This window comes from Toxotes jaculatrix, chromosome 13, assembly GCF_017976425.1.
Source record: "Toxotes jaculatrix isolate fToxJac2 chromosome 13, fToxJac2.pri, whole genome shotgun sequence".
NCBI classification, from domain to species: domain Eukaryota; kingdom Metazoa; phylum Chordata; class Actinopteri; family Toxotidae; genus Toxotes; species Toxotes jaculatrix.
Genome location: NC_054406.1, coordinates 16186423 through 16257544, shown reverse-complemented (window position 1 = coordinate 16257544; position 71122 = coordinate 16186423). Strand labels below are relative to the sequence as shown.

The following is a 71122-nucleotide window of genomic DNA, read 5'->3' as shown; positions in this document are numbered from 1 at the left end:
ACTACTGTGAATGATAAGTGTTTTTGTCTTTTCCATTAAGATTCTTTCTCTATACTAAGTCCACTTTTTTCAAAACCCTTCAGACAGTTCTCTTCACCAACATGCAGGTCAGCACAGCAGTTCATCTCATGCCCAAAATGCACTAAAACTACTTCATACAGGGAATGACTCAGAAATGTTGCACTAAGTTTGAAGGCTTTCTTTTACTAAACTAAAATAATTATAGTAATATGATACAAACCAAACATGCAGGCTACACATTCACTATATGTACATGTGTAGGATAGCTGCAGGTAAAAGTGCTTTGTGTGAATGTTTGGTTTTGAACGTGCATGTAACAGATTTTTTTTTTTTTTAAATAGTACACTTTAACATCTTTAAAATCATCTTTAAAATGTTCTGTGAATTAGCAGAGTTTTGGTGGAGGTTGAGTTTGAGTGATAACAGTTCATGAACTTTGAAAAATGTGGTCATGATGTGCTTAAAAAAGAATCTCTGAATCTTTGAATCTTCTTGTGTCTTGTGTTTGCTGCTGTGCTGACTCTGTGAAGAGTTTTGAAAAAGTCGGTATTGAGAAACACTTGTTACTAATTGTTTAAAAAAACCTGCAATTACTGCAAATTACTGTTAGTTTTTGCTTTTGCAGTTTCTAGTTATCAGCAACAGACACTGTAATGCCACAAATATTCCAAAAGAGGGCAGCATAGTTGCAAAAACATAAGGTCAGAGAAGCCAATGCCCTGATGTTAAAGGTAAATTCACCTCCTACACTTAACAGAGCATGTTGCTCTGTGCTGTTTAGCTGATAACAGCAGTTAACAGCTTTGGGGAACTGCCAGCAGCTGTTACTTTCAGAAGGGTCTCATTACGTCTGTAAAACTGAAAATATGCTCATAAAATTTATCCTTGCTGCCTCCATGAGATCTTTGGAGTTAAGTCAAGTAAATTAAACAGCACTGGAAAAGGGGTCCATTATTGATTGCCCTATCTATATTATAGACTCGTATATTTATTATACTATCTCGCACCTGCCTGCTTGATCAAATGAACATCTCTCCACTCTCTAACTGATGCTCCACTCACTTCGGAGGCACTATCTGAGAAGAGGTTTTAAGAGGTCAGAGAGAGAGCAGGAAGCAGGAAGCAATAACTGGATTATCTCTGAAGTGTAATAAAGATAATGGCTAATGATTTTAGATAATGGTTTACTCCTGGAGACAAGTAAATCAAAAGTGTGTTTATGGTTTTATTGGAAATCATCTGAACATGTTTTAGGGATGTATAACTTAGAAAAATACTTGATTGAACTTAAAATACATTATTCTGATAAGGGAACATGAACTGCTTGTTCTTATTTCTGTTGCTGTAAATACTGAGATGTGGTTCTATAATAAGAGAAATGGTGCAAATAGTAGAAAGAAAGCAGCAGATCAGAAGAGCAGAAACCACATCATTGAGCTCACAAATCAACAGGCTGGCAGTGAACTTGTGAACTTCAGTTTCCTTTGACTGTCCTTGTCTATTTTCTCCCAAGGGACAGAGGCAGACATGCCAGTGGGTGCACTACACACTCACTCATACACACACACACACACACACACACACACACACACACACACACACACACACACACACACACACACACACACACACACACACACACACACACACACACACACACACACACACTGTGTGTACACACTAACAGAGAGAAAGACACATGCACACTCATGCACACGTCACAGTTTCCATTCTAAACATAAATAAACCCTCCTGTGAGCATAACCATACACAGTCAGCTGTATGGAGCCTATTATGATACCCCAGCTGCTCTTTGTCCACGTGTTGTACAACGTCACATGATGGGGTACGTCACTGAATATTTTAATGGTGCACTCTTCAGCGCTTCACATCAACACAGCATCTGATGGATCAACAGAAACAATCCGAGCTACTCATTCACCAACAAATCAATCTGTAGAACGGTCGTGACCAATATAACATCGATGTCCAGGTTCTGACCTGAAACAGTCAAGTACTTGAGAGTCAAAATGACCTTTGGTAGCCTGAGGCAACCTCCAGCTGAAATCAGTACACAGTCACACCACAGTGACCTCCCACGTGGCACTGGGCACATGACCCACTATAAAGACAGGACAGCCAAAACATAATGGAGAGCTTAGCTTGAAATATAATTAAGCTGCTGCTGTGGTGGATGCTATCATAAAGTCAGTGATTATAGATAAAAGTTTATTGCTTTTATAACTTTCAGTAACTATAATAAAGTGTAAAGTGATAATGGACCTGACTTTTTAAATATCAGTGGAATTCTCCATCTCACACCTACACAGCTGGACTTTGGCCTATGGCTGGTGTGTGTGGGTGTGTGAGAGTAATTTTCCTCAGAGTGTGAGTCTGAGTAAATGTATTCCTGATGTGCACGTGTGTGTGTGTGTGTGTGTGTGTGTGAGCGTACACTGAGACAATGTGTGCTTGACCGTTTTACTCTCCCTTATGTTTCCACATCACATCTTGATGTCGTCCCAGTTCATACACACTGTTTTGTACATAAGAAAACACAGTGCATTAATTCACTTAACTCTGCACTAAGTACATTTGATCTGAGCTGAAACTGAGTCCCGTCCTCTGATCTGACTGCTGAGAGTTAGCTGAGAAGATTGATACTCATACCTGTTCGGTAAATATGATCAGCTGGTTAGCTTAGCTTAGTAAAACAGGGTTTGGAGCCAGCTACCAGGTTCCAAAGGTAACAAAATCTGCCTACCAGCTCCTCTAAAGCTCAGTAAGCATGTTTTTGTGTAAAAATTCATCTCTGAGACATCCATTTTTACTAAATGAAATTTCATGAAATATCATAAGTTTGCATGTCAGTACACACACATATGATTCTGTGAGACAGTCACCAGTGTTTAGTAATGACTGCAGGACAAAGGGTTGAAATGAATCATTGTTGGACCACAAAAACCCCCGGCATTAGACAGCTTGAGCTTCACATTTAGTTTCACACTCACTTCCTGGCTCAGAGAGCACTGTCAGTACGCCACAAATTCTAGTAAAACAAATTCTGCTTTAAAAAGTTTAGTAAGTAAGACAAAATGAGCGATTTGTACATGTTCTTATTTGTTTCCTTGCCAGATATCACTCTTGTACCTTTACGTTACATATGAAGCCAGAGTCCACTTAGCTTAACCCAGAATAAATAATGAAAGCAGGGGAAACAGTCTTCAAGCCAAGCTACAGACTGTGAATTATGGGTCTCTATATTTCTGACAAGGTGAGTCAGGAGTTTGGTGTGAAACTAATGAAGAAAGTCCTTCAGTCAATGCTAAACATCATTGTATGCTCTTCCCTTTGCTACATGCAAACTTGCATTAAGCAATTGGTCATTTTGAACATTTATCTGAGTACAGATCATAAAATGCAACTGCTGAATGCATTTATTTCAGTATTCATGATTTAGAAAAAGAGAAAAATAAAAGCAATATTTAATAATATGATAATTAATAATATGATCTAAGTGCAGGGTCTAAAGGATCTTCCCACCACCAAAATTCAAAACATAAGGTGGTTTCAATGCTTTTAGTTCTGCAGGTTTAATCTTCTCTGTTATAAAAACTGATCAACCCTACTGTATTTCTGATTAACCCTATAACCTGACAAACATGTTCTTTATTGAACTAAGCAACATCAGATAAGAAAAGCTGTGCAGTAACTGGGAAATTTGTGTAACTGTGGGTGGCCCGGCACCTCTGCACTTTTTATTTACATATTTGTGTTTTTACCTGTGTATTTGTGTTGCTGGGGCTGCTGCTGCTGCTGCAGTGCCTTTTCGTGTTTGCAGGTGAGCTTGTTGTTGCCTGTGTGTGTCAACATTGTCTTCTTTTCGTTCTCACAAATCTCGTGTTCTCAGTCTTTCTCCTCAGATGCGCCCGAAAATCCCTGGAGGATCTCTTATATCTGCAGATAGTATCATCTCATCATCTCATCACGATACCATCTGCAGAGACACTGTTGACATTAAAAACACCTTAAAAACACATCTTGTGTTATAGATATCGCCAAGTGTGAGGTTTTTATTATTGCTCTATAGTCTTTTATAACATCCTGATCTGTTCTTCTTTGCCTGAGTGTCTTATGTACCTTGCTGTGCAGAGAACATGCTTGAAAAGATATTAACTTCTCTCCGGTCACAGGCCCCTGCTGGAGCGGGATGAGACTCAAAGCTCTGACCTTTGGTGACCCTTTGACTCAACTCTGAACTTTTCTATGAACCTTTATGATTCTCAGACAATTTGCATTTAAAGCTGGAACGTTTCATGTATGAACATGAGGGACTCCAACAGTGAACAGTGAAGTACAAAGAAGTTTGGGCCAATCACTGTGTAAAAGTCTATCTAACACAGCCTCACCTGAGACCTAAACAACCTGGAGTCAGACAGAGTCAACCTAAACACAGTGACATCACCAGTCTGGGTTAGATGTCTCGATGCCAACGAGGTCAGACCATCCTGATAACAGCGAGGTTCAATGTTCTGTTGCTCTGAGCCACCCTGTCAGGAAACATGGACTTTGAAACAATCACCTCACTACACTCTATCTGTTTGTGTGTATTTGCATCACCGAGCTGTTGTGTCTGCAGCAGAAGTGGGGTCATGACAGAGAGACCTGATAGTTACAGTATGCTATACACTTTACGGTCAGTCTGTCACTGTTACTTGCATTTTTGCTTCACAAACACTGAACCACTTAAATTCAGATACAAATCAGCTGATGTTAATTTTGTCTGTTGAAGATGTTTTCAATTCTGTGATGTTTTAAACTTTTAAACCGTAAATACTTGTGTTTCAGTTTCAACACTTCTCATCAGTGGCAATTGCAGTTTAAAGCTGAGGGTTGCCAGATCATAGTTGAGTCGCAGTCTTTTTCTCTTCGTCATAATAACCAACAATTTGCACACAAAACACAAAACAATCTGGCAGCTGGAGTTAAAATGAAAATCATTTGAGATGAGTAAAAATGTTGGCAGGGCCAGTTCAGCAACACCTGGACATTGGTGGGGACATGCAACAATCCCATGAAGCCAAGCGTCACATTTTGATGTGACGCAACACATGCTGTGTGATGTATAACTGTCAGAAATCTGTAATTGAGTGTCAGTTATGAAGAGGGGTAATGAATAACTAAACAAGGGAGTGATTTCAGGCACAGCCTGTTTAGGCTGAAGCATCAAGTTTGAGCTCACATACTGGAATAACAGCGTCGCCCTCATATTAAAACATTTACTGGCCAATTCCCAGCACATTCATTTCCATCCTTACTCTCTTAAAGGACTCACACATTACAGTCACTTGCCACAGAGAGAGAAATCCTTCTCGAGTTCTTCGCAAGTGCCTACTTGGCAGAACCAATAACACTGGGATGTGGTTTACGATATGGCTTTTATGTTTAAGCTCATTATCGCTCATGCCCTGCAGATGAATGCACTGTTGAATTAGAAACATCCACTCAGATGACATTAAGCAGGCTAAGATAAGATATATAGTAATAAGAGAGCACTGCTGGTCACACATTTGCCAGTTTAATGACAACCAGGTGTCTTAGTTGAGAGAGATATGACTTACAGGCTGAGCATAACTATGTAAATAAGTATCTTTCCTTTTGTTAAAACAAAAAAATATTTGATGATCTGAGCTTTAAGCAAATCCCTTTAACTCCTTAGGTTGTAGCCTCTTTAATGCAGTGAGTTGGAATCATCACAGAAATGCGATGCAACAGCAGGAAGGTGCTTATTCAGAATCGAATGACTTGGCCCTCGGCTGAAAACAAACAAGTGTTTCCTTCACTTAGCAAGTAAGCTGTAATTTTAGTGTACATGATAGTAGAAGTAGACATCTGTATGCATTATTATTATTGTTATTATTATAAGTTCAAAAACTGATATTTTGACCTGCATCATTGTTTAGCAGCAGTGCAAACAAGTATGCGTGTGTGTGAAGGCAAGTGAAAGGGAGTGGCTCTTGATGCAAGTCACAGCAGGTAGAGTACATGATTACAGAAGGGTGTCGTCCATTTTAATTAGTGAGATCTCCTGTATATGGAGATTAACTGTGATCACAGTCCCAGAGAGCTGTCAAGCCAGAAGCCAAGTCAAGTTGGCTCAGGTTCACAGAAACGAGTGTGACATTTCATACCCTGCAGGTAAATTACTGTATATGTAATTGAAATCTTACAAGAAGAAAACTTTTTATGTAACTTCTTTCTACATCATTTTTCTCTTTTTTTAAAAAAATTAAATATAAAAAAATAAAAGTTCTAACACTGATATCGCAAATATTGACAACTGATCCAAACTAATTTGACACAAACACTCATAAAGCTAACAGCTGTTTCCCAGTAAGTCAGTCTTATTTCAAACCCACTTCATGTGAAAGGACCTCAACTTCTGTGCATATTACCCCCTCCGTCTGAGTTTCCGTCCTAACTGTAGCTATGTATAACCTCTGTTTGGTTGACGCACAGAAGCTCGACCTAATGGACAGCTCCTGCATTCATCGCATTGCAGTGCTCTCTCACACTTACACACACAGTGTTTGACAACAAATACACACAGTCATGAGGGTTAACTCATGCACATTAAAACACACATAAAAACATACTGTATATGCACACACACACACACAATGAATATATCCACCTGTACACAGTAATGTCATCACAAGCGCCAATGTGATGTCCATCAACAGGTAGTGTGACTTTGACAACACCGGTGGCAGTGAAAGTCCACTCACACTCAAACACACACACACACACACACACACACAAGCACACACAAACTCGTGCCAAATGACTTAGGCTTGCATTTTCTGTGCCTGTGCCTGGATCAAGCCTTTCCACTGTGACTCTGTCCCCGTTTACACTCATTTTCCACCACTACAGACAAAGCACGACAGAGCAAATCTAAGACACAATTACAAAACTGGAAACATCACTTTTAAGTTGCACACAGGATCACAGCAGCTCCTTTGGGGATACACATTTAACAACTCTAGGTGTTTTTCTGGTAGCCAAGCGACAACAAATGGGACAGGTAAGGTGATCCATGGGAAAGTATCTTGTGGGATCAGGGTTAGGTCTCTGAGAATGCAGAGAACAGGCTTTGTCTTGTTGCAATAAAATGCAAGGGAGTTTGGTTTCCTAAGAATTAGGCTGCGTCCCTGTTGGTTTATGTCAACATTGGGAAGAACAGTGCATGCACTGGCCATTAGTGTACTATGTATACATGGTGTATACGCAGTGTAAACACCATGTATTACAAGCAATAAGATGCTTGTCCCCTGGCTAAGATGACATTTTGTTTGCACACTGTGACACAGGTGGTTCAACTGTAAGAACTCTGTGAAAATAGCATGACAATTAAAGGCCAATGTTAAATGCTAAAATATAGTGTAACACTTGCACAACTTGCCACCACAAGCTACTGGTCATACTTGTAAATAGTATATACTTATACTGGTAAATACCAGTGTAATAGTAGCACAAGACTCATAGTTAACTGAGTCAGTTATACAGCCAAAATCTATGTAAATTTAATGTTAACATTTGGTACCATTAGCTGTGAGTTAGTGGTCATATTAGATTGTGTGAGGCTTTAGCTGCTGAGTGGCTCTGCCTTACTGCAAATGCAATTCAGCTTTTCAGTGGTAAACGTATTTTAATTACTTCTCATTTTAAAAGTTACATAATCAGATAGCACAAGAACAAAGGAGTCATAAAGTCAGCAAACTGACTCAGTCAAGTCAGTTACACAGCAGCATTTGAGTAACTGCTACAATAAGCCACTGCTATTATAACATGAGACTAAGTAAGGCTGTAGCTGCTAAATGTACATAGAATGAATTAATTAATTCTAAACAATTCAGCTTTCCACCTGTTAGATGTATTATCAGGTTATTTATTCTGAAATGTGTGAAAATGGGGTGACCTTCACTAACATTAGTAAGTCACCATTTATTTATCTGTACAAACCATGTTGTGTGACTGATTTATGCAAATCAGAAACAGCAGCAACACGTCTCTCCCCTGTTTTTATTTCCTGTTGCCTTCTTTCTGTTTTCCTTTTGGAAACAAACTTCAACCTCCTCCCGTCAGACTTTCAGTATTACAACATGACTAAAATCTTCCTTTCTGCTGTGAAAATCAGCCTTATAGACAGGCGATATTTTTACTGGCAGATGGTCATCTTTCAACATGCGCACAACACTTTGCAACAGACCAGTAACTCTTTGCTCAAGTGGCATTGCAGCAAATCCTTTAATTATATTGAAATGAGCTCAAAGGTGAGCTGAGATGAGCCGAGTGTCACCTGAATTCACCAACACAACTTAGGACAGATCATAACATCTAATCTAATTTGCGGTATGTTGACACACATTGATCCGTCTGCACCATTACAGATACACACCACGTGTGCACATGGTCTGAACTTGACTGCACAGTTGGCAAGGTCAAGGTTTAAGTACCAGAAGTTTAACAATACATTTGGGAGAGTCCTTCTTAGAAGTGTGTGTGTAGGTGTGTGTGTATTAGGCGTGTGTGTAAACAAATAGGCGTGTGATTCAGAGATAAAGTGGCATTGTAAATTAATGTTTGAGCGAGGTATCAGATATGCCAGCTTGTTCCTCAGTGAGTTGTCCCAAAGTGTGTGCGAGGGTGAAAGGACCGTGCGCTTGCGCGATCATAAGTAAACATAGAAAATATCTATACATCTCCTGCAATCCAGAGGTTCCCACCAGACACACAGGTGAGTATTCAGACCAGAGGAGTGTGTCTATATGGCATATGTATACTGGAGGCTCCATGGTATGTGTGCTCAGCTAAAATGGGAACATAAGCAGAGGACGCTTTGCAAATAAAAACCTGAGTCAGAGAATTTGAAGAACTGTCAGGCAAACCTCTGGCTCGCCGCATGAGAAAAGCTGTTTGTTCTACCACACATGAGGAATCCTGTGTATGCCTCCATTTAGCAGCCAGGCTATATATGTTGTCCATGTTAAAGAAGTTAAAACGGTCACTTTGATCTGTCTTCATTGATGGTCAGTATAGAGCAAGGTGGTCACTTTTAAGGTCACAGCAGTATGCAGGACCACTGACCAGAGATAGAGTTACACACACACACACACACACACAAGCACATACACACTGCGGAGACACTTATTTACACTTATTTGCCAAAATACACAATTTATGCAAAGGATGTTTGTACATGTAGATGAAATTCCTGAATTTTATCTCCTTATGCTGGAAATCAGATTTGTAAATGGTGCTGGTTACATTCTGAACATCTGCACGTCTTTTCAAAATATAATTCACCAACTCAAATAAAAATATTTTGTTTGGGATGATTTTTGCATAAAGAAACTTATCCCTGAATAATCGAGTCCCTGTACTGTATATTTTATCTTCCTATTAAGGATTTTAGTTTAGTTCTTCACAATTTGGCCTTTGCTGTGACAACAATGATAGTTGATTATTTTACTAGACCAAATTTCTGTGAAGTTATATTTCTGTTCCTCCCAAAATAAATGGAAGAACTACTTGATATTTCTGCTTTCGGTATCTGAAATGTTTGCTTTTGGTGAGTCCTTCAGCCTTAATCAGTAGAAAGGTTATTCAAATGCACATTTATCAATTTTCCAATGAAAATCACACAATTTGGATATCCAGTGAACTCTGTTCACGCCTAAATGTTTATTTAAGCTATCTGTTGAAAACTGGGGTGTTTTCACAGAGAAAACAAACACAAAACCAATAAATTAAGAAGTATTTTAACAGAAACAAAGCAGATAGAGTAGAATGAAGCAAACGTACGTTAAAACACTCTAGATTGACCTACTTTAAATATATGTATACAAACTGGAAAAGTATTTTAATCTCAAAGTTAAAAACCAGCAATAAATTTATATCATCATATGAAAAACACTGTATATAAACAGCTGTGTAAAGAGTCATAGCCAGAACTGTAAATATATCCATCCTCCCCATTTACAATTTGTATTATTTACATTTTTATATATTTATTTATACAGTTAACTGTATTTTTTTTCCTGATTACTAAATCCACTATTTCTTTCTTTCTTTTGTGTGATCCAAAAGTTGGATCACACAAAAGTCTATAAAATACACAGCAAGCTTACATTTTGAATAGTACAGTGTAAACTCTGCCAGTGGAAGATAAGGCCCTCACATTATAGGGGCCCATAGGAATAGTATGTTTATTTATAGACTGTACAGATACACAACGTGTGACTGTGATGAACCTGTAGAGTTTCAGAGGGCTTCAGAGGAAATACCTTCACTGGGGGTTGGATGTCTTATGAACGGCTGACGGAGCTTGATGACTCCGGATGAACGCAAGCAGCCATCGTGACCCGCCTTCAGATGGGCGGGGTTAAAGATGGGGTGAATGGACGTTGTAATGGGCGGGGCGCTCTAAAAATTACTACATCCACAGTCTGCTGCGCCGCATCTTAGATTTCAAACTGGTTATAAGCTACGAGGGTGTCTCTGGACCTGATTCCTCAAACCTTATCGGAAGACAGTTTGTTTGGTTTTCTTTTTTTGTGTGTATCAAGTTTTAAGCCAAGAAACCAGCGATCCTGCTATGGCCAAAGGAGAAGGAGGTGAACAATACTCCAGCGCTAGTTTATTGAACAAACCGGTCTGTTCGGATGGGATCAAGCTTGCCAGGAAGGTGAGTTCATTCATTACGTTAATTCAAAATTCTGGTCTAAATCACCTCGATAAGAAGGAAGAAGCTGCTGGGTTTTTATTTCTCTTTTCCACGGAGATAAGGGTTGAACATTGAATGAATGGAGCGCACCGGTAAATTGACATTTTAAAGGAGTGAGTCATGGGCGCGCACACTGCACATTGTCATATCTCTGCACAGGAGTTAAGCATAATTTCTCATTAGGGACTCAGTAAATAGTTAAACGGACGAAACGTTTATAAAAAATGATAAACAAACAAACAAAAAAACAAAACAAACAAAAAAAACCCCAATTAATTTCAGTCAAATCACCATTTCACCCTCCTCTGGTCTCATCTATATAACGAGACGTTCCTCAAATTACTTAAACCATACACACCAAAGCTTTGGACGGTGCTTGACACGGTTAAATATAGTAAGTTTAAGTCATAATTTTTGTTTGTAGACTGTAATCACAGAGGTTTTGGGTGCACTCACCCCAGCCACGCAGAGCTACATTTCTAAACGCCACTCCTCTCACTTACCGACTGCCTTAAAAAATATGCTCATGTTGCTCTTATGTCAGGACAGCTCTCCAAATTACATACCAGGCTATAGATATACAAGGCTGCACGGGCATGTCTCATTTGCATAATGCTGTCTCTAATGCGAGGGATTGCATTAATTAGGTGAAAGCTTGGAGTCAAACTGGAAATGTGAGTCGATTAAAAACAGATATAGGGTGTTGCCGACTAATAAAAAAAGGGGGCTATATAGGCTCCATCCTGCATTTCAATCTTACGAGGGATTCAGCTGCCAGATAGGTGTGTTTGTAATGCTGCGTTCACTGGCCTCTGTTAAATATCCTTCCACCTCTGAGTAAAACGACTCCAGTTCTATCACTTGGTACCATATATAAATTATAACAAAGCATTTAAGAGAACCAGATGTTTTCATCTGCCCCCCTGGTACAGAAATAATCTGACACTGTTGTAGCGAAATGGCGTGGAGAAATTGTTTTTGCATTAATTCACGGACATGGTTATGGGGTTGTTATGGAACAGAATACAAGCTTTCACTTTTCCTTTTTTTTTTCATGTGATCTCACCAACCAAGAGTCACCTCGCTTGTCAAAGGAAACCCCCTCTAAATTCGTTATATCGAGTTCACGTCTGAGAGTAATTCCCAAATTTCCCATATCCGTGAATGCAGCAGGAAGTACCCACCAAGGCGACGTGTCAAATACAGATGGTGCGGGAAGGGGATCATTTCCAAAAACCACATCCAAAATCAGTCTCTTCACCCTTCTGCCTTTCCCAGTGTGGACTATTCAAAGAATTTAACTTATCAAACTGCAGCTGAAGTCCAAAATGTATTGTATACCCTTGAGAAATTTGAAAAACCCACCCATTTCCAGGACATGCATCCATTCAGTGCATGTTATCTGTTTATAGTGATAACATATTATTACTGGTGCCACTGATAACAGAAGCAGTAGCCTTGGAGGGAGAAATAGAAGGCTATGTTTCACTGTTTCATGTCAGGTTTATGAAACACTGTAGGACCTTCTCATTAAATATATGGAATGAGAGGAACTGAATCTTTTTTCTTAAAATTTTTTTCAGAAAACTTCAACAGCTCTACTGTAAATGTTGTAATTAGGATGCATAAAGCACAAAGCACAGAGATAGTAGATGACAAAGTAGGTACAGTCGCTGCAGTGTATTTGTGAAACTAGGAGGGGCAAAAATGTATATAATCTTATGCATACACGTCAAACAGGTCTTCTGCACAGTGTGGGCCAAAAAATGTTCTGGTCGTGGGCCCTCGGCGGACAAAGACAGCTCTTTTAGTGACCGCTCTTTGCCCAGGTTAGAGCCTTATTGTGTAGTTTGAGGGGGAATGTGGGAACATCACATGGCGGGGCTAAGTTTGATCCACGAGGCCCTGCGTTCACTACCATGGAGACATGACCTAAATCACCAGATAGTCCAACTGTTGTAATGCCAACCATTGTGTTCATTCAGTTCGAATAACTGCTTCTGTGTTATGAAGGTGCTGGTTTCTCATTTCAGCCAGTGAGGGTTTTGTCACCTAGACAAAGGCATGGTTAGTTGTATCAACAAGACAGAGGCTGGTTTATTCAGTCACAGTCACGGTGATGTTTTGTGTTGTGGTCCGATTTAAGATGAGATGCCCATCAGTGACAAACAGAGAAATGTGCCTACAGATCAAGGTCATTTTCATAATCTGATGCCACTTTAAAACAGGTTTTAGGTTTTGTCTGGGGTGCTATTAACAGTAGCAGTAATTGGAAAACTGTACGACCAGCTGAACAGTGGACAGATTAGGCAGCACCAAACACAGCCTTTTGATTGGCCAGGGAGGAGGGTGTATTTTCACCCCTCTGTGGGTAATACATTGGTCCGAGCACTGGTCAAACTGGCAGCCATCCACTCGGGTGTTAAGTCATTTCAGGCTGCTGCCAAAGTGCTGTCACCCTGGCCTTTGGTGTGTGTGTGTGTGTGTCACAATGGTGTTGTCATGCCCTGACACTAATCAACAGAGATTTGTGTTGCCGTTACAATTTGTTTAGAGTGTGTCTGTTGAAGACATTATCACATCTACAGTGAAGAAAATGGAGAAGAATGAGTTCTTGTTAGAAAACTAAGGATTTCTTGTTTCTCAGTGGGTGTCCCCTGACTTCTGCCAAATATGCTACGTGATGATTAGCTTTTCGCCAGCTGCACTTTCTGGCTCTTAAGACACTTAAAGAATTTAGGCTACATGCCTTTGTCTTAATCTAAGGAAGAGGAGAGACTAAAAATTGAAAAGAATTATGGGTTGAGGATTAAACTGTTCAGAGAGAACTTGAGGAAGTTGCCTATTTATAAGCCAGGGGAATATAACTGTACACTGCTGTATTGCAGACACCGTGCTGAAGTTAAACTGCTGTTGTCAATGTTGCAGAATTGAACCCCTACTATAATTACATGGTCTAGGGCCTGCCAAAGCCTGAAAAGGTTTGTGGACAGCTGCAAATACTTAAGGACACTTTCTCCAAATGTAGGTTAATGTGTAATACGCCTTCATTTTCTAGGCAGTACATCTCAGGCAGACTGATCTCATATCTGCTATTGTGTCTGCACCTCTGTAAAATGTCCCTTTTCCTGGTTCCAAGAAGTTTAACTGTGTTTTTTCTGTTCTTTTTCCTTGTTATTTTTTTTCCCAGCATGAGCACAGGAACAGGTTGTCAATCTGCAACAAGATAAGCTATGCCATTGGTGGAGCACCCTACCAGATCACAGGATGTGCTCTGGGCTTCTTTCTGCAGATTTATCTACTGGATGTAGCTCAGGTGAGTTGGTTGAGATTACTTCATGTTCACTTCCATGTTCACACCTGTTCAGACATTCAGTGTCACTTTTATAACACAGTCCTAAATATAGCCACCCTCTTGTCCTTAACCCTGTGAGCCCGTACGTATCATATATGATACCCACATTTCTGGGACTCATTGCATCACCATCAAGCATAAACTTTGCATTTAACCCTTTTAGATGAACTCTTATGCTCGTATACTGACTCCTGGTGGACCCCCCTCACTTTTCCAAATGTTTTGACATGTGTGATACAAACAAAAAATATAATTAGAATTTATTTTTTTAATTATTTTTTTTTTACATTTTGTCAAAGGGACAAATAAAGAGTTCATATTTGAAAAATTAGAATTTTCTGACCATTCTTTCATAGTTCAGGTCTCACAGGGTTAAACGACCACCTTACTGGGGATGGCAACATACTTAGCGTCCACTGCTGTCCTTCCTAAACTCCATGCTATCCTGCCACAAGTAGGTGAGGTGGCATTTACAGTCTTGAGGGTACGGAGCTGTGCATGATCCTTCCTGTGCCCCCAAAGCCCTTCTTTCATACAGTTCATACAGTGCATGTACGGGACATTGTGACAGCTGAAGCTCACCAACAAAGGGTCTGATTGTCCTGGAAAAATGAAGATTCCCTCATCTTTCCATTACTGACTTTGTGATGGGGCTTCACTGTATAAGAAGGCTTACACGGGCTTGTTCTGAAAAGTGGAGGCAGGGGGTGACTGTAGCACGATGAGGAGCGGCTCGCTTTAATGGGCTCTGACACTAATCTGTTGAGGCCAAAATAATGTGTAAGTCAACCACTTCCCAGGGTTTAGCTTTGTCCAGCTACCAAGACTGTTGATTGAGAGTCTATTGGCTGACACAGCATGGTGCAGGTTGTACAGTCAGGAGTAGAGCATTCATGCTGCCTGGCTTCCACTCAGGCTTGTCTCTGCTGCACGTTGCTGGATGGACACCAGACAGGCTGAGCTTCCAAGTTTAAATAGTTTGTCAGCTTGCTCATGACATTCAGTTACCATGGAGTAATATTTATATGGTAGCAAAGGGATTGAACGTGTACCTGAAATTAATTTTTTTTTTTTTTCACGGTCACAGTTGCACTAATCTTTGTGTGTTCTACTTTCACAGCTGGATCCCTTCTATGCCTCCATCATCTTGTTCGTGGGTCGAGCATGGGACGCAGTGACCGACCCCACAGTGGGATTCCTGGTCTCCCGAAGCCCGTGGACACGTTTCGGGCGCATGCTGCCCTGGTAGGTCTTCACAGCAGTCTGATACTGTTTCACTTAATTCAGACAACTACATCTGCATTTTAGAGCTTTCTAAAAGTTTTCTGCTAAACCTTTTCCATTACCTTGTTGATAAAGCCCACTTATGTCATTGTAGCACCTCTTCTTATGTATTTGCTTTTTGAAATACTTATGGAGGGGGGAGGAGGGGGGGGGGGGGGCTGCTGTCATTCTTGGTGAGTCAGAGCTCAGGGTGGAAGTTTTCCAGCCATACACTGTACATGTGTCAGTGTTTGGGGGCCGGGCTTTGTACTGGGAATCACCAGTCATGTCCCAGAAGGGGTAACTATGGGTCATGCTGATGCAATTACTGCTGTACCACTTCCCATTGCCCACACATGCGTATATGTTCACTGGAGCTCCCTCCCCCCTTCTCCTTTTCACACACTCACTCGAGCACAACTGCTGCTATGAATACTGGCCGTAAAATAAACCAATGAAAAATGCCTCTAGGTGAAATGGACCAGGCTGGACTACTGAAGCCAACATGCAAAGGCACTAAGGCTTTTTTTTTTTTAACTAAACAAATATCAGGAGTTCCTGCAGCCACTGGTTTTTGTGCGTTTCCCACAGCATGGCCTTTGGCATGGCATTGACAAATATTACTCCTGCCTGCTACTGAGTCGGAGTCAGACACTGGAATCTCTGTATGTGAGCACAGAGAGCTCATTTTCAGCTAATAGGCATTTTGATAGTACTCTCATTTGTACAAATCGACCCTAAATTTTTTGGTTTAGACATTAAAAACAATTACACCAAGTATTTTAGGTTTTATTTCAGTTTGACCAATTAAATTTGGCCTCTCTCTGTCTCTCTGAAATCCTGAAGAGCAGCGTGGCCTGCAACAAAATGGATGTTAAGACATTGTCTGTGTCTGTGTGTGGCAGCCAGGCTGAGGGAGTGGGAGGCCTGTGACGCTTCAGGGCTTTTTCACTGAAAGGTTACTGACCCTTTTCTTTTTAGCCGCTTTATCCCCTCCCCCACACCTCTGCCTCTGAATATCTAAGCAACCTATTTGGATTTATCTGAGTTATACTCATGAATATTGGGTTGTGACTTTTGTTCACGGTTTCTTCATTGTCAAAAATTGCAGACTCCTCCTGTGACTGTAGGTCCGCGTCTGACGGGTATAATTCACACGGTTATGTGAGATAAGTGCGGTGTAGGGTGTCAGTTTGTGCTGCTGGTTATAGAAGTGGCAGCCAGCCTCTTGTCAGCAGTGAAGATGTTTTAGAGCTGCTGTCCTTTCAGTAGTAGCTGGGAACATGCAGAACCTCATGGAGTGATCAGGGCAGAAAATGGACCAGTGACGGAAAAGAGAGAGAGGAGGAAAGGTGAAGGTCTCAGAGGGTCTTGGCAGCTTTATAATGAGAACCACGGGGACGTGCAGGGCTCAGTGTTATGACAGCTTATTTGCTCCCTTGCCTGCTTGATTAAAAATATCATCTCCCCAGTTGCTTATGAAATGTGTGTGTCTCGTGTAAGAGGGAGCCACGGGTGGAAGGGGAACGCAGCCATTAAGATCCCCTTTGGTCCTCACCTCAGTTCCCTGTGTTAATGTTCCCGCGGGTGTGCCCACAGTGAGACTGTGTGCATAATTAATTCAGAGCACAAAGGAATTATCATCCTGTGCAGCTGTTTGGTTAGTGATTCCTGTGAAATGCCAGAAATGTACTTAAATTGTAAATAAAATAAAGCTGTGGTAGTTACAGATGTGCAAAATTCAGCTTTAATCAAGCTTAATCAGCTTGACATTGTGGAGAGTTGGTATATCATTATTGTGATTTTCAGCCAGCACTGAGATCTTGACATTTGAATCGATGTCTCTCAAAAGTGGGTCATTCTTCATGTTGCTCGTGCTAAGTGAGATATATCTCCCTCGTTTATTGTCAGAAATGGGGTGTGGTCGGGGGGGGGGGGGGGGGGGGCATTGTATGAGGAGCAGAGGATGGAGGAATGACTGGCATGCACGGTCACGTGACAAGTCGGTTCAGCCTTCAGATGAGGAGAAGAGCAGGGCGCCTGAAAGCAGGGAGGAAGCAGGAAAAAGACGCCTGCAGCTGCTCCATGTTTAAACCTCAGTGTTTCGGAAGTGGGGGCGGGGGGGACTTGTCAGGCTAGTTTCTCATTGGTCCAGCCCTCAACACACCACCTTGCCTCAGCCAATGGCGTCAGCTGAGAAGGCTCTGCTAGGATTTTTAAAGAGTGGCTGAGGAATTGAGGTTACTGCAGTTCAAGGTGCAGAATGAGGTTCTCTGTTACTGAGGAGCCACTGGTACAGTCACAAGTGACAGACTACACTGCTGTTTCTGTCATTTTCTAAACATGCATTTAAATTCATTTCTCCAAAGCATTCGTATCACACTCACCACTCTTCAACAAATGCTGTCTTGCCCAACATAAACTTAAAATTGAGTCAAGTTGGCTAAAGGTTAAGATGTGGGTGTTTTTTTTTCTCAGAAATTTCACATTTCACATTTATTTTTAATTTCCTTGATTTCTTAAGTTACTGTTGAGCCTGAAACCATGAAGTCAAGGCCTCAGGACCAGAGTGCTTTGCAGATTTCTCCTTTTATTACAGCTGTTCATTCATCCAGCCTAATGATGGCTGACAGACTTTACATACCAGCCTATAAGACAGGTTTTCCCAGTTAACAGCCACAAGACAAGCTATGATAAAGTCACCCCACCCCAGTCAGCAGGGCTATTTCAGAGGACATTTAAATATGATTCCAGTAGGGGCATGTGGACAGTACTTATATGTCCTACTGCGTCACTGCAGTCCTGCAAGCAAGCACAATGCAAGTCTCAGCTTGGCCTTGCAAACTGTTCAAGAATAGCATGTGCTGAAAAAGATGGGCATTTAAAGTTTCTGTTTTTCTTTTTTCTTTTTTTTGCTACCGTAGATAATTTTATCCACCTTTTAGGATGCTGGAATAAAACTTTAGAAAATCAAGTTTTTCTGACTCACAGACACACCTTCCCACTTTGGTAGATGTTCATGTCACACAGGAAATTAGCTTTAAAAATTCCTACGTGTACTGTCATCTCTAGATAAAAGCATCTGCTTTAACTTGCGTGCCAATGCTGAGTACACTCCCACAGTAACTTTCCACTTTTCCAAGTGTACAGTTAATCACATCACATGGATGAGGGAGCCCGCTGAATGCTGCTCCTCCTGACACTTCTTCCTTGAGAGATCATACAGTTCATGGAAGTTTGGCTGCAAATAGAATTAAGTTGAGTATCAGTGAGTCTGCCATGAAGCTGCTCCCTTTCTGAGCTCTTTGGCTGAATAGTAGCTGGTACCATGGCAAGAAAGTTGCATAACTTATATGACACGGACATTTATGTCACATGCGCATGCATGCTGTTGGTTGTAATCCATTGTCTTACACACCTGATGCATGAGTTCATATCCTTTCTCGTAAGGATGAATCACCCATGAATAGATGGACAAGCCAGTTTCTCCCAGCTTCCGGTGGTGCAGTCACTCTTAGAGTCAGATGAGAGCATGTGACCAGAAGAGGAAGTCGAATAGAGGGTCGGAGATGACCAAAGGAATTCCACTCCCACAGGATTTCTGCTGTTTTTTCCACGTAAAATGACGTCATGGTGTGAATTTACAGGATGTTAGACATGTAAGGAAAAGGTGGAGGCAGAGTACAGGATGGTACGGAATGCGTTTGCAAAAGTTAAACATGTTCTTATTCAAATGAGCACTGCAAACCCTTTCTCACACACGGGATAACCAACTCCCTGAACATCATTTATGTGACAAAAGCTGTGCTGATGCTAACAAGTTTGGCTTTGTTAAGCAACATTCCCCAATGTCATGTCCTATCATAACCCTCTGAACCACCCTTATACAAGCTTTACCTGTTCAGTGCACGTGAACACTGGGAACATTATGTCCCTGCTAATGTGAAAACAGTGTAAACAGTGAGAAAAAAATGAGGTAACTAAACTCATGTGAAACTTCGCTGAGGGAAAAGTTGGCACAGACTGAATGAAAGACACTCAAAGGGCCACAATTTGTTATGTAACGAGTGGCCCCTCTTTTCATTATTGTTTACAAAGTGAGAGTGTTTCACGCTCGAGGAGGATCACTTTTTCATCCACTGATGTTGTTGTTTACCTTCTCCTCGTTCCTCTCTCCCCTCTCCCTCCTGTCCATGTGTAGGATCCTGCTCTCAACCCCTCTGGCTGTTATTTCCTATTTCCTCATATGGTATGTTCCTCCCTTTGAGGATGGCAAAGTCATCTGGTACCTTTTCTTCTACTGCCTCTTCCAGAGCCTCCAAACTGTGAGTACCTGACACAGATCACACAGACACAGCTCTCAGTGAACACTCACTTGTTCCATATGTGCAATCCAAGGTCATGGAAATGTTTTGATTTCACAATACGATTTACAAAATCTACATCCTCTCACTCCCACAGTGACTCCTTCTTTTAAAATTAAATATGCATAACATCATGATAACATTTTGTCAGGAAATAATTTCATTTCATAATAGACAGGAGAAGGTTAGCTTACCTTAGCATAAAGACTGGAAACAGGAGGAAACAGCTCAACTGGCTCTGTGCAAAGGTAACAAGGTCCACGCACCAGCACATCCAAAGTTCACTAATTAACACTTTATTTCTTGTTGTAATGTACAAAAACTAAAGGGTAAAAACAACAATTTGCCCTTTTTACTAAGGGTTATGTGCCAGACTTTTATAAAGAATATACAGATATAAACAAAGCAGATGCAGTGTGTTAATTAGTGAGTTTGAGGGGTACTGCTAAGCAGACTTTGTTACCCCTGGACAGAGCCAGGCCAGCGGCTTCTCACTGTTTCCAGTCTTTGTGCAAAGCTAAGCTAACTGATGATTGCTTCATATTTACCTTACAGACATGAGAGTGGTGTCCATCAGCTCATTCATCTCTCTGCTAGAACACAAATAAAGAAATTTCTCATAATGTCAAACAGTTGTTTTAACTTGTTTTGATTTCTCTGCTTCACCAAAAGTGAACCAAAGAGCTGCATTAATTTTTTCTCACTTTTTTTTTTCTTCACCATCAGTGCTTCCACGTGCCATACTCTGCCCTCACCATGTTCATCAGCTCAGAGCAGAAAGAGAGAGACTCAGCCACTGCATACAGTGAGTATCACAGTCGGCATGTAAAATTATTATTTTCTAAATGAATCTCCTCACTAAAAAAAAAAAAAAAAAAAGATATTAACCGTGTCACTTACTCAGTGACTAAACGTCTCCAATGTTTCTTCCAATCAGGGATGACGGTGGAGGTTCTGGGCACTGTGCTCGGTACAGCTATCCAAGGGCAGATAGTAGGCATGGCCAACGCGCCCTGCCTCCCAGGACCCGGTGACATCGTGGCGGACCTGAACATCTCGGCCAACTCTGTTGGTCTCAATGACTCTGCACCTGTCATTTCCCTGGAGCACACGGTAAACACATTTATTTACATGTCATATGTTTGACAGTGAAGGTTAATAACAGATTAACTGTTCAAACAACATGGACTGATGAGTAAGGCTAAAGAAAGATCTGAGATACAAATTGTGTTTGCTAAGTGTCCTCCTCTGCTCTCATTCTCCTTATACAGAGAAAAGCCTACATGATTGCCTCCGGTATCATCTGCTCGATCTACGTCCTTTGTGCTCTTATCCTTTTCTTTGGTGTGAGAGAGCAAAAAGGTAAAAAGCATCAATCTCTACTCCTTCTGTTGGCTCGTATAAGCTTAAATTCAAAACTAAAATGAGTGGAAAAAAAAAATTCAAAAATAAGTTGTATATTGTCCAGTAAATGATGAGACTGAAAGGCAGATGCTCATGTAACATGAACCAAAAACGTTCCTGTTAGTAGGAATGAAAGAAGGAAGTGAGTGTCATGTTTTGCTTTGGCAGCTTTTGCTTTGTTTGGCATCTTTGTTCATTTTTTCCCATTTTTCCTCCTTTCAGAGTCTTTCCATCCCAGGTCAGAGCCCATGTCTTTCTTCCAGGGAATTAGGCTGGTGATGGGACACGGACCGTACGCCAAACTGGTCATGGTCTTCCTGTTTACCTCATTGGCTTTCATGGTGCGTAAAGAGACACACATAGACACGCACACATTTCCTATGGATTTAATCTATGTATGTCAATCACAGTCTTCAATCTCACTCTCTGTGTCTGCCCAATGTTTGTTTTTTTGGTTACTGAGTTCAACCAGTTTCTCTGATGTTAAATGTTGGGAGTCTCTGGCTGGTTTGTGCTACCAGCCAGAGTTTACTTGGCGGCTGCGAGGTTGGCCCGAGGTGTGTGTGTGTTTGTGTATTTGTGTGTACAGGTGGTAAAAGTTGACACTGAGTGTGTCTGTGTGCTTCGTCCCACAGCTCCTGGAGGGAAACTTTGCTCTATTCTGCAGCACCACGCTGGGCTTTAGGAACGACTTCCAGAATATTCTGCTGGTCATCATGGTGAGCACACACACACACACGCACACACATACACACACACACACCTACAGGTGGCATTTTCAGACACACAGAGATAGGTGCGCTGTTCCCACAGCAGTGACCGCATTTCTCACATCATCTGAAACCTTGGGCATCCCACTTGTGTGGAATAAGTTGAGCCATTAGTTTCAGAGTGCAGACAAAAGCTTCGGTCCCAGGGGCGAGCACATAAATTGTCTCCAGTTACAAAGCCACTCTGTGCTGGGTTAGAAAGCAGTGTCTGCTGGCTGCCCATTTCCATGATGTGTGTCGACTCTTCATTGCTCTGCCTGAATGGCATCACATTCCCACAGACAGTGAAGGAGCCACATTTGCCTCTCCTTTCATGTCATTGCCCCCCTTTTACATAAACATGCAACCCAAGAGGAATTTTCACATATCAAAGAATCGCTCAGCTTTCAGTCCCCGACAGGTATTAATCCTAATTAATCCAAAGATGTGCCTACTGTAGCACTCACAGCAGAACTGTACGGGGTGAGAAAGTACAGGTTAAAGAGGTTGAAAAGATTACATGCTTTGATCCTTTACTTTATGGAAAGGATTATGGAGCCAAGGCACTGACCTTTTTAAAAGTACATTTATTTAGTGGAATGACTTTTTAGAGGCCTCAACAATGTGAGCTTTCAGAGAAACTGCTCCTTATGTGGGTACTGTAGCACTTAATCAGCACTAAGAGATCCTAATCCTCACCCTTGGTAATTTGATGAGATGGCAGACTAATCTGAGAGGCTCAGCTCTCATTAGAACAAAGATAAGTGACACAAATCAAACTAACAGGCATTATATAAGGTCACGTAACCCAAACTGGTTGCCAGTTAGAGGATGGAAACGATAATGGTCAAATGTAATGAAACATTGTGTGAGAGCGGTGGGGAGTTCATCAAATACCAACAAACAAAAAGAGCCTTGTGTGCTCCCTTTTTTGCCAGTGTGAGGCACGTTGCAGAAAGCATGCTGTACGGCACACTGTTCTCCAGCCTCAACGCTGCACAGCATATGAGCACACTTTCAAGGGCTGGAGAGTGTTTGTGCGAGAGGAGTAGCCGTGTTGTGCTCCCTAGATTCATTTTGCAGGAACCACGCAGTAGTGGAAAACCTGCTTTATGAGTTCTGTGAATAAAGATAAAGCTGAAGACGCATAAACAGATAAAGACATTTTATTTCGAAGAAGACTGATAAAGCTGTTGGGTGTTACAGGGAAGTGGTGGTTTTGAAGACTCAGTTCAAGGGCATACATATTGCTGTTACACCACAGCAAAAAAATAATCTTGTATGTGCAAACGGGAAGGAAATGAAATTGTGGTGTGTGTGTGTGTGTGCGCTCATAATATTGCTGCTATGTACATCACTGAACAATTCTTGTACAATGGGCGTCTTGCAATATGTTTTGGGGGAGGGGGGGTCAGGGGGAGGGGTTTTGAGTGTGTTTGTTTTCTTTTTCTTAGTACTTATCTAGTATTTATCATTACAATTTTATTTTTTTTATGTTGACCTTCACTCTGATCCCAGGAAATGCTCTCATTTTGTCTGCACTGCAGTTGTATGTAGGGCAAAGTGACAATAAAGCCTGATTTGATCTGATGAAACCTCATAAAACACATGATGACAGTTGCCACAGACCACTGTCATCGTAACAGAGATGGACCAGGCAGTGATGCAGGTCAGTTTATCTCTCAGGTTAGAGTTTCACTCATATCCATAAGAAAAAGTGGTGGAAAAACACGGTTGTGCCGATGCTTTCCGTTATCTTTACCTTAGTCAAACACTGAGGGGTCAGAGGTCATCCTGATCTACATGAGCCCTACGCCCCCCTGTAGAGTTGTTAGGATGACCCCTGTGGAATTTTGCATCACATTGAGCTCAGATTTGTTTTGGGAAGAGCCGTGGAAGTCGTGTTATCTTCCACCGTCACTGTTGTGTTTGGCAGATATGAGAGGTCAGGGGTGCCTCTGCCTCACCACGCTTCGTCTGAAGTGGAAGTTGAAGCATTTTGAGAATGCACCTAATGTCATTCTGCTTTACTGTTACGCAACCGGACACAGAGGATGATCCTGCTTCTTGCTTTTTCAGAATCACACTAACCTGTCATGAGGGGCCTTTTGTGGAATTTACTGGAGTTTGTTTCAGTTTCCAGTGTTTCAGCGTGAAAAACAAAACAGCTGGTTTACCAAAATTAATAGGAATGTTTTTTTTTTCTTTTTTTCCCCCTTACAGCTTTCCGCTACCCTGGCCATCCCCTTCTGGCAGTGGTTCCTCACTCGCTTTGGGAAAAAGACTGCGGTTTATGCTGGCACCTTGGTAAGGCCCACAGTCAAATCTGAACACCACTTCTAAGAAGTGAGATTGACAGGAATTAAGTGTGAGAATTTGTTTTGGGAAGGAAATCTCTGAAGGACAGCCAATCTAATGTGTTTTAGTGGTCTAATATACTTCTGTTTTTTTTTTTCAGGCTGTGGTTCCCTTCATGATCCTGGTGGTGTGTCTGAAGAGTAACCTGATTGTTACTTACATTGTCTCCTTTGCTTCTGGGGTCGGAGTGGCCGCGGCCTTCCTGCTGCCCTGGTAAGACCCGCTGCTGCCCCGGGGCTGGCTTTGACATTGAGTATCATCAGGTGTGTAGGTTGTAAAACCAATTCTGACTCTAACTTGTTCTCTCAGGTCCATGTTGCCTGATGCTGTCGACGACTTCCAAGTGCAGAACCCTAACTCCACCGGCCACGAAGCTCTGTTTTATTCCTTCTACGTTTTCTTCACCAAGTTCGCCTCTGGAGTCTCCCTGGGAATCTCCACTCTCAGTTTAGAGTAAGTACTTCTGTGAACACACACAAACACAAACACAACCTATATTGTAAACATTTTGTAGGGCATTAAGTCTTTTTTAAAAAATCCAGTATACTGGGGCACAGTAAAAAAAAAAAAAGTCAGAATGAGACTAATCCAAATCTCCCAGCACCCAAATCCCACATCAAAGCAAGGAATTCCTTTTGCTTTCATTTGATTAAGTTCAGTAAGGCTGTAGTGTGCGTGTGATGTCTGCACGCATCACATGACTGACTTTTCTGCAGCGATGGCCTTTGATCAGCAATTTTACCTTAATATCAAGATCTTGGCTTTACCAAAAAATAGATTTTGATAGTCTATGTTTCTATGGAACATTAAAGCTCTGCGCTGCAGTAGGATGTGAAATACTTATGTTTTCAGCTTCATAATTCTCTGTCTTTTTTTCTTTGTCTTTTTAGTTTTGCAGGCTACATCAGTAGAGGCTGCTCTCAACCACAGGAAGTGCATTTAACCTTGAAACTGCTAGTGTCTGCCGCCCCCATAGCCCTTATCATTATCGGCCTTTTCATTTTGTACTCTTACCCAATCGATGAGGAGAGGAGGCAAGGCAACCGCAAACTGCTACAGGAACAGAGGTAAGGCTGCAAACTGAAACCCTCTACTCTACTTTATGTGCCTGAGGAGCAAATCCTCCAACTGAAGACACTCTTGCTTTCTTGCAGGGACAACGAGACCGATTCAGAAACAGACTCGACAGAGCTGGCCAACGTGGTCTAGGATGTTTTAGAAGACCCACGGACCAATGGGGTGATCGACTGGCATTTTGCACTGGGGCAGGACCAACGGACTTGGGCTTGTTGGATCATACAGACATTGCCTTGTCCAATCACACTGCTGCTGTTCCACGTCATGAAATTTACTTTTACGCTTTTGTTCAGTCTGATCTCAAAAGCCTTACTTTTTGTATATCATACAACTTCTGAGTACGGTGGACGAAACGTTTTTTAAAGGTTGGTCTCGAACCTCAGTTTAAACTGCACAAAACCATGATGGTGATTGTGCTTTGTCGGTGTTGCCATTATTGGTGCTACTCGCTGGAACTGAACAGTTTGCATCCTCTTACATGTAACAACCAACATTAATGACCTTAAGCACTGCGCTACAACAACTTCATAGCTAAGAGATGTAAACATTGTAAGAAACTTGAACAAACAGCGATGACGCCTTAATCTCAGCCCTGTTTTGGGGTTAAAAATCCAAAACTGATACTTGTGTCAGTCCTGAGTCATTGACTTGTTGTGTATTTTGAACATGTTTAAATGTTTTCTTGTGTAATTATACTGTTTCTCCTCATAGTTTACAGAAACCAGTCAGCCAGTTTCCATCTCATTCCCATCCCACATGCTTTTTTTGAAATAATGGTCAGACAGTAACAGCTTTGCTCTGGCTCATCTGACTTCCACACAATAACACTGAAACCACTACATTAGTAAAAGCATTTAGTTTGCACACATGACTGCAATGTCTATCCAGCAGTTCCGTTATTTACATTTCATTTATTGAACAGCTACTGTGGAAAAGCTTCTTTCTTTCTGAATGCTTTCATTTCCTTAACATTGAGCAAAACAGTGATTACAGCCGGTACTAATTTAGTCATATCATTATTTAAATATTTATTAGCTTTGATTTGACAGTTTATGAATTGTTCGCTGGAACGTTTCTTGCAGTATTTAAAAGTATTTAAAGCCGGTAAGGTTATTCCAACTAAATTAAGAATGATGAAAATGGTGTGGGAGTCAAATTTTAAAACATTTACACGCCTTTTAATGCATGTTTCCATTGCTACTGTCTTTGCTCCATATGCATTCAAAAAGGGAAGCATATATTAATTGTATAAAGAAGATTGGAAGATGGGGAATGAACTTCTTGTAGTACCCCCTTTTTTTGTGTATGTATATAAATGTGTGTTTACTGATGAAACCACCGGGATGCTTTGTGATCATCTCAGTCCCTGTCATTATAATGAGAATTGGCATATTTCATATCTGTTGATATGGAAATGTGTACACACAGTGTCATATGTTATACATACTATTACAACTTCAACATGTTGTTTCTGACAACTGACTTTTGGATATGAAAATGTTAATATTCACTGACTTTATTCTTTTTTTGAAATTTTTTTTTCTCATAAGATGCTCCTTATATCCCTCGTACTGGATACTGTATGTGCCAACATGGTGCCATTATCACCCACAAACCCTGTTATAATTGTACATCCTGTAAATCTCATCTTGTTTTATTTTGTCAGCATTGTGTCTTTTATGACCCTGTGAACTTCCCTCATGACTCTTGAGGCTGTAGCCAAATGTGTGAGCTTTAATCCCACAGGGATGCACACAAGCCTTGTGTACATGCCTCCTGTGCATATGTATATATTGTACGTAAACCTGTAAATATCCTTAATATTTGTGGCTGTGAATGAAATGAACCCTTGTACATTGTACTGTAGTTATTTAAGGAAAAGGTGTTGAGACTGAAAAAGATGTTGTTAATAAACACTAATTTACAAGTGTACTGTGAATGAGCTGTCAGCATGTCTTTACTTGAAACATCTACATAATACCAGCTGGAGCCATTTCAAACAAGAAGAAAAGTGAGAAGATATGTTTAACGTGTGTACTCTTATATCACACATGCATTGTGACATAGCATAAAATAAACATAAACATAAAATTATTTATGCCATAATTTATGCCATTAATCACCTTTGACATGATGTGTTGAAATAATTTAAATATTCTGAGTGTTACTGAAAAAGAATATTTCAGGTTTTCCTAACCATTGATACACTGGGTATTATTCATTGGACACCACTGCCATCTAGTGTTCAATTCATTTAAAGACCATTGACAAGCAAAAAATAAAAAAATAAAAATAAAACTAATTAAAACATAAGCTTAAAGTTGTGCCACAAACTATTTAGAGCTATTTAAAAAGTCTCATCAACGAAAGAATGTTTTATATCATGTCATTCACTACTTGAACCTTTTAACATGAGGATATATCACATTTGTCATATCATCAGATCCACTCTGAGTTCCGTTGTAGTGAGGAGTGCAATCGATATCCTATTAGTTTCTCATTGTTTTCACTGTACAGGTTATAGGTGTGTTGTGGTGCTTTTTAGCATTTGTGCTTGATGATCACAAAACAAGAGTTCATGTGAACGCAGTGACGACTTCCTTCGGAGCTTGTGCGCCTTTATTTTGAAGGCAGAACGCTGAAGCCGGAAGTGTTTTACTCTGTTAGCATCCAGCGGTGAGTTGGAGCGCTAACATTTTATCACTTAATTCTGGGTCTTCGTGCTTCAAAGTCTGTCTACAACGGCGACGTTAGCTTGACTATCAACATAACGTAAACAAGCAACGTTAACGGCGACATTTGTCTCCTTCATGGACTGAAGCCTTCATTTACTCCGCTCGCTGCTAAGCTGACATGGCTGCCAACCCTCCTGGACAAGGCTTTCAGAACAAGACCCGGGTGGCCATCCTGGCGGAGCTGGACAAGGAGAAGAGGCGGCTGTTGCAGAGCCAGTCCATGAACAGCCCGGGGGCCAACATCCCCCTGTCGTCCAGACCGAGCCTGAAGGAAGTGAGGGACAGCGCGGAGCAGCAGCACATCGCCGCCCAACAGAAGGCCGCTCTTCAGCACGCTCACGTCCACTCCTCGGGCTTCTTCATCACTCAGGACTCGTCGTTTGGGAACCTCATCCTCCCGGTGCTACCCCGATTGGAGCCGGACTTTTGACTCTGAACGTCCCGACACATAGTGACCAGTGGACAGTGGCAACAGCTCACATGCCAACTTATACCTGTCATGTTGTTTCTCTGTTATATGCGACCGGTGTCTTGTAATCAGTCTAATGGTGATTTAAACATTCAAATTAACCTCACTGACAGAATAAAACATGTTATTTGAACGCACTGAATCAGTGTTGCTCCATTTCCAGGGATATAGTTTGGAAATCTGGGTCCCCAGGAAGCAGAGGGGCTGTCAGTCCCTCTGTATTTATTTTTTCTAATTATACAGGCACAATTACCTTTCGTTTAACTGATGACTTTTACCTGTTTTCAAGAACCCGTGTCAGCGCCTTGAAAGTGTAATAACACATCCTGGGCTGTAACAAGGAGTGCTATTTAAATAAGAGAGAGTTAATTGCTTATAAACAGAGCTAGGTAATGATAGAGAAAATCTAGTTTTAAAACCTTATTATTTTACTTTATATTGTGCTTGCATGCTGCATCTGTTGTGATGAATCAAATCAATCATATAGCACTTCCAAACCCAAAACTACTTAGGAATAACACTTGTCCTACCTACCTACTTTTGTCAAGCTCACGGTAATTACCTGACACTGACAGCCGTGGAAAACATGTTCATTTCAGTAAATATTTGACTTCAACGGAAATTACAGGCTCTGCGATCTACACTCGATTGCTTTCCCCTGGAGTCCTCAGTGAGTCGATAGCAGAGCTGACGCTGTCGCTGATGCAACACACTGACTGGTCCACCCTGCCGGCTTCCCTCACACACGTCTCGTTGTTAGAAGTCAGGTTTTGAGGTAAGTCAGCAGGTCGTACAGAGTGGCTTTATGGGTAGAGTAATATTGCCGTCATGTGAACTGAAAATATAGCCAATAAACAGGTCGTAGTTTTAACCCGAAACTGCAGCTAGGTAACGGTAGCTGCACATGTCCCCCAGACATGTTGCTGGCTAGCTACGTAGCCTTAGCTGGCTCGCTGATTCATAATCAGCTTGACGTTTCTACAAGCCCCAGGTCAATTTAACGTTAACGTCGCCTTTATCAGCGGCAGATGAAGGTGATATAACCTGACTACGGCGTTTTACTAAATGCTATGGTCGTCTGGTAAAATCGACATGTAGGCAGTCCAATAAGTTGCAGTGGCTTTTTTTCTTAAAAGGTCCAAATTTAGGATAGAGTCATGCAGTTTGCCGTCGCCCACTGTGGCGTGGTTTTAGTGAAAGGAAAACAGCCCTGAGAAATGTTACCGTGATGTTTATCTGTCTGTCGCCAAGGGCAACATTAAAGTGAAAGTGATTTGTAGGAAATTGAACTCACCTATGCTCCAGAAAGACACAATAAAATGAAGCTGCTGCTACTGCTGCCGTCCACTCATAACAATGCTTGAACTGCTGTCCTTCCAGTCAGAAAGCCCTGAGCCATGGCAGATCAGCTGAGTCCGGATGAGAAGTTCGACCTCATCACTAGGAACCTTCAGGTGGGAGAGAGACAAAGAAATAAAGACACATATACTCACTGCCACTGAAGTCTGCCTGTAGCTTCTGGTCTCATGAATCTCTGACTGTGGGTATGTGTTTGTGTTGAAACGTGTGTTTTTGTAGGAGGTCCTCGGAGAGGAGAAGCTGAAGCAGGTTCTTCAGGAGAGAGAGCTGAAAGTTTACTGGGGCACAGCGACCACAGGCAAACCCCATGTTGCTTACTTTGTCCCCATGTCCAAGATAGCAGACTTCCTCAAGGCTGGATGTGAGGTGGGTACATCCCATTGAGCATCATATCTGTCTTTGAGAATTTGATTGAATCTGGACTTCCTGCTTACTGTATCTTACATGCATGCTTTTTGTTTCTTTTCCTTTTCCTCAGGTCACTATTCTGTTTGCAGACCTGCATGCCTACCTGGACAACATGAAAGCCCCCTGGGAGCTGCTGGAGCTCAGAGTGCAGTACTACGAACAGGTGATCAAGGCCATGTTGGAGAGCATCGGTGTCCCTCTGGAAAAACTCAAGTTTGTCAAAGGAACTGACTACCAGCTCAGCAGGTCAGCTGTGCCGACGCTACTCCCAGACTCTCTTGACATGTTTGTGTGTGACTTTACATTTTCTGAGCTGCAACTTGCACTTAAACTAATGTTTTAGATCTTTGTTTCCATTTCAGAGAGTACTCTCTGGATGTGTACCGCCTGTCCTCCATGGTGACAGAGCATGACGCTAAGAAGGCTGGAGCCGAGGTTGTCAAACAGGTGGAGCATCCTCTGCTGAGTGGTCTGCTCTACCCTGGACTGCAGGTAATAACACTGTTATTATTAGATGGAGAATAAGTGTCCACTGCAGCAGTGAATGTGACACGTCTTTGTCCTCAGGCTCTGGATGAGGAGTACCTGAAGGTGGATGCCCAGTTTGGAGGAGTTGACCAGAGGAAGATTTTCACCCTGGCAGAGAAGGTACCATCTCCCTCCTTCTTAACCCTGTCTTCCCTACATCACTGACTCTTCTTACCTCCTCTCTTACACTTTCAGCATATACTTTATGAATAAGATCTATAAAATCTAAACAGTAACTGAAGCTTTTGGTTTTGTCTCCAGTACTTGCCGTCTCTTGGCTATGCTAAACGTGCCCATCTGATGAACCCAATGGTACCAGGACTGACAGGGTCCAAGATGAGCTCTTCAGAAGAAGTAAGGCTGCAGAGACAGTAGTTGTCAGAAGAAAAAAACATGATAAGAAGTGACTATTCGTATGTGCACTTTTCTTCATGCTTGTGGCAAGTCATTGCTTTATCTCTTTGTGGCTACAGGAGTCAAAGATTGATCTACTGGACTCCAAGGAGGATGTGAAGAAGAAGCTGAAGAAGGCCTTCTGTGAGCCAGGCAACATCCAGAACAACGGAGTCCTCTCCTTTGTCAAACATGTCCTCTTCCCTCTACGTGGAGGTAGAAACCTAATCCTTTGATCTCCCGCCATCCTCCTATCTTCCATGAATCCACCAAGATTTGAATTGAGTTGATATTTTGGGTCCATGTGTGTTTCAGAGTTCTGCATCAAAAGAGACCCCAAGTGGGGTGGAGACAAAGTCTACAGTGTGTTTGAAGATGTGGAGAAGGACTTTGCTGAGGAGGTAAAGTACCTAACCCTAACTCTTCTTAAATTATATCTCAATTTTTGTCTTCATGTCTAATCATTGGTGATCCCTGTTCTTGTTAGGCGATCCATCCTGGAGACCTGAAGGCCTCAGTGGAAGTTGCACTAAACCAGCTGCTGGATCCAATCAGGAAGAAGTTTGAGTCACCTGAGCTCCGCAAGCTCACCAACTTGGCCTATCCTGACCCCTCAAAGACAAGTCCGTGTTTCACCCACTATCTTCATTGTGTCTTCTTCTTATATGAATTCCATTCCTTCAGCCAAAATATAGCAGAAAGATTAGTTTGCATTAAATGGGCTGTCAATTCGCTACATGAGGAGACTTATTGCCATTTATATGTGTGTGTATGTGTGATTAGAAGCAGGAGGGAAAGGGGCCAAGGCAGGAGGAGGAGGTGGAGGAGGAGAGGACGATGAGCTGGCCCCCTCCAGACTGGACGTCAGAGTGGGCAAGATCATCAGTGTGGAGAAGGTGGGAGATTCAGATGTCACTTGATGTCAGATCAGCTGGTCGATGTATATAACCTGAGCACCAGTATTACAGCCCTCCTTCTCTGTGTTCACATTGGTTTCTTCTCCGTCCAACTTTCAGCATCCAGACGCTGATTCGCTGTACCTGGAGAAGATCGACGTCGGTGAGGCGGAGCCAAGAACGGTAGTCAGCGGGCTGGTGGCCTACATTTCACAAGAGGAGCTGCAGGACAGAATGGTGCTGGTGCTGTGCAATCTGAAACCCCAGAAGATGCGAGGGATTGAGTCTCAAGCCATGCTGCTGTGTGCCTCTATGTGAGTGCAATTTCTTTTTTCTTTTTTTTTTTTGCATAAAGACAGAAAGAGCTTGTCCCTCAGCCCTATCTTCTAAATTCTTCACGCTCTGTGATTGGCTAATTTCTAGTGAAGGGGAGCCCAGGAGGGTGGAGCCTCTAGACCCTCCAGAGGGTTCGTCGCCAGGGGAACGGGTCTTCGTGGAGGGATACGAGACAGGCAAAGCAGACGACAGACTCAACCCAAAGAAGAAGGTGTGGGAGAAGCTACAGGTACGTTTCAGTCAGATTATACTTTCACTTTATATGTCTGTTAAATGAAAGTATAATCTGTGTCTGTTGTGAAAAAATAACACAGTAAATGCTACCAGTTCAGTTTTTAATTTATACTTAAAATAAGGACCAACATGTTAATATTTAGCAACATTTTTCCAAAATGCAATAATGGACTAAAAACAATCACCTGTAGGAGGATGTTCTGCTCATTGATCTAATTCTTCTTCTGTCTTTTCCCAGGTGGACCTGAACATATCAGATGAGTGTGTAGCTCAGTGGAAAGACAAGCAGCTGATGACCAAACTGGGACAGATCACATGTAAGACACTGAAAGGAGGAAACATCAGTTAAACACACACATTTACATTCACCACTGAAGCTGCTGCTGCTGCCGGCCACTTTACAACAAGAACACACTCATCACCAAATTTCCATGGCAACAACGGTCAAACTTCATCTGGATGTTTTCCTGGAGAATGATGGGACATCGATGCCAAAAGTCTCATACGCTTCAGACTAACTGTCAAATTCTAACCTTGCTTTGACTTTATTAGGAAAAATATATGTAATTCCTGTAAACACAAGCCACTTGCAACAAGAATAATGTAACTAATCAACCTCTGATTCATTCATTTCTCTTTTTTATTTACTGGGCAGTGATGGTTTTAATGATGCACTTAAATGTACAAGTAACAACAAATGTTCTGCAAATCAGAGATAACTGGGCCCATTGAGATAAAGAAGGATCGATTGCTTGAATATTGAAGTACCAGTTTCTCATTCCTGGAAGCAGCCCATTAAGGAATCTCAGGTGTTTAAAAAGGGACTTAATGTTTCAGTAATTTTCCTGGGTAAAATTGCTCTGTGTTGTTTGCCTTTGTGGTAACTGTCAAGGCAATGTCAGGCAATTTGCCAAACCTAATTAGTAAGAACAGTTTTATGGGTTTCAGACATCACATGTGTCGATAAATATCTATTTGCCTTGTGCTGTAGGACGGTTGCATTGGGGGTAATGCTGTACAGTAATCACTATCTGGACATTAACTGTCATAACCAAATGATGCATCATCTTGAATATGAAATAAATACTGAATTTTGTGGTCTGCAGTCTGTTTGTGCTGGAAGAGAGAAGTGTGTTAAATAACATGGTAACTCTTCAAAGAGTGAAACAAAACAGTGAAAAAAACTGTGTTTAATACACTTAAATTTTATTTATAGAAGTAATAACTGTACATAATTCTTTATAATCATCAAAATGTAGAATTTTGACCCATAACAAAGAGTCCGTATAATTCACTCACCGATGATTTTGCTGAGGGAAAGCGTTTTGTGCAAACAGTGATAAGCTTGATTTTCCACCAAAAAAAGGCCTGGGCCAAAGATTTAGATAAAGAACATTTAATAAAAGTGACCCCACTCTAAGTCTGCTCCAGTGTATCAATCGTCCAGGGCTGGTCTTCACATCCATAGCCCTAAAAGTGGTTTTCAGATGAAATAGACTCTTAAATATTTCATATTTGGTAGGAAAAGGTGACAGTGCTACTAGTGGAAACAATCCCACATAAATAAATATTTGTGTTACTGTTTCCTAAAAAGATTTCATAGAATGTGTTGGCTTGACTCTTAACTATATCCAAGAAACGGATTGTGTAGAAGCATCTAATTGACACTTTAGCAGCTGCTGTAATCAGATGCTCGTCTGTGTTGAGTCCTTGTGGTTTTTCAATCTGCAGCTTTACAAAAGTGCCTCTGTCCTAACTGACAAAACATCTCTCTCATTCTTGTGAGTATGCAGCATCCCTTTTTTCTCAAATACTATTTCAGATCTGTTTAAAGGACTAGGACTAACAATGAGTGTCATACTTTTTCTTTTACTCAGATCTTCAAGCAAAGAAGGTGATAAAATGCTGATTTGTGCTGTAGTGTATGCCGTTGTCAGCCTTTTCTGACAACTGCTTAAATCGCCATGAAAATTAGGTATTATATTACAACAAAAACAAAAGCAGACTAACTGCTGTACAGAAACGCTCAGCTGAGACAGCTTCACACTCTGAGCTGCAGTGACCACTACCTAATCCAACCTCTGGGAGGCGATCTCACACAAGCCAAATATTTACAGTTAAGCCAACGAACACCATTTCATCCTGAGGGGCCTTAATAAGAGATAAACTATAGCTTAGAAAAATACTCCAGAATAAAGCTATCATAAGAAATTGGGAGACATGTTCTTTTTTTTTGCATAAATATGTAGGAAGGCCATTAACAGGCTAAGGCTTTTGGAGAAGACTTAACACACAACAACACTCAGATAGTTGAGCTCCACGTCTCTCAGTAATGTCAGTCAGTCCTTGCTGTGAGTTGTCCTTTTTATTTTTTACTTGCTTGTCGTCTATGCTTGTTCCTCCGGCATGAGCCTGGTCCTCAGTTCATCACCGAAAAGCCCTTTCAAAACAGAGTTTCAATTGTGTCTGCTGTCACTCTTGTAGCTGGAGGTGGAGGTGGGGACAAGAGGTTGTTAGACATTACAGCATTACCATAACACAGTTACAGGAACACACGTAATGAGCGTTCTGTCCTAATCTAATTCACTCGCTGAGACATGATCATGAGCTTCAGGTTAAGGCTGATTGAAGCACATGCTTGCACATTTGACTGAAAAAAAAAAAGCTGTAAGCAAGCTAGCAGCATTTGTGTTGGGCTTCTGTTTGCATTTTTTCTCTCTTGCTGGCATGGAGATCACAAAATATGCACTTGAAAGCAGCGTTAAAGTGCTTAAATGTTAGAATTTGCATTCTGCTCTTTCATGAGAATGAAAGCTGTGCATGAGTTATTGATTTAAGCTAACACCGAATCAGCCTTGATGAGTTTACATAGTCAGCAGCAGTGCATACTGAAACACACTGATGAAGGAAGTGGTAATTATTTTTATGACAATGCCAAAGACAGTGTCAGGTTACTGATAACCTGACACTGTCTTACACTGATCTTACTTGTTGTCTCAGGAGGTGTTATTCCTCTTGTATGCTGTGCTCCTCCTGTTGGTCCATTCCCTTCAGCATTGTTCTCCATCCTTCCTGAACAAGGAGGATGATGATGTGAAGGACTGATGCTGCCATGCGGCTTCTTAGCTACTGGTGGAGGAACTTTGTCGAACTTCATGCCACCATTGGAGAAGGCGGCAGCCCTCGATTGGTCAGACACCTTCATGAGCTCGGTCGCCAGGCTTTGCTTCAGACTTGCCTGAGCTTCGGGGGAGGAGGAAGCTGCAGTCTCTATGACAACCTTTTTTGTGCTCCTGGAGAAGATAAAGCTGGCTGTGGAGGCTGGGGACTTGTGCATGTCGTATCCTTCAGGTGACTTAATAGACAGAGCTCCTGGTTCACTGACACAGCTGTAAGGGGGTGATCTCACACCCAGTCTGGATGGAAGACCATCTCTTGAAGACATGGCTGCCGTTTTCATACGTATGGCTTCCTGTAAGCGCATGGAAGGCGTGTTCAGTGTCACAGAGGATGGTTTAACTGTCTGAGGTGGGGATTTTAGAGACAGAGACTTGCGGATGGGCTTTTGTGGAATGTTTTGTGGTCCTGGGACTGAGACTGGGCAATTCTCCTGAACTGGAGCTCCCTCGTTTGTTGGATTGTCCTCAGTGGGAGCTTTCAACTGATCTTCAGTCATGTTGACTGATCTGAGGCGAACCATCTGAAGCAGGGAGGGTGTGACCAGAGGTATGTTAGCATCCTCTTTAGGAATGGGTGCACTTTTGTGGCGGGAAAGAAGCTCTTTGCTCCTGGTGTCTCGGTTTGCTAGGCTTGGCTGCCTTCTGAAAGTAACCCCATGGGTTAAATTCTCTGCTGGCAGAGGAGGAGCTACTGGAACTGGAATTGGAGGTTGGACACTAACGGGAAGACCAGAGGAAGACTGATCTCCAATTTTCAAAGAGTCTGGCCTCAGGAAAGAGCTGGAAGGACCTAAAGCAGAGACTGATGCTGGGTTCTCTGCTTGTGTAATAGGTGGTAAAGGAGGTGCCTCTAGTGGTGGAGGCGGGGAACTATCTGAAAGAGATGAAACATTCTGCACTGGTCTGCAAGAAATCTCATCAGCTGTGTCGGCTTTTGAAACCTGCGCAACAACCCCTGGTTTGTTGTCATATATAACCGATTGCAGAATTGCAACGGGCAAATCTGGATTTTGTCCCTGTACAGATGCCCCAGCATCACTTGAGTCCTTAACTGTCTCTCCAACTTCCTGTGCAGCCACGGTACACTCATTAAGGATGTCCAGCTGTTTGACACAACTGTCAATCACATCTGGCACACTGTCTGGTGCAAAAGGTGGCGGAGGAGGAGGAAAGTCTACCTCATCCCCTCCATCAAAGACTGAGTCCCCTTCCAAAGGAGGTGGAGGAGGTGGCCAGCAAGACTCCACAAAGTGGGTCTCTTCCTGTACTCTCTGTAATTCATCAGGTGGTGTAGATACTGACGAGGGAGGTGTCTTTCTTGAGGGAGGAGGTGTAGGGGGGTATGCCGGGGGAGGGGTAGGTGGTGGCGAGACCTTATTAACTTTGGGGACTTCTGGAGAAAGTGTCTGCACGGATGGAGCCTCACTTCTGTCCATCTCATTCTCATTTTTATCAACGAAAACCACAACCCCATTCTGTGAAGAGGTTGTTTGATTCTCAACAGCTAAATGAACTTCTATTGTAGCACTGCTACTCATTTCCTTTTGCTGTCTCTCAGCAGACTGCTCTGTTGACACCAGTTCCTCTCTGTGCGGTATTGTCATCGGTTTCTTCATCACAGGAGGGGGATCTTTCTTTGGAGTTGTCTCTTGATTCTTGGGGCCCTTCACTACAGGAATACTACTCTGCTCTTGTCTCTGAACATCTGAACTTGCTTCCACTCTCTCTGTTTCAGTTCCTGGACCTTTTGCGTCCTCTGGCTCCTTCTGGGCATGTTCAGGATCTGTTGCCAAAAATGTTTCACGCTTTTCTTTGCTTTCTGACAATTCTAAGATGGGTTTGTCTATAGTTGTTTGTTTTTCATCTAAAACTTTTATCTCCTTTCCAGCTGTGGTTTGGGTTCCTGCTTGTTTAGCTGTGCTTTCCTTTATCTGTGGAGGTTTGTGGGTTTCTTTGCTGACATTGGGGCAGGGCCCACACAGGAGCTCAAAGGTGCGTTTGTTGTGGACCCATGTCTCTGGAGGAGGAGGACATGGTGCTTTGACTTTGGGAGGTGGTGGGATGTTCAGCAGCTCTCTGAAATCTACTCTCAGAGTTGAATAATTGTTATTTGGTGTGAGTTCATTTGCAGTAACAGTGGGTGAAGTTCCCTGTGGATGAAGACTAGGGCTGCATGTGGAAGCATCTGGATTGACAGGTTCAGATGCACCAGATGACAGGGAAGTAAGAGAGGAGGAGGGAGAAGCTGCTGAGGATGAGGCCCGAGACACTGATCTCTCTGGTTTGACAGGTTTCTTCTTCTGTTTTTCTGGCGAAGTTGGGGAGGTACCTTTTGGAGAAAGTGTCGGAGTTCCACTCTGGCTGGAGTAGCCACTGGAAGGAGACATGGTCCGTTCAAATTTCCCACCTTCTGAAGGAGTTTTCTGTGGGGAGGAGCTGCTGGATCCTGACTGGGGTTCTGGTGGCCCTCCAGCCTCTTTAGAAGAAGCCTGTGTGGGGCTCAGAGGACTGGAGGTAACATCTGGAGAGCTGTACCCAGGCGAGTTTGATACAGGGGTGGATATCTTACTGGGATCTCCAGTGTCCAACTTAATCTCATCCTTTGCTGCAGTATTTTCTGTAGCAGTTGCCACCTCTCCAGACAAAGAGTCATTAAGATCTTTGCTATCCACCAGAACCCTGGAGTTACTCCTGATCTTATTACTGTGGAGAGAATTTGTTCTGCGTGGAGGTGCTGGAGGATGCTTAGTCTTCATAACCGAAAGACTACGAATGAAGTTGCGCTTGTTCTTTGCATCCTCCCCAACAGTCACTGGCCCTGATACAGCAGACTCAGATCCTTGACCTGTAACAAGATTTTCACCTTTACTGTTGTTGCTAATCCCGCTAACTGAGCTACGTAGACTGACAAGGTCTTGATCTCCACCAGCGTGCTCTTGCTGGGTTTCCTGACCATTGAGACCCACTCTCTGGGAGTTACCACTGTGTGTGCTCCCCTTAGAGGATACAGGGGAGGAGTTTGAAATAATAGTCTTTGAAGACTGTGACTCGCTCCAGTTTGACCCTGAAGCCGACGTGGGCATTGGTGTGGAGTCATTGTGGGAATGGTCAGTCTGGGAACCGTCACCATCTGATCTTCTGGACAACAAAGGGCTGACTGATGAGTCCCCGGATGCCAGGCTGCTTTTGCTTACAGTGCGGACACTGCCGCCATGGTTGACACTGCTGCCACGAGTCCGGCTACTGCTGCGGTCTATCTCTATGACTTCAATAGAGGCTGGCAAGACCGCATTAGGGATGATTGTAGACAAGTAAGTGGCCTGAGGAGATATGGACATCACTGGGCCCTAGAAAAAAATAGGAGTTTTATAGCTAAATACCAAAAATGGTCGAAAAGGAATCATTTAACACTGAAGACTGAAGTTTCAGAAGAATAATTCTTGAATGTAAGGCCATGTCCGTAACCAACAGCCTGATTAAGCTCTTACCGGGGGCTCCTGGAGGAAGCTAAACATTGTTGTAGGACAGAAGGAGGAGGAAGTGGTCATGCCTGGTACTGCAAGAGACTTGGGTCTGAGGGTGGAGGTGGGGCAGGGATGGGAGCCAAAGCCTTGGTGGTTGAGGGATTGCTCATCCTGGTACATTGCCTGGAGGTGCTTCCTAAGCAGATGTTCATCTCTGGATGCCTGGTTAGGAGTGGAGAGAGGACACAAGACCTATAATGTATGTTAAAACTATTCTAAATGAATCAATTCTTTCTGTTGAACCCTTTACTGTACCTCCAGCTCTGAAAGGTGCACTCTCGCTCCCTCTTTATTTACTGCCGGAGTCCCTCCATCAACCGTAGGAATGATAACTACACCAGACTGGCTGTCAGTGACCTGTCCATCGTGATTAGAGAGCTGGATAGAAACAAGTGGCTGGAAGGTGGAGCTTCTGTGCAGTGCTGGAAAGATGGTGGATCACTGTCAATTACATGTTTACCACTAAGGATACATCATGTCTACTGGTCATGCAAGGGTGATGCTAAAAGCATACCAAGCTCTTTCTGGACCTGGTTGGGAATACCCATGATGGTGGTCCTCCTGCTCCTCTTCCTGCTCTTATCTAACCTTTTCACTGGATTCGGGGGCTTGAATGTAGAACCTGAGAAAGGAAAAAAAAACTGTCTCATTAAAGAAACTGAATTTAAGGAAGGTTATTTTTGCAAACAAAAAAATGTGTGGCACAAAAAAAAGATTGGTTAAATAATCAGAGCACTGATAATGCATTGATACTCAGCCTGTGGAGAGCTGGCTGCTTGAATGCTTGAAATATGATAAGAATACCAATCACGCTTCCTGCGTGCGCACACACAGAACGGCATGCTTTGCCTCTCAGCTGTGGAATGCAGAGGCAGCCGCAGAGCTGTCTTCAGATGCTTAGAACTTTTGAGTAACTGAAAAAAGCCCCAGCTGTGTATGAGTGTGTGTGTGTGTGTGTGTGTGTGTGTGTGTGTTAAGTTTCTCTTCCTTTGATTTCACACCATGACTGCAGTGGCACCAAGCAGCTGGGAATGAGGCATTCATGCTAAATAAGTATTCTCCTATGATTCGTCATAAAGCAGTAAACACAGGAACAAAACTCAAAGTGCTTCTACAGGTGCTATGATTAGCTCATATTTTTATTAGCTGAACGAAAGCTGATGCTTCCTTTCTACCCACGCACACAGAAACAGGGCTGCTGTTTACCTGGGCGGCTGAGAACAGGCCTTGTCGACACAGACAGGGTTACTGTGACATCAGTATTCCCTGTGGTGGATCTCGGCTCCGGAGAGCCACCTCCGTCCTTGGAGCTGATATCCTGCTCTGGACGGAGGGTGTCTGAGGACTGCAGGGACACACACACACGCAGTATTTAGTCACTTGGCATACTTGATGCATAGGAAGTGCAGGAAGAAATGATCCACAGAGGTTTGGCACACTTACAGCAATGCTTTCATCGTCAGGAAAGTTCACTCCATTTTTGTATTCTGTGTAAACAAAACGGACCCAGTTAAGACACAGAATCTAAATACACTCACACTCCGTCCTTAGTCATATATACACAGAATCTATAACCAGTGGATGAGAAGGTGGGTGAGCTGTAACCTTCATAGAGAAAACAGCCACCAACAAAATGTAATGCGCTTGACAGACCCTGAATGTGTCTGACCTTCCTGCTGTAGTATCTTCAGACCCTCCTGAGCCTCAGTGTGCAGGTCTTCCAGGTACTGTGGCCGGCTGCCCTCAATGAAAACATTCTCCTGGAGGTGCTGCGAGGTCGTGTAGTGGACCGCCAACCTCTTCTGGTCTTCATTACCCTTTGGTCCAGCTGTTGGGATGGAGGAGAAAGAAGGGGTTGGGGGACAGATGTGGTGCGGAAATCAGATAAGTATAAGTAATTTCACTGAATAACCTGGAATCTATGCCACTTTTCTTATTTGTACTCCTAATTCTGCTTCTCCTACTGCTGTGCCTCCACAGTATTATTTTGCTTACTCAGAAATTCATTAGCTACTTCCTTGTCCTTTCACAACACAACACACACACACACGCACACACACACACTCAGCAAGTGTTTATTTGCCAAAAGTTTGATCAGCTTTACAGTGAATCCTCTGTACCTCCACCTGGCATGAGTATGTGTCTGTTAACTGCTGGCCCTCTGATGCAGAAATCAAATCTCCTCAGCCGAGCAGTGTGGTGAACAGACGTCCGAGCCCGGCCCTCAACCACAAACTATTGCCTGGCTAATCTCCTGCAGTATCTCCCTTCCTCGCTAGTCCCTGGGGGATTAGATAATCTGGATTTTCCGCATGTAAAGATGCCACTGGACCCCCTGCTGCAGGGCCTCCTGCGTGGGAACTGGACTTGGTTCTCCCTTCAAGGGTGGCCTTACCCAATGTCAAACAACAGCTAAAAGCATTTGAGACTGAACAGAAAATACACACTTACAATAACATAACTTCTGGTACTAGCTGGACAGCAGTGAATAGAGGCAAAGCTTGCAGGGCCAACTGCTGCTGTGTCCCTGTCAGCTTTAGGTCAGTTATATCAAAATACAGTCTCAGGTTTTGCAGAAATGTGATGAACTAACCTTTTCTGGAATGGGCTAAACAGCACAATACTGCACCGTATATACATGCACATTCATACAATCAGTTGGGAAGCCTCATACAGTTCATAAAGCGCAACATAATGGGTCTCGATGTTGAGAGGATGACCTATGGAAAATCACTCATGTAAAGTGGCTGTTCCTTTAACTAACCAAAGGTCAATGTGAGGTGTCCAATTTCCCTCCTTTGTCACTTTCAACACTGTGACTCTCAGTCTCACCTGGTTAGGTAATACTGTGCAAGTGTGGATGTACATACTGTACAAGTTTGTGTGTGTGTAAGGTAACAGACACTCCCACCCGTATCCTCCCGGATTCACACAGGTGAGGCAGCCCAGACACAATGTCCTCCCCTGTGTGTGGCCGTGGGAAATGTCAGGTCAGACTTCCCCTCCAGGAATTTTGGGGGGAAGTCTACAAACCTCCACTAGACTCGCTGTGAGCAATCTTTCACATTTATCACCCAACATATAAGGTGTTATAACCACCGGTTGTGATTAATGGGACAAAAAGCCCTCCCTAAGACTCCGACAGACCCCTGCAGAAGGTTTAGGGCTTTTAGTTCATTAAGACGATCGCCAAAAACTCAGTTAAGCCCTTTATCCCATTAGAGAGGACCCCCAAATTGCATTCGACACTAATTCTTGCGTGCCAGTGTGTGTTTGTTTGTGTGAGACAGAGACAGGGACTAGCACAAGAAATCTGCAAATATGACCACATCTTTACAGTAAAGTAAAAATACGTAAACAGTCCATCACCTCATGGCTTAAACAGTGCAACCAAAGTTTCTATGATATTGAAAAAAGCAACTAACTCCAGAAACCTTCTATCAAAGCAAATATTAAGGTCATAAAAAGCAGCATAAATTCATTTCTGTCAGCGACCTAAAGTCAGAGCTACAGCCTGCCACATTCCTCCACGTGAGTCAGCACTCACCCTTCTTCTTGAAGACAGACAGCAGAGAGTGGATGCTCTTCCTCAAGTAGACCACCATGCCTACACTAGCGCCATAGCAGCGAAGCAGAATCCAACAAGTCCTCCTTCGGTCACTTGTGAGAAAAATCAGTCTGTGTCACAGAGAAGATTCAGACGCTCTGAACTTCAAGGACGGAGAAATGACGCACAGCTTGAAAGCAGAATGTCTGGGATTGACCGTGGATGACCAGGAATGAGAAGCTCTCTCCTCCCTCTGCGGAGTGTCTGAGGGATTTGGGAAGGACAAGTGCACAATAAGATCTGCTTCCAGCCAAAGCAGCCTGTCCCAGCTGCCTTATCCCTGAGTCTGATACCCTCCTCCCTCCCCCCTCTGCTCTCTCTCACCCTCTCCCTCTATTTTGCTCTGTCGCTCACGCTGGCGCTCTCCATTGCGATTCCCTCTCTATTGTCAAATGAAGGAACCCACCCGCCAGCAAAACGGCTGTCAAAGTTTGGCTTTCAGGAGCCACCCACCCCCACGTCTCTCAATGTAGATGAACACGTGTGAGTCTATACACAAACACACAACCCATGTGAACCCATGAAACTAGAGTGATTTTCTCCGCATTATATTTATAAGTTTGAATACATTACATAAAAGATAAAAGAGGCCAAGAGAAAATAAACTGCTACATCCTCAGAACCATAAATGTCCCATTTTTAGGGGTAAAAAAATCCTCCAAAAAACATAAGAACGTAATAACTTAGATGAAAAGGGTCAAAATTATTATTTCAAACGAATTGCTTTCTCTCCAGTTTCTGATAAATGCGTTTTTACAGGAAAGCCTGCAGCACTGGAGGCATCCACTTTGAGTTTGCTATCACTGTACAATAAAAGACACCACTATGCTATAAACACTGATTTATTTTAGGGTTATAAAGTTATGTTTGTCATTGTCCCTTTCCTAATGAAAGCCTTCAGCATCATGCATCTGTCTGACGCTCTGTCTCATTATATACAGAGCTACAGGGGCTACATTTGACGGTAGAGGTTGCGTCCTCACAGTGAAAAGCTACTGTTTCAATGCACTGTACGTCTTTGTCTCTTCCGTATCACTGCATCATTTTCTCCAGTGCCCTCTCTCGCCCCTCTGTCTCTGCCAGTCTCTCCTCCTTCACATCTCTCCCTTTCTCTGCCTTTCCCTTCCTGTCTGCTCCTTTGCCTTATAGCCACAGAGGTCTAGTTTGAGTTATAAATAGCTGACATAGCCTCAGTTCATCATATCTAATGGTGCTATGTGTGAGCGTGGACCAGTTTCTATGCGCCTACTAATGTTTCCTGCCAAACTGCAGAGGGTATGAAATACAACACGGCTCAGAAAAGAAACTAGAAAAGGCTGATTCTGTGCCAATCATAAAACTGGCACCGCGTTACAGGATTATTTCCCTGATGCAGAGGCATCAGCGCTTTGATCTACTTGCCCTCTGAGTGGATGTTTATTCCCAATAAAGTGGCACAGCAGGGGGCTACAGCTGGCCCATACACCCGGACCAGCTGGAGGATGGTAATGCAATTACTTTTACTCACACTTCACTAACATAGGGGTTCTGGCTCTTAAAACTTGAGGTGGGGACAATAAGCTTCTTCATTGGGGAAATCTCCACCCCAGTGTCCAGGGGTCAGGCTGACCGGTCCGGAGTGCTGGCGGTGGTTCAGCTTTAGGCGTTTGCCGGGGCTGGAATAAGCTGAGGCCTTCAGGAGAGCAGCTTTAGACATGGGAGCCATGCCAGAGGATTAATGCTGCCACTAGCTTAACCTGTCCATCTCTTCACCTAACACTCCCTCACTCTTGACATTTGTTTTCCCTCTGTCAGCACTTCTCACCTCTGTCCATGAGTCTTACTTTTAAAACCATATTTTTACGTTAAATCTTTCAGTATCCTCTTCATGACGTCACCCAGGCGACTAATTCATACTCATCATCTCCTATTCCATATTAATTTCCGAAAGACACTTGACCAGTATGGGACATGTGGGAGCTAATGTGCATAAGAAAACCACTTTGTTTGTGGCGATCTCACTCCCTTTCTTCCAAAATAAATCCTTCCACATCCAGTCCCCTCAAAGCAGACCTTTACTAAGTGCCAAATTTGGGGGTCTCAGGCCCGGCATGTGTACCCCCCTGTTGTTAACCAAGACCCCTCATATCAATATTCATTAGACGGCCTAAAGAGACACCATCTGGTCTTGGGGGAGAGGCCAGAGGGGAGAGAGGGGCTTCAAATGCCTTTGATTCAGTGCACACAACCACACAACACACCATTCCACTGCATTACCAAAAAAAACAAAAAAAAAAACATGATGCATTTCAATAGAGGAAAGTAGCACATGTCGAACTTCATGCTAATGTAGATTCCCCAAACTCACACTTCAACCTCAAAATGAAATGGTCAAATTACAAATATTCAACTGTCAAGTAGTTATTTTTCAGTTCAAATCCCATAACCTGCCATTTTACTGGATGATTAGAGCCTTTTCTCTCTAACTCTAAAGATAATATCATATATCAACTGAGCCAGACCACTGGAGCTGTTAACAGGTCAAACAGTCTGCTGAGGAACAATCAGAGTTCAAGCAGTAAATGAACTCACTTGTTAAAATGTCAAAAGCCAAAAATGTACGGCTCATTAGTTAGAGACACTTTCAGAATAACAGCAATGATTTGACATGTCATTGTCTTTTACTGATTTGCATCTCATGGTGTGAAGTCTGCCTGGAATATGTTGTGCAACTAAATTTAAACTGTAAGTAGCACAATGTCACAAAGGCAGCAATTTGTGTCCATATTCTGGTGTTTTCATGCCAGATAATTAAGCGTTTTCTCTCTTTGGAAGCAGCACACAAAAACTTCTGCATCCATAACTGCACTTCCATCAAGTTGGGGAATACACAAGAGACACATTAAAACAGAGAATAGTCAAAGTCAGTGCAGAGGAGGCAGATATAGGTGGGTCAAGTTAAAAAAAACACTGCATGCTACAACTCCCATAGTGTAACTCATCAGAATCTTAAATCCTGAATCCTCATTTCAGCCTAGGCAACCTCTAACTTTTTTTTTCCAACATCGGCATTGTTGTTGTGTTATCAACAAAAATGCCGATGATGCAGTCACTTCTCAGTCAGCACCAAGGTCTGTCTGCTGTGGACCGATGGCTGAGCTCAAAGAAGGCTAGAGGACCTGCTTACAGAAGCTGCTGGGATAGAAGTGTTCATTCCAGTTATGAAGTTTATACAGTTTAAAGCAGTTTAAGACATGAACAGTTATGTAATGATTAAATAAATACAGTCTGAAGCACAAAGAATTAAAAACCTAGTGTATTTTTTGTGTTCAAATAAATTAAATAATTTTGCTTGTAAAGAAATCTGGGGGAAAAAAATCCCTTGACATAAATGAATTACTTACAAGATTTAAAAAAAAAAAAGACTGAGTGACCTACTTAATAAATGGAAAATATATCAGTTTTACCAGAACAGACAAAGACAGACTTCATCTCTCTGAGGGGAGATCACATATAAGCTGCTCTGTATCAACACTGTCATTCCTCGTACACACCCATATAACTCCTTGCTCCACTAGAGAGTGCTACATCAACTCTGACTCAACTCTGAGACTGCAAAAGCAGCAGGTCATCTGATGAGGATGTTTACTGTGGACACACAGGACTGGCTTGTACTGATGTCGGACGAAAAGGAGCTAACTGTAAAATATGTCTCCCAGTGGATAGCCCAATCCTAAACTCTGACGCTACTGCACACACGCACTTATTGGAAAATGTAATACTGTGACCACATGGTGAGTATTAGCTCATCTCATGTCCTCAGCTCACCCTCTCATTGGCTGTACAGGGGAGGAAGGAGGTAAACAGAGAAGCAGAGAGAGGGAGGGGGGGGGGGTGGCGATAGCTGTTATGCCTTTGTCATAACCACAACATCAGTATCGGGTGAGCATAGAGGCCACTGGACCATAAGAAGTTACAGAGTTTCCACTTCATGCCCGGTTGCACTTGAAAACGGCCACCATGTGTGTATTAATGGGTGTGGGATTCAATGAGTAAGCTGGATTCATTAGGAAAAAAAGCATGAGGGTATAAGGAGACAACAACAGACATGTAAAGTAAAAAATCAGAATGAACAACAAAGGAAGCACTTTTTTCCACCAGGTCTCAGGCCGACCTGTAGGGCCTGGATGACAAAGATCTTTAGGTTACAAATATCAGCTTTCATGAGCTACTGCAGTTTTAAGGAAATGTCAGTCGTACAGGAAGCAGTGGATGAACACACTTTCTGCCACATCAGTGAGCCACACTGTTCTATAGGCTGACATGTTCCTTTACTTCCACGAACATGGGTACTGTAGTTTATTTTTTAGTCAGTTCTACATACACTGCCCTGCAGCTGTAAATCCTCACTTGCTTAATAAGAGGAATAAGGTAAATCCGGACTGTAGCGACACAGCTAATACTTGGTGCATGGGATTTGTTGGAATAAAAATATCACCAGCTTTATTCCTCAAGATGGGTTAACGCTACACCATCTTTTGTGATATACAGTGGCATCTTTGTCTGATGATCACTATGATTTGCTGCAGTTTCTTTCTCTCCCAGTTGCTCTTTCCATCCCTATAGACAGAGGTAATGAAACTGCCAGAGTACAGGAAGAGAGGGTTAAAATGTGACCAGCAATAAACCTCCAATCACTAAAACACATAAGCACACATACACACACACACACACGTCATTATTCAGCTCATTGCTGCTGCCCTGATTTGTATTCTATGGCTGCTGTGCTGGACTTGAGTTATGAGCTTCCTACATTGAGTGGTGTGGTATTAACCAGGGGGGAGAGAGAGATGCAGGCTCCATCCTCCATGTACGTATCCAGAGAAATATTTTGTGTTTCATGTATCTTGTTATGATAATATCTCACAGTCTGTTCGGATGGCCTGCTGAGAATGAAACATCAGCTGTGAGATCTGGTTCATTCGTCACTGTATTTATCTGATGGGAGCCAATAGTTGTGGAGGGAGCAGAAAAACGGGAAATACAAAATGTAAGACTTGTGCTACAGGAACCTGGAGCTGGTGGGGAGATGACAGCAGGAGTGGTGGAGACTGAATGGCAGAGGGATGAGGAGAGTGACAGAAGAAAGGTGAAGAAGGGCTGAGGAAATGGGAAAAGGAGGCGAGGAGGGTACGGGACAGGGGCAGGACATAAATCACTGAGTACAGTAACTGCCACCACTACTGATTACAGGTTATGCGGTGCCCTTGTGCAAGGCAGCAAGGGCACTAAACCAAGTACTGCTCATGTTTGAATAAATATGAAAGTGAAGCAAGGCATCAGACACCTTATCCTTATACAGATTTATAAAGTAGTTTAGCAGACATTTCTATTTATATCATCACTACATTCAGCATTAGCAAGCATGCTCCCTTGATGGTCCGTATTGTACTGCATGTCTTCGTAACCTAACCCAGGTGTCTCATTTCTTCAGCAGAGATCAATCCCGTATTTGCTGCACCTCTTAATCCTGACCTGGAGCAGGTTGTAAACCTGAGCTGCGCTGACTGCCTCGACTTCAGGACCCTCAGCGATGGCACACAAACACAGAGCTAAACTTAGCTGCTGCGGCACCCACTGCGCTTAAAAATAGCAACAGCCACTCTGTTTGTAATTATCCCTTTCTCGCTTTCTCCCTCCTGTTCTCTCTCTCTCAACCTGATAAGGGGATTGTGGGTATTTTTCCTGAAGGAGGAGGATGAGCTGTTTTTGCTACTTGTCGTTCCAACTTAAAAAGCTTTTTGAGAGCCAAACTGAAAGGTGTGTAAACACTGGCACGGATACGGATGCCTCACAGTGGAAAGACGCAGCTGACCCACTGCTCAATACATTCATCTACAGTCTCAAAACAAGATTGTAAATCTATTTGTTGTCAACTGGTGTGTGGGAGTGAGCACAGGAGTCCCCCGGGTGACCCTGGAAAATTAGAGGGTATGGAGAGATGCAAATGCCTCCAGACAAAACCACCCTGAGAGCAGACAGACAGAGCACAAGTGTGAAGGATACTGAAAGGAAAAAAAAAAAAAACAAACCTACACAAATTAGTTTTTGTAACACAAGCAGATATAAAGTCTGTAAGAAACACAGGCAACAACTAAAAATAGAAAAAAAAAAAGGACAAGACCTACAGGTTATTTAAGGCCGTGTCTCCCTAATGGTGAATGGTCTTATTTAATATGATTGATGACTTAATGAGAGACCTAAAGCTTCCGCACAGATTCATCTCCGAGCAGGACAGGACAAGACAGGACAGGCCCGATGCCCTCAGGTCTGATTCCTCTATCAGACCTAATATCCCTTCTCAGTAAAGTCTTTGAGGGCTCAGTCAGCTGGTTCGAACCGAAGCAAACTTCAAACATACAGGACAGTGTCGGCAAAAAATGCAGATTTTAAACTTTTCTTGCTGTAAACAGTTTCATATTTAAGTTTTGCAATAAGTGTGAGCTCATCAATGTAACTCCTGCCCATCAGTCAAAAAACTGATTTGCGCTTACTGTACAAGTCAGCGGTTTCGTGGATTTACTAACTAATCCTGTTATCAAACAATCTTTTGTCTTGGATTGGCACGTGACAAACCGCAAGATTAGTTTATCTCTCCACTGTCACAGGCAATAACCCATGAGGCCTGAATTATCACCATAAAACTGACTCTGAGACGAAGACTGGAAGAATTTCTTTCACGTTTATCAGCGGTAAAAGTTCCGAACCTCCTTGACCTTTTTCTCAACTGCGATAACGACACAAAATCAAAATGTCACAGTCTGGTCTCATTAGTGACTCAGAATATATGTCTGTATTTGACTTTCCTTATAACCAAAATGTCATTTGCATCATTTCTTGTGCCCATCCACCCCTGGAATCTAAAGACATTGTAAAGACTTTAAGACACAAACTTTTCTGTGAGACAATCATCCCTTGTTCTTTTCTGTACATGGACTCTGCTTACTATAATGGATAAATCGCATGTGATTCAGCCATTAACTGCTCTGACACAAGGGAATGACCACAGAAGCTGTTTAACAATGGAAAATATAAAAGTAAAAAAAAAAAAAAAAATCTGCTGACGTCCTAAGTACTGAGCTGTGAGGTACAAGTGAGGAGACTCACAACTTAAAGTTCATTTGACTGTGTGTCATCCAAATCACGCCAGACACATTAGGCTCGAACAGATGTAGCCTGTTCTCAACACACACCACATATATAACACACACACACACACACATATAAATGCACAAGCAGTGAAAGTATTAGTGTTCATCAGCAATATAAGTGTTACAATGTGTGCAAGCGTGTGAAAGTGTACGAGCGTGTGCGCGCTCCCCAGTGTAACCTCTTCGCCGACATGAGTCCAAGGTCTCCTGACACCAGTAAGATGACATAACTCAAGTTGTTCAGGTTAATGATAGCTGGCGTTCGGTTGGCAAAAATCCCCAAAGTATCACACTGAATGACTGTATATATGTTTTATTAGATTTGTTTGCCAGGGACCACGTGCAAAAAAGCATTCATCTCAAAAAAAAAAACAAGCTGAGATGTTTTGTAGCAGATTCAGATAGAGTGAGATTTCTGTTTTATAAAGGAGGCTCCGTAGGGGCCCAATATAAGGGTCAATGAGAATCTGAGCTCGGGAATGATACAGTGTTTGTATAACACACTTTGTGTTTGGTTCCCTGGAATGAAAAATACAAGTTGAGCAGAAAAGATCTGTAGGTGTCACAGTGTGTGACAGTACTCAGAGTTCCCAGTGTGTGTGACACTGAAGATAAACACACACAGCTGCCCGGTTGAAGTTTTTTGTGCATTTCTGAACACGTAACAGTTGAAAGTCTTGTCTACACATTTGCATTTAGCTGAGTTCTTATCACAGGTTTGCGAGGGCTGATATGCAACAAAAGAGTTTGAAATTATTTCTCATAATCTCATATTTAGTCCTCTGTCCTCTCTGATCACAGCTAATATCTGTTATTTCAAAAAGAGGAAATCCACATCTGTGAGTGTTTAAAAGCTACAATGAAACAAAAGCTGTTAATACTAATGCCTGAAAGAATTTCAGTGCTGAATCATGGGATTCAAGTGAGGATTTGAGTGCCCTGTAATAGACCAAAATGCTGATGCTGAGGCTTTTTTAAAGCGGGGGTAGAAACTAAACTGCTTTAATTAGAATAATTACTGCAAACACTATGTTGTGGTACTGGTCAAATTTTGGTAAAACATTCTTGATTTTATGGCAAAGTTCATCCAAAAATATCGGATTCTGTCCTGGCTTCCTAACCCTAGACAGAAAATACATCAGAAAGCAACTTGTTGAACCAGATTTATTTTTATCAGTGCCCCAAGAAAAGTAAAAGCCCTTTTGATTGATAGATAACTTAATTTCAGGGAAGTTTAAACTTTAGGCTTGATATCGCTTTCTTCTCCATCAGCAGGGCAGGACATGCTTAGCTAAGACTGTCACAAGTTTCAAATTACAGATTGGACACAGTGATGTCAGAAAATGAAGCTACAAGATGAGTTTGTTCTCATTTCAAAAGGAAAAACAACAAATCCAGGCCATGTCCAAACCTGAAATAACCACCTCTGAATAGCAAGGTCACATACAGGTCTGTGTGTGTGTGGGTGAGTGAGTGGGTGTGTGTGTGTGTGTGTGTGCGGTGTTTAATGGTATGATCTGATGCTTTAATTCAATTTACGTGCAGGAAGCCACTGGACTGAGCCCCATTACAGACCAGTCCAAACACTAAACCCTTTCATACTGGAGACAGAGGGATCACTCTGATACACTCAAGCTACAGGAGATTTGAGCAGCAACATGGTGCAATGACCCAACTCTAACATAAACATTTCTACAAAAAATATTAAAATTATTCCCATTTCTTGAACTTAAAGCTGCATTAAATGATGTTTTTTTCCGACTTGGATGGAACACAAGAAGCTGTAAACACAACACGTTACATATGATATATTACAACAAAGTATAATTTTAGCACTGATTTGATGATGTGTTTGTGCCAACCTGATGAACTTGGTCCGTCTGAAACTCAGCTCTGTTTCTGAGGTAACAGAGCTGAGGAGACCTGAAGAGTTCAGTGAGTATTCAGTGAGACTGGTCACTACATGCGACCCCTTTCACTTCACACACAGGCATTTGATCCATTGTTTGTTATATAAAATTGCTGACTAGTGCAGCTTTAATTAACCAAAGGGTTATAATGGAAAATGGATGTAATAAGGTGTTTAATGGATTACTGCCCTCAGGTAGTAATCACATCATTTTTGTAAATGAGCAATGTGCCCTAACCAACCACTGCTCCTAACCAAAGGCTGAAGAACAGGATTTCTTTCCCAGTGGCAGCTTAAAGTTAAATTTGGGTCAAGTCACAAAACTGCAAACTTACAAATGCTCCACATACACTTTCTTTTTGCATGCATGAGACTAGCTAATGGGTTGTGGATCATTTAGAAGGAATGATTCTTACTTGAAAGTGTTCTGGAGATGCCATCCAGTGGCTAAAAATTTTTCACATGTTACATTTAGGACAAGAGTATGTAGGCTAACCACAGTTTCATGCTGCCAAAAATGTCCTTTCATTTAAAAGGAAGAAAACAAAAGTTCCTTCTGCTAAAGGGCATGACAGGACAGGACAGAGGAAGAAGGTGATGATCTCCCTTCATCTCCAAAGAACACTCAGGCGACAGTTGGTGCAGCGGGCCAGAACATGACATTACAGGTGAAAAACTGACGACGACAATTAAAACAGGCAGAGCCGAGACAGGCTGTACTGCCCTTGAGGTCTTGAGAAACCTAAAGTCACAGGAAGGAGGAGAGGAGTGATGAATGACAGGGCTTTTCGCTGGCTTTAAAAAGACCGAGGGCTTTGTGCTCGGTTTACAGCACAGACGAAGGAGAAATTAGAAAGTTGCAGATGGAAAGTACAAACAGAGGCTGGTTAAAGAAACCAGCCTCTATTGTTATGTGTCTTGTGGTAGGAAATACGGCTTCAAAGGGAGCGGAAAAGAAACTAAAAGAAGGGGAATGGAGGTTATATATGTATATATATCGTCAAGATGTACTTGTGTGCAGGTTTTGCTTGCCTGCATGGAAAGCAGAGGAGAACAGTGGGATGCACAGGGAGAAACATAAACAGAACATAAAAGATCGGGGATGGCAGACGAGATGGGGCGAGGTGTAGGAGGGGTAGATAGCAGAGACGAAAAGCCATCTTCCCTTTATCCAACTGTGTGTTGCCGAAGCTCTCTGCGGGGAGCCCATGACTTTGACTGTGGCACACAGTAAACGGGATCTTCAAAGGAGGACCGAGAAGAGAGCGTCTTAGCCCCGCTTACAGAAATCAAAAGGCTTAGCCGAGCCGTACCCAGCAGGATAATGGAATATGGAATATCACACCCTGCACAGTCATAATGAAAATGGCAGAGAAATCTACTGGAAGCCTTGTTCTTGAATAATACACAGCCTTACACAACATGTTCTTCTCTTTTTTCTTCTTTTCTTATTGATGTATATTCTCTCAACTACAGTCTCCCTCTTTTCACTCTCTCTCCCTAAATCTGTCATTAGTTTTCACTTTTCCTCACCCCTCAATCCTTCACTGCCCCTAAAGCCACAATTTTTTCCATTTTTCACAGTCAAAGGCAAGAAGTCGGTGTAAATCTCACCGTGTCCGAATGCAAATATCTCACCTTTGGAGTGCTGGAAGATAAATAACGAGCCAACGATCCAAGGTCAAAGAGATAAAGGAGAGGAGGCAGAGTGGAGCGCAAGAAAGTGAGATGGAGGGGAAAGCCAGAAGAAGGGTGTGATTTCAACAATATGTTCCGATATTTCTGGTTTGAAGAAACATTGGTTTATTAGATGGATCACTCTGACATCTTATTTTAATGCAGAGACACACTGAGTCAGACGATCCGGTGATGAAAACCAGCTGAGGCTCAGGCTCTGCCTGCAGAGTGGACACAGTTATGAGAAGATAATATGAAACATCTGGAGACCCATCAGCTGCATCGCATGATTTTATAAAACATCAAAAGGGCCCAAGAATGAAAGGATGACAACATGAAGAGAGAGAGAGAGAGAGAGAGAGAGAGAGAGAGAGAGAGAGAGAGAGAGAGAGAGAGAGAGAGAGTGTGTGTGTGTGTGTGTGCGTGTGTGTGTGTGTGTGCCTGGCTCCCTCTTCGTCAGTGACCACCTGTGGATGCAGTAAAGTGAGTTCATAGTGAGCTAATCTTCTCCACTGCAGCCACTCCGTGCTCACATCACCAGATGAATAGGCATCTTTGTGACGTTCGAGCTCAGCTGGCACCACCTCCACTCTACACAGCATATTGTGTCTTTTAACAATTTGCGTGCAGACAAACTCATCCAGTCACTCAGAAGTGCTGCATGAGTTGAGCAGTGTTACTTTGCCCGGGTGAAACAAAGTTCAAATTGAAAGGCTTTAAAGCATCTAGAAGAGAAAATGTATCCAGAATGTAGTTCTGTTATTTAGAACTGACATGATAATTCAGAAAGCAAAGCAATTACTCAATTAATCTATTTGTCAAATGACAGAAATTTAACCAGCAACCATTTTAATAGTCGTATTACAAATCCGAATTAGACACTATCATCCACTGGTAAAATGAGGTGGTCAGTGACAAAGCAAAAGCCAATAGGAAGCATGAACAAAACTCTCCCCTGGATGACCTTGACCAAAAATAAAGACAAAGTGAAACAGTCCATGTGTGGCATCCAGTTGTTTCCCAGTCTGTGAAGTGTGGGCGTTCACAACATAAACACCTCCTCAGGTGCTGTGAAGGACATAATTAAAGGTTTCTGGTTTGGAACATGGCCAAAACCACAGAGATGACACATAATACGGGAGAATAAAGCGAGAATTTATTCACTGAGTTAATCTCCTGCATGTTTACACTGCTACAACTAGAAGCTGCACCACTGCAGCACAGAGACCATGTACAGTTTGGTTGTTGCCTTTACTGTGGCTTTAATCCATTAGCTGTGGTTTACTGGTATATAAATGAAGTCAACGTGAAGTCAGCTTAAAGGAGTATTGCAGCAAAATGGCAGCAACCAGAATATATGTGCAAGGACAGGCAACGCAATGCGTTCTTTCCCCCCTCTCTCTTGCTCAGTCTGGTTTTATTTTGGTATTTTGTGTAGAAAGAAGCAACTACAATCATCTTTAAAAAAAAAAATAAAAAGAAAAAAGAACTGAGCCTCATTTCAACACGCTCAAAGAAGTTGTGTGTTTGTGTGGTGGATGGGTGCCCATGCGTAAGGAAATGGGCTGGAATGTAGGAATGCATTCACACCCCGGGTTTCTGAATAAACTTTCCATGAATGAGACGGTGAACGCAGGAGAGAACAGAAGACAACGACCACACACGCCCACACAGACATCGACCACCCTGAGGGAAAATCAAATCAAGACAAAATTGTACACACGCACGATCATCTACTATGAGCATAGTCCATTTTTTTTTTGTAAACTCACAATGACACACACAAATGAAATCCTCGTGTTGTGATGAGCGAGGCTCCTTTACTGATGGCTGATATACCACCATACCATTAACTCACAGGGTTCAGGGTTCGGAGCAGTCAATTGTTTCCATGGAAACCAGTAGCATTAGGAACCAATTTCAGCCACATTGGTGAAACATGAGATGAACTATCAAAACAATAATAATGTTTTGTTTTTTTGTAAAATATGAGCTTTGGTATGAAACTGAGAGTCTAAAGCACATCAGAACACACAGCTGCGAGAAAAACAAGTCTTACACGAATTGATTAATCTTGGTCGGAGTGTTATTGCTGTTTGGTTCCAGCTAATGTCGGTCATATTTCATGCTGTCTAATGACACGGGCAGATAAATGCATTTGCTACTATTCTAATGCACCGACTCCAACTAATGGCCATGTAACCATGACAGCCGTCTAACGAAAGAGGCAACGCAGATGTCAGGCAGGTTAGTGGTGGACAAACTGCTCCATCAGCAACTGTTCATCAAAAGTCTTTACAGTTATTTACACACATGCTATTAATTTATGCAAATTTCTTTAAAAATCTCAGCTTGAAGCAAACAAAAACTTTTGTTTTACATATTGTGAACTCAAGTCAAAATTAAACCATGTCCAGATGTTTGTGCGTCATTTTCAGTTGTGCCCTGTTCTGAGTGCATATTACTAACGCAAGTGCCAGTGTTTGCCAAAGCACCAAGCAAAGTCACACTAAAAATGAAACAGAAACATAGATCAGTGTAGTTTACATTCATTAGATGCAAAGAGCATGAACATAAACATTTTTGGACCCGGATATAGAATATTACAAACTTAGAGTTCACTATATTGTCCATAAACTGAAGCCGGAAAAGAGAGATGGTAAAATTATCTAAGATACACAGTAACAAAAAGAAGAATACAGGTAGTCCTGAGTGCGGGGAGGAAACACCTCAGAAAAAGAAAATATCAACAGCAGACTTGTGAAAGACAAATCTCAGTGGCAGAACATTATCTGACAATCTGTCTGTGTCTTTGTGAGCTTGTGTTAAACCTGTTATTCAGGTGGTTTTTGTTGCTTCAGGGACTGTTAACGGAGACAATGATCAGCGTGGGACAGGCTAAGCTCTGTTTACCACTGCAGGTATAGTGGTCTGGCAATAACAGCTCATGGAATCATAAAATAATACCCACCCGTGGCCACAGGATCTCTCACTGTCACACACACACACACACACACACAGTGGGATTTATGTGGATGGAGGTTTGGGGGAAAAGGGCTACAAAAAAGGAAAATTCAGAGTCTGTCTTCAATTACCCTACTCATCTGCCCGCAGGAGAAACAAATCACCAGAACAAAAACAAGAAAAAAAACTCTCATACCCAAACACACACACACACGCACACACACAGAAAACCCTCTTCTGCACAGTTGTGCAATAAGCAGGAAGCCTTGAAGCTGACTAAGGTAAAGTCAGCATGGGAATATTGTCACTCTGCATCTAAAAAGCTTACTGTAGGAACTAATTCACATGCACACACACGGGCATGAACAGCCAACTACATAAGTCAGCTCTGGGCTAATCCCCTCTCAAACTCCTGACAAAACAAGTCCGATTTTACAAAGAACAATAAAATTCTCCTCCCTGGACACTCTGTCTTTCAAGCGCAGGACTATAAGTGAACATTTAATACGACAGGGATCCACACATCCTCTCCAGGCATCCTACACTCCTCTTACCTGTCTTCAGTTTGTCTGGACGTCCAAAGAGCCAGAAGCCTTTTGGTTTTTCCTGGACAGGTTTCGGGGACGGCGGCGCAGAGAAGTTTTTCTCCGTCTCTATCTTCTTCTTCTTCTGGATGCTGTTCCCCATTCTGGGGCAGTCCTGAAGCCCCTAAAGGGGGTCTATCATCTTGTCGTCCTGTAACATTACGTCTTTATTCCTTCTCTCAAAATCTTCCCACAGTCCCTCAGCAGGAAAACACACCCTGAGTCAAAGTCAATAATGCGCTCCTGATCCCTGTGGTCAAATCATTCCTGCTGATTCAGTCCTGCTGCACACACCTTGGCATAGTGTAGGCGTGCTAAAGACCCACTGACACCATTCCTCTACAAAGCAAATACACTCCAGCTGTAGTGCTGCCACAGACACAGATCCAGAACACAAAAATGTTACACAAACACTCCAATCAGTCCAATTCTCCGAGCTGACACACTTCTGATCATGTACATCCAGCTGTTGAAGCAAAGGCAGCATCCAGCACTGACAAGCTCACTACCAAGAGTGTGTATGCATGTATGTGTGTAACTGTGTGTGTGTGTGTGTGTGTGCAAGTGCCCCTCCCACTCTCTGCCTCTGTGATCGCTGTGCTCCCAAGCTGAGCATTCACCCAGCTGAGCATTTTCAGTCTCTGAGAGGGGGAAAAACAACACAAGCACACACACACACACACATCTTCATCACCACATAACTCATCAAATGATTCACACACCGTTCCCTAACGGTTAATGGCACACATCAGGTGTGTACCTCCCCTCACTTTCTCTTTAAGCGAGCAGTGATCAGTTGTCATTTTTGCAAACCACTGTAAGTACAGCTGACAGATCCTGTCAACACAACGTGCTGATTGAGAAAACACAGACAGATCCCTCTGTCTCACTGACAGCTGCTGACGGGAAGAGAGCAGTATACATCAGTGGTGCTTATGCGCAGGAATGAGCAGCAAGAAGCAGGAACAAACACTGCGATACAGGCAAGAGAGGAAACTGAAAACAGGAAAGGGATGCTCAGTAATTCAACTGATCTTCACAGGTGCCTGGGTACCTTTTGAAACTCCTCACAACAAACACACACACACACATGAATTCACACACAGATAAAAACTAGAAAGAGCAGGATATATGCCAGTCAACTGGTCAGACAGATCAAAAGCTTCTTTTGAGATGAGAACACTGGAGCTATGCTTAGAGGAAATACAGATGCTGATCCAGATGGGCGAGATGCTGGGGGATTCCAGAGAGGTAACATCACTCATCTTAAATAGAGCAATAACACAGTAAAGTGAGACAGTATTCGACAAACATGAGGAAGAAAATGTAATCGCTAAAGAAGGTAAGATTGCAACAAAAACAGCAGCAACCCCTGAATCTTTACTGTAACTCAACATCATCCTCATTCCTTATGTTCCTTATGTTGTGTTTCCTTCCCTCTCCCTCCATCTCCAGTCCCTGAGTACCATGATGACTTGGCAGGATATGTCCCACACTGATATCAAAACCTTTGCCATCACTCAATGTCAGTGACACCACTACCACAGCTTGAGGATCAATAGCAGTCACCCAGAAAGAGGTCAGAGGGAGACATATGGAAGAGCAGAAATGATATGAGCACCATGTAGCACGCTGCCCGTATCACATGAAACTGAATTCAATATTAGAACAAAATGGAAGAGGGAATGGAGAGTGATGACGAGGAGCGAGAAAATGAAACCACACACTCCTCATCATGGTCACCCTGATCACGTTTCCTCCCACCCTGATGTATAGTGAACTGCCGGAAGATAAAGAGCCTCCAATAAAAAGCAGATTTACAGACTATAGGGAGGGGGGCAGCGAGGAAGAGGAGAGTGCTATGCTGCTGGTCGAAGAATTTATAATCCCTTTTTTTTTCTAGAAGAGAAATCAATTCAGTATCTTAAGAGAAGGAGCTGTTACTGGGAATTCCCAAATATGAATGTGAATTCTCACAGTGATAGTGTGTGTATGAATGTATCTGTGTGAGACACAGAGGAGGACGTGAGAGTGCAGTATCATCCAAGCTTCCCACTGAAACGTGTAAAATGATCTCCAATAAAATGCTCAGAGATAGATGTTGCCTCTTAATGCAGCCCCAGCAGAACCACACCCAGTACATTTGTGCTGGTGGAGTACTCCGAGCTGGCTATCTCATCTACCACAGAGATACGAGAGCACTCTCAGATAGTGTGTGAGCCCCCGCGTGTGCCGAGCGCTCTGTACCCTGCCTTCACCTACGAGCTGCACTGCGACGTGCCAAACGTGCCCTAGATACATTTAAATATGAGTGTGATCAAAGCCTGTGTCATTGTCGAGAGAGATTTCAGAATTTGACAGCAGCAGGGAACTCAGTGGAGAGCAGAAAGAGTCCGTCTGTATGTATGTGCACATGCGTACATTAAAGGACGTTGGTGTGTAGAGGAATGTCGTTGTCAGGGAATAGTTGTCAGGGAAAGCGGTTGTCAGGGTGACCATTACCAAGGCCGCAACACAGGATTAGGGAATCTACCTTCCTAAATGTTTGAGTGTAAATTTACCGGTGTGTGTGAATCCAAAACTAGGGAGGTCTGAGACTATCCTGAATTAGGACATCTGTTCATAAAAGATGAAAAGGTGGCCCACATGACCTTGATGGGATCTTGGTGCAAGTCTTTACAGTTAAATGCTCAAATTCAATAAATCTGCCAACATCAGCCAAGCACTCCCATCTTGTGGCAAGGCTCTGCTATCACAATAAAAATAAACCTAAGGGTACACGGTGACATCGACGCAAAGCACTCAAAGCCATGCTGGGTCAATAACATCCAACCGCAGTTTCAGTTCAGTCTAACCTCTACCATCTGCTGGCATGAAAAGCAGATGCAGATGTAAAAATGCCAGTGTGCGCCATCTACAGGCGAAGAAAGTAATACAAGTGTAGTTTATTTCTGTTCAGGTGCTGTTTGTGTTTATGGACTGCAGCATGTTTTCTGCTGAATACAGGGAAAAGTATAAAGTTCACTCTACTCTAAATCTCTGTGTCCTCTGTCCTCCTTTTTGACATTTCATGCACTTAATCAGTTAATCAAGAAAAAAAGCGCCAGATTAATAAACAGTGAAAACAATAAGTTGTTACATAATTACTTTCTTTTTCTGTGGGTGGGGACTTTGTGAACGTCTGTGAGTCTGACGGTGGCGTGGGATGGCATGTGGAAACTCTGCAGCCAGCTAAATATAAATATGCGGGTTTGAGGGTTCATGAGGCCACAAGAGGTCAGCCAGAAGATCAATCATAATGTGGAACTGTAGCTTAAATCAGAAACAAACATTAGATAAAGGGAGACCAGTCAGTGTCCCAAGATGTTTTTCAGAAGTTTATCAGAACATGTACGGCTCTAAATGTCACTAAACTCAGGACTGAGTGAATTCCTGAGCTGCTTCGTCATCATCTGGTCTATTCTTCTCCTCACAGAGGAAAAAAATTCACAAAGGGAGAGAACACAGCTGGATCAGGTAAACAGTGTTCAACAGGTGTATCTGTTACAACATGTTACGTAACAGGAGCCACACACACACACACACACACACACACACACACACACACACACACACACACACACACAGAGTCTTGAGGGTAACTCAGTTGTAAATCCCTATGTATACAGACTCCCACTCCCTCAGTCCCACGCTGATGTCTTCCAGCTGCCTCCACGCCACATCAAACAAACTCCATGTCCTATAAAACAACCCATTAGCTCTTATTCCATAAACAATACCTTTGGAAAAAGGATTTGGATTTTGATCACAAGTTATTTAAGTATCCCCCTCCTGAGTCTTTGTAAGTGTGTCTATAGTATGTGTAGTTTGCATGGGCTTGACCAAAAGGTATGTGTGTATGATGCTCTATGAACTACAGTAAAATTAACATAATTTCACACAGTGAAATTGCTGCATGCTGCCGTATGGTAAATCCTCACATTAAACATGACCCGAAAGACGATTAATGTTTCACTCCGACATCACAGTCGGACCCTATTGTTGCCTCACCGTACTGCTGCCACAGCAACATGCTCCCCACAATGCCGTCGCCTGGGAGACGTTTACCTCACCGGCGCGGCTTTAGGTCTGCGGTGATGGATGAGGGTTTGGAGGTATCTGCTTACCCAGGTAAAATTACCTTGCTCATCAAAGTGTGTGTGTGTGTGTGTGTGAGAGTGGTGAATGATGTTCACAGGGGACATTGTGTGGTTGCATTAAACTTTCACACTCCTCCCTCTTTGCCGCATGCCTTTCTTTGCCCTCCACTCGGTGCCTTCTGTATTAAAGTAGCCCTGAGTTGTGGCCTGTAATAGAGCTAAGGTTGTATACAATGTTCTCTGTGTAATGAGATGTTTGCTCTTCAATTACTTTGCTAGGTCTGTAATCTACATTATAGTTTGTGAATCTACACACCCTGGACTGTGTTTTGTGATGTGGCGGCCACACACACGTACACAAACCCATGCAGACTGAGAAAATCAAGGAAAAGTATGGGACCCACAACAAACAGATTTAGGCCTGCATCTGTAAGACAGTAAAAAAAAAAAAAGTATTCTCTACAGACACACATGGCTTCACACATGTAGAAAACAATTACTGCACAGACGGACACACGCGTGGAATCCCAGGGATTGTGCACAATGACCTCAGCGCTCAAACAGCCGGCCGAAGATGGGCTGTGCTGGACAAAGCAGGTAGTCGCTGGGGCTCTATACGCCCTTGTGTGTGTGTGTGGAGATGACGTAATGAGTGCTGTCGCTGAGTTGGCGCCGCCCTAAGCCCAGCAATATGACGTGGACACACACAAACACAGAGGTACCCTCTGATACAGGGTAGCACTCGGTCACACGCCCTCACGCACGGCACTGCGGGCGTCCGCACACACACCGCTATAAACACAAGCTGATTACACAATAATAAGCAGTGAACACTAACACTCCCACACTGGTGCTGAATAGACGATGTTAAGCAATCCGAGAAGCAAATCAAAAACAGTAATATGTGGTAATGAATAGGCAAGGACTGCAAAAACCTGAGGCAGCGAGAGAAAGATACGTGTTTGTGTGCGTGTTTGTGTTTGTGTGTCCGTGAATGTGTGCTCTGAAGTTGCTCTAATTAAAAAAGCATTGAGAGACTGTTCCCTAAGAGTCCTCTCAAGGCTGAATGGGGCTTTGTGATTCCTTGTAATCTCTCCTCTTCATCGCATAACTCTAGGCCCAATCTGGCATCCAGGCTGCCACACATGCACACACGCTAACAGACCCTGACACACAAGCACACACACAAAAACTCCTCTAATACACAGCTCCCAGGAATTCAGCACATCAAAGACTGTTTTTTTTTTTTTTTATAAGAGAGGAATCTCTGTAAAATATAGTTGGCAGTCAGCGCTGAACCACTGACTGCTGGATCACAGAGGAGCAGATCCGAGCCAGTCATGCAGGGATGACACAGCCAATGTAAACCCACCAACAGAGACATTACAGTTAAGAGGAACATGTAAGTAAACCATTAGGGGACAAGACAAAGATGTGTACAGCTGATGGCAACTAAATAAAAAGGTGCAGTGGTCCATGAGGCTACACAACTATGACAACACAACTATCATTTTGTTTTGCAAATGGAGAAAATGTCAGAGTAGCTTCATCAATACTTCCTTTCCATATGTCCCTGTGCTAACAAACAAAACAAAACCAGTTTAGTTGTATAGGGCAAAGAGTTAGACAAGGGGAAGTATGAGGATGTGTATGAATATATGTAGGTATCTGGAAAAGGGACTCTGTGTGTGTGTGTGTGTGTGTGTGTGTGTGTGTGTGTGTGTGTGTGTGTGTGTGTGAAGACTATCGCTTTGTCTTGTCAGGTTGGTCAAGTCACCCGGCGGGTTCAGGAAGAATGAACCGTAGCAGCGAGGAGAAAATAAAGGTGCAGTGTGCTAATTATTTACTGGTGGGAAAAAAGGTTTCCTCACTCTCTCTGTAGGAGACAAAATGCCAAACAAAACAAGACAATCCAAGTTCTCACACACACACACACACACACACACGCATGCACATACGCACACACACACACACACACAGGTGAGATGGAAAGCACTAGCTGAACCAAATCACTCTCACTAAGGACATGATTGTTCCATTTTGTTAGAGACTTAGAGTAAGATGGACCTCTCCAGGCTACAGACCTCCTGTGTATATCAACAGCAGGTTAACTTTGACAGGATCCAGTCAGTGATCTATGGCTCTGCATTTTGGAATATGTGAGAATGAGGACAAAATAGGAGAGGGCATCGGGTCTACCTTTCACTTTCTGTTCCTCAAAAAGAAAACTGTCAACTGATAGTAAACCCATCTTCAGATACTGTAAGACCCACCTTTCATCAGTAGACAATCTAGAACAATACACTTGCCTGATTTTAAACACAAAATAGAAAACAATTATCTTGCAATAAACACCAAACACCAAAATACTGTAAAGCAAAAGCCTCTATCATCCTTCCACTATGTGTAGGTCACTCGTGAAGCTGTAACTTCTGGATTAGCTGGATGTTCTGTGATCTGTTCCTTGGACATACTTGACTGTGGTCCTCTTTGGGCTTAAAATAGGAGAAACAATGAGACAAAATGCCAAAAATATGGTTCCCACACATTCTTACCATCAGCCTTTGACCACATCCTCAGCTGGGACAATTATTAGCCCTACTACTAGTTAATCTTTGGTTTCAAATGGAGTCACTGTCTGTTACCCATCCAGTGTTCATAGCTCTCCACAGACTTTACAAAGCCACAAAGTAAGGCATAATAAGGGATCGTGGAAGTCCCTTTTAGGCGGAACAAGTTCAAAAACCACAAAGGAAACCAGCCAAAAATGGTCTGAAAAGACTGTGAATCTGGATTTCCAAGAGTTGTTGGATAGTTACTACAGTAACACACACACACAATGACAGGAGAGAAAGGGATGGCTTTAGAGGTGGAACAAAAACAGGAAATGGGGACTGTGGGTAATCTCTGTGCTGCCGACCAAGCAAACGCATCAGTAAACAGAAAAAGGGGATTAGACCCCTGTGTCAGTCTACGTGTGTGTGTGTGAGTCACCATTTCCAGGTTATAGATGTGCAGACTGATGTCCTAACCATAACTAAATCTCTCTTAACTTTTCATCTTAATCCAAACTTCAACACATTTCTCTGAAACATCATGACCGCACAGTCTGTGACCATGACAGACAAAACAGGACGGAATTACACAGCAGAACAGCCAAACAAGCAAACCACGGCTTCAGAAGTCTGATCCTCAAATAACCCGAACCCTGACAAGCAATATCTATCCTGACAGAACGTGTATGCCCCGGCTTATCAGGGACAGAAACCGAAACTCTCACTGACATCAGGCTGATTTTCTGTTGATGATCCTTTCTTTTTATTTAAGAGCAACTGTGCTGACAGAGAAACAAAAAGCTTGGTATCTTTACTAGAGAATAAAATACAGTCCCTGGTTTGGAAATGGCAAACAGCTTAAGTTTTTGTTACATTTCAGGAGGCTTTTTAAAAGCTGGTTTAATAAATATTTTGGCCAAAAACACTGGCATATTCTTAGTTACATTAGTTTGGCAAATAAATGAGCTAATACCTGCACATTTGAATGTCCAACAGACACGGGACAAATTTCCTCTTTGCGCCTTTTAGCTCTGTTTACCTCTCCACCACCTCCACATGAGGAACCCATCTGGCTCATACACTAAACTTTTAATGACCTTTTGATGGTCAAATAATCAATGTTCCAAAGTCTTTCTTAGGGTGTCAGATTATTCTGTGGTCTAGTGTAGTATAACGACCCACGACTCACTAACCTTTTGCAGTGTCATGGTTCTGAAGTCCCAGTTTGGCATCCGTCACACCAGTACCCGTTCGGTTCAGTCCATTGCCGATGCTCTTCTTCCTTCGACTCCCCTTTAACCAGCTGAAGGCCTGCCCCAGGGAGCTTCCCGGCTTCCTCTGCCCACGCTGAGCCCTCGCCTCCCGGGCTAAGATCTCAGTGATGTCCCTGGGCACCAGGTCGCCTGTAGACCTCCTCCGGGACATCCTGGAGGTTGGTCCTGGGAGCTAAGGCCCGTTAACTCCACTTATGTGTGTCTCAGTGTGTCTTCTGTGGGAAACAGGTATCAAGATCTGAAATCTCCGCTCCTGTGCAGGGTTTGATGGACCCCTCTGTCCCTCTTCGGCCTCGCTCAGTGTCTCTGTTTTTCCTGTCTGTCACCACCTGGGACAACAATGAGACCAGAGGAATGAGAGAGACGGGGTGAGATGCAAAGAGAGAAAAAAGGCTGAAAATAAAAGCTAGAGAAAGGACAGAGTGACATGAGAAAGCAAGAATAGAAAAGAATATGAAAAGCAGATTAATTAGAATAAGGAGATTAGCTGGAATAAGTAAAACTCACAGAGGATTATTACAAAATAAAAAGGTAAAAATGGTGAAGATAAAAAGAAAAAAATTTGCAGTCTGATTGTAACAATGTACTGAGACCAAGAGCCATTCCCACACTGTCCTACTAAAGTTTTCCCCTTACATTTCTGCCCCCACTCTCCCTATTCCTATTCTCTCATTTTTGTGTTTGTAAAGGAGAAGCCCTAGGGAGGAGAGCTGGACCACTGCAGTGTCTGTGCCTGTGTATGTGCATATACGTGTGACATGTGGTTCACATCAGCAGAAAAGTGAGTATGGGTGAGTTAGAGAAGAGAAATAAGCCTAATTCTTTAAAACTAGCAGTGGCAAATACTCTGAATGCATGCTTGTTACTTTATAAAGATACACCGAACATACACAGAACGCAGATGAACACATACAGTTTCTCTACATGTTGTCACATTAACAAAGATTAACAAGTAAAATATATGCTGGGAAATGGTCAAACATGTACACAACTTACTCAGCGAACGTGCTGTCGTCTCCTCCGCTCCCCTCTTTTCCTCTCAGCCTGAGAACAGCCTTGCGGAGCATGTGTGTATGTGTGTGCGTATGTGTGTTTAGCAGAGTGAATGAAGCTCCATGCTCTCTGAACAATCAGTCCCTCCCTCTGTATGAGAGCCAGCCTCTCCTCCCACCTCTCACAGGGCTGTTAGGACTTAGGCACTCCATTCCAGCACTGCTTGTTTCTCCTCGCTTTCCAAACAGCTGGGATTTAGTATTTTAGCTTCAGCTTTGAGTCCTTTACTTGATCTGCACAGGTCATTAGTAGCTTCTTGTCATGCGGTTGGCTTTCCTTTTGTATTTCCTCCTAGCCTCCTTTCCGGGGATCAGGTGCAGTCATCCCTGTCTCCCTCAGGAGGGGAACCCCTGGGTCACAAATCATCATGGCAGCTAGGAAGGAAAAATACACACCTTGGATCAGTGTATCAGTATTATAAGACAATACAAGACAGCAGTGCTGGTGTTTTTCTTGTGTAGTTTCCACAGAAGGGATATATTTTTTTAGAATTTTTTTTCTCTTCCAAAAAAAGATATTAAAAAGGAAATCTGATGACAAAGTTTCCTGGGAAATTGCTGCACAGTCCAGAGTTAGAAGGTGGTCTGGCAAAGGTGAAGAGGTTCAGCTCTTTCTGCAGATAAATGGGAGTGGCTCTTTCCTGCCACTGTGCAGCCAGGTGGAAACCTGACACCCCTTGTTAAAAATGACACACATGCACAATTAGACCGACAGGTAGGGCGAGTCACAAGGGGCCAGTTACATTTAACTCTGGTCCAGTTGTACTCACTGTCAACACAGAAGCTGTGCCACTGAAATCTGAAAGTTAAATTCAAATCTCATTTTGGTGAGGATGAGACGAGCTGACATCACTGTGTATATGTCTGTGTGTGTGTGTGTGTGTGTGTGTGTGTGTGTCTGGTTGGTTGGGTGGGCGGGTGGGTGGGGGGAGAAAGCTGTCAGAGGTGGGTGCAGTGTGTATAAGAGTGTTGTAGGACTAGCTCATCTTGTCTGAATGTGGAGGGGACCCACTGGGGAAGGGAAGGGGAAGCAGGAGGACAGGAGGTGGAGGAGGAGGAGTCAAAAGCCTTGAGGGAGCAGACTGAGACACACCTGTGACTACAGTCTACAATACAAGCTGGCAATTAGCAACAAGGGCCTTCATTCAACTCATGGTTTATATGCTCATGGAACAGCACAGTATTTTGTAATAATTTCAAAATCTCTACCCAAAGAATGTAGACAAGCAACCAAACTGAAAGAAACTCGTGTAGCTCCAAACACAAACAAAACATCATCATAGGAGTAAGATTTTTAATCCAAGCAGAGATCCAGCAGAAATGCCACTGAAGGTAAGGTGAGGTAAGATATCTCCTGGTTTTAGTTTTAATAACTACAATAAAAACAAGCAATTAAAAACCTCATAAAGCACCTGGCTCAACAACACTTGTCAATAGTTGTAAAGGGAGAAAAGAAGAGATTTATATCAATTACTACCCCAGTCACCATGTTCCTCTGCTGTTCTTTCAGCGGCAGAGTAGAAAGTAATTTTCAACCATAAAAGCATACGTACCTTCTCTTTTATATGATATACTGTCTAACTTATGCAGTGTCATATTCACAAGCTCTGCCTCATCTACAGTCTTCTTCATTTTGCTCCTGAGTTGAAGCAGACAAATTATCTGTCTGTTGGGATTCCTGCACTAATTCTAGCACAGGACCTAAGGATATCACTGTCAGAGTTTACTAAAAACATATGGTTCTCATGCTGCAACTTTAATGGCCTTCATCCCTCAAGTACATCATATACCGTCAGTGCTAGTCAGAAGCCTCCCACTGTATCTCAAGAGCAAACATCATGGAAAATCATAAGGATCTAATTCAGCCAGGAGTGAATTAACACATGTGGAGTGGAGTTGCTTAATACACTAAATACTGTGTCAAACTAAGGTCACGCCTCAGATTGTCCTCATCAGCCTAAGATTTAAAAGTTAACTTGCTTTTACCCCAGAAAGGTCTGACCTGGTGCACAGCTATGGATGTGAGATGGTTCATGATGTCTGTGGGTGTGATGAGGTTGTGACTACTTTTGTGTGTGTGTGTGTGTGTGTGTGTGTGTGTGAGGTGGGGGAATCCGTACTGTATGGGTGTACTGGTGTTCTGGGAGGGGTTGAAATGAGTCATAGTTTAGTTCACTCATGCCGAACACATTGAAATGTTTTAACGTTTCCATGACGATACAACAAAAAACACCCACCCACTGTATGTCTGCAAGAGAACTGCAGAGTTTCTTGTGCTAGTGTGTGTGTGTGTGTGTGTGTGTGTAGTAAGAGGTACAAAATCATTAACTGCCAGAACACTACGAGCCTACTGGGGAATGTATCACCAGTCCTCCCTTACTCTGTTCTTCTGTTTCTCTCTCTCTTCATCTCTTCTTTCCTAGCTCAACTGTTGTAGCTACATTTACTGGCTATGTTTACATGCACACCCATACCCTTTGCCAAGCCTCCCTGCCCAGAGAGACGATTACACAGAATCTGTTATGGAAATGTTAATACTTTTGTTTTGAAGAAAGATGGCCATGCAAACAACTTAAGAGAGTTGTAGGATTAGATACAGTATAAGTCAGTGGGAACAAGTTTTGGAATCAATTTCCTATGAAGCTGCAACAAACTTAATTCTATATCATTAGTGGAGCAATGCAGACAATCTGGGGTTATGTTTATTTATGGATACATGATTATAGAGACATGCAAGATCTTGTTATGTATAAATGATAAATATTGCTGGAAATGAGACAGTATCTGGAATACTGTGTGCATATAAAACATAACCACAGTCCAAAACATGCTCAAACAGTCTGAAGACAAGTCCAAAACATAACTATCTATCTACTACATAACTAGCTGGTGTCCCACAGGGAGGGGTGGCGATACAGATAAAAACATGCTCACAACAAAAATGCTAACGTGATGATGTTTTGCAGATATAATGCTTATCATATTCACGGTCTTAAATTAGCGTGTTAGCATGCTAACACTTGCAAATTAGAAATAAATGCAAAACACAGCTGATGGGAACTTGGTCATAAATCAAAGTACACTATTTCACTCAAATGGTAGAGCTAGAGGAAAAGTAACTACTGCACCCAGTCAAAGATAGGTTTTATGTAATATTATAATATCCGCACTACCTTAATGGCGTATAAGAATATAGCTGACATAAGGGTTAAATGCAGCAGTTAGAGGTAAGCACCTCGCTCGAAGACAGCAAAGGTCTTGAGACTGTCCAATCACACAGCACCATAAAGAGACAGCACTAAAACAGAAACGACAGCAACACAAACTTCCTAGCATTGGCCGTTGTGTGTACGTGTGTGTGCGTATGTCTGTGTGTTTGTGTGTTAGATGTGACTGACAGGAGGCTGCAGGCAGGAAATCCATACTGCCGGTTGGGATAAGCCCAGTTCTCTTGGACCAGCATTATCATTCCCGACCTGCCTTTGTCCTGCGACACAGACGCATTCTTTCTGCTCCGACTACTTCTCTCTGTCCATTTCTCAAACACAAGCAAACAGTACCAAAACTACATCAAAAAAAACAAAACAAAACAGGTCTCAACTGCACTAATCTCTTGTTTTGTTCCATCACTTCTTTAACATGAGCATACAGGTTTAATCCGTAGAAATGTACTTCTGAGAACCACTGAGTAATCTACTACTAAGTAAGTACTGAAAAAGAACAAAACTCTACAAAATCACATTCCACAGTCCACTATTTATAACATCAACTAACTGAAGGGTGGAAAGGGAGGTGAGAGAGCAAGTGAAATGAGGCCAGGAAAAAAAAGGGTGGCATGTAAGAATAGTTTTAGAGAGAAGAGTTAGAGGTTCCAGGTTGATACACTGATGTGAAACACACAGAGGGGAATCCACTGTACAACAGAGACAGCTTTGTCTCACCAGCATATGACTAGAATAGATGTTAGAGTCTCTGTTGGCAGTGAGTTCTGGTTGAGAAAGGGGTATGGGAAGAGGAACGAACTGAAGTATAAACCAAGGTAGTTCAAAATGTGCAAAGAAAAAGAAGAAAGGAGGAGGTAAAAACAATTCTCTGCACTTCTACTGCACTCCAGTTTTCCCTGCCTGGGCATGTTGTTGTCCTTCCTACTGGAAGCAGCCATTCACAGTCCCTACCACATTCTTCTGACCTGCCACAAATGGACACACAAAAAGACGAGGTTAAAGGGTTGTAAGAGTGGGCAGAAGGTGTCCATTTCATTGCCTCCATGAGGAAAAGGGAGGAAGAAATATTGTCGAGTCATATCTTTGGTGAGTGAGTTAAGTTGGACGAGGAGGAGAGGAAAGAGAAAATACATCGTATGGGTTTAAAACTGCAGAAAATGAAGCTATAAGTTGGCTGTTGCCTGTTTTATGGCGCCTCTAGGGAACAATTTTGACTGAGAGCCGGATAACAGACAATAAGGCTGAAGGAAAGGTCATTCTCTTACTAGCTGTTTGGTCTACCCTAAAATTAGGCAATATCCTTGAAAAATAGCCGTCTTTAACTCTAAACTCACATCTGTCACTCTTGAGGACAGATGTGTTATTCATTTTCTGGAAATACACAAAAGACACAAAGTACCCATTACTCACAAATAATGTAGTACACACTGCCATATTGTAAACTATGCTCACTGCTGTCTCTAATGACCTCCTCTTCACCTTCTTGACAGTAACAACTGCTGCTTT

At 42.6% G+C, this 71122-nt stretch overlaps 4 protein-coding genes across 6 annotated transcripts; 3 read left to right on the top strand and 1 right to left on the bottom strand.

The window, feature by feature from the left end:
* The first annotated feature begins 10546 nt into the window (after window positions 1–10546).
* Window positions 10547–27319, top strand: mfsd2ab (major facilitator superfamily domain containing 2ab). Its single transcript, XM_041053604.1, has 14 exons — window positions 10547–10771; window positions 14001–14126; window positions 15286–15410; window positions 19630–19753; window positions 20519–20597; window positions 20730–20905; window positions 21064–21154; window positions 21419–21537; window positions 21832–21915; window positions 24169–24252; window positions 24404–24516; window positions 24613–24756; window positions 25194–25370; window positions 25458–27319. Exons 1-14 carry the CDS (start codon window positions 10682–10684, stop codon window positions 25510–25512), a joined length of 1587 nt encoding a protein of 528 aa, XP_040909538.1. The 5' UTR covers window positions 10547–10681; the 3' UTR covers window positions 25513–27319.
* Window positions 27320–28019: 700 nt separating this feature from the next.
* LOC121192029 (SOSS complex subunit C-like) lies at window positions 28020–28715 on the top strand. The gene has a single exon (XM_041053570.1). It carries the CDS (start codon window positions 28234–28236, stop codon window positions 28543–28545), a length of 312 nt encoding a protein of 103 aa, XP_040909504.1. The 5' UTR covers window positions 28020–28233; the 3' UTR covers window positions 28546–28715.
* A 510-nt stretch (window positions 28716–29225) lies between these two features.
* On the top strand, window positions 29226–33808 carry yars1 (tyrosyl-tRNA synthetase 1). The gene is made up of 14 exons (XM_041053003.1): window positions 29226–29359; window positions 29965–30038; window positions 30163–30309; window positions 30422–30597; window positions 30714–30843; window positions 30919–30999; window positions 31141–31233; window positions 31353–31488; window positions 31588–31673; window positions 31760–31895; window positions 32056–32168; window positions 32289–32482; window positions 32592–32733; window positions 32977–33808. Exons 2-14 carry the CDS (start codon window positions 29982–29984, stop codon window positions 33085–33087), a joined length of 1602 nt encoding a protein of 533 aa, XP_040908937.1. The 5' UTR covers window positions 29226–29359; window positions 29965–29981; the 3' UTR covers window positions 33088–33808.
* A 343-nt stretch (window positions 33809–34151) lies between these two features.
* Window positions 34152–66434, bottom strand: kiaa1522 (KIAA1522 ortholog). 3 transcript variants are annotated; one of them, XM_041053001.1, is made up of 10 exons: window positions 66337–66434; window positions 65260–65669; window positions 41111–41269; window positions 40885–40928; window positions 40648–40786; window positions 39956–40063; window positions 39697–39863; window positions 39406–39603; window positions 35727–39264; window positions 34152–35222 (listed from the first exon to the last, which is right to left on the bottom strand). In XM_041053001.1, the coding sequence occupies exons 2-10, from the start codon at window positions 65489–65491 to the stop codon at window positions 35182–35184; spliced, it is 4626 nt and encodes a 1541-aa protein (XP_040908935.1). In that variant the 5' UTR covers window positions 65492–65669; window positions 66337–66434; the 3' UTR covers window positions 34152–35181. The 3 variants fall into 3 exon arrangements, with proteins under 3 accessions (XP_040908935.1, XP_040908934.1, XP_040908936.1); XM_041053000.1 differs by having other exon boundaries at window positions 65260–65746; window positions 66337–66417; XM_041053002.1 differs by lacking the exons at window positions 65260–65669; window positions 66337–66434 and adding an exon at window positions 57343–57823.
* Between the last annotated feature and the right edge of the window lie 4688 nt (window positions 66435–71122).

What these genes read in the sequence shown, in the direction of transcription:
- mfsd2ab (XM_041053604.1), top strand. Translation starts at nt 10,682, where the DNA reads ATGGCCAAAGGAGAAGGAGGTGAACAATACTCCAGCGCTAGTTTATTG. An exon ending in TTCGGGCGCATGCTGCCCTG is followed by an intron (nt 15,411 to 19,629) that starts GTAGGTCTTCAC and finishes GTCCATGTGTAG; the next exon opens with GATCCTGCTCTCAACCCCTC. An exon ending in TGGTGTGAGAGAGCAAAAAG is followed by an intron (nt 21,155 to 21,418) that starts GTAAAAAGCATC and finishes TCCTCCTTTCAG; the next exon opens with AGTCTTTCCATCCCAGGTCA.
- LOC121192029 (XM_041053570.1), top strand. Translation starts at nt 28,234, where the DNA reads ATGGCTGCCAACCCTCCTGGACAAGGCTTTCAGAACAAGACCCGGGTG.
- yars1 (XM_041053003.1), top strand. Translation starts at nt 29,982, where the DNA reads ATGGCAGATCAGCTGAGTCCGGATGAGAAGTTCGACCTCATCACTAGG. An exon ending in ATGCTGCTGTGTGCCTCTAT is followed by an intron (nt 32,483 to 32,591) that starts GTGAGTGCAATT and finishes GCTAATTTCTAG; the next exon opens with TGAAGGGGAGCCCAGGAGGG. An exon ending in AGGTGTGGGAGAAGCTACAG is followed by an intron (nt 32,734 to 32,976) that starts GTACGTTTCAGT and finishes GTCTTTTCCCAG; the next exon opens with GTGGACCTGAACATATCAGA.
- kiaa1522 (XM_041053001.1), bottom strand. Translation starts at nt 65,491, where the DNA reads ATGTCCCGGAGGAGGTCTACAGGCGACCTGGTGCCCAGGGACATCACT. An exon ending in CCAGGTCCAGAAAGAGCTTG is followed by an intron (nt 39,864 to 39,955) that starts GTATGCTTTTAG and finishes CCATCTTTCCAG; the next exon opens with CACTGCACAGAAGCTCCACC. An exon ending in TGCACCTTTCAGAGCTGGAG is followed by an intron (nt 39,604 to 39,696) that starts GTACAGTAAAGG and finishes ACTCCTAACCAG; the next exon opens with GCATCCAGAGATGAACATCT.